The sequence below is a fragment of the Eubalaena glacialis genome, chromosome 4 (assembly GCF_028564815.1).
Source record: "Eubalaena glacialis isolate mEubGla1 chromosome 4, mEubGla1.1.hap2.+ XY, whole genome shotgun sequence".
NCBI lineage: Eukaryota > Metazoa > Chordata > Mammalia > Artiodactyla > Balaenidae > Eubalaena > Eubalaena glacialis.
This window is the reverse complement of record NC_083719.1, coordinates 178,487,402-178,559,490: the sequence shown is the minus strand read 5'-3', so window position 1 is coordinate 178,559,490 and position 72,089 is coordinate 178,487,402. Positions and strand designations below refer to the sequence as shown.

Here is a 72,089-nt window from a genome sequence, read left to right as displayed (position 1 = left end):
TCAAACATTTAAAGAAGAGTTAACCCCTATCATTCTGAAACTATTCCAGAAACTCGCAGAGGAAGGAACACTCCCAAACTCATTCTATGAGGCCACCATCACCCTGATATCAAAACCAAAGATATCAGAAAAAAAGAAAATTACAGGCCATTAGACACAAAAATCCTTAACAAAATACTAGCAAACTGAATCCAGCAATACATTAAAAGGATCATACACCATGATCAAGTGGGATTTATCCCAGGGATGCAAGGATTTTTCAAGATCTGCAAATCAGTGTGATAAACCCCATCAACAAATTGAAGAATAAAAACCATATGATCATCTCAATAGATGCAGAAAAAGCTTTTGAAAAAATTCAACACACATTTATGGTAAACACTTTCCAGAAAGTGGGCATAGAGGGAACATACGTCAACATAATAAAGGCCATATATGAGAAACCTACAGCTCAATGTTAAAAAAGCTGAAAGCATTTCCTCTAAGATCAGGAACAAGACAAGGATATCCACTCTCGACACTTTTATTTAACATAGTTTGGAAGTACTAGCCATGGCAATCAGAGAAGAAAAAGAAGTAAAGGGAATCCAAATTGGAAAAGGATGTAAAATTGTCACTGTTTGCAATGACATGATACTATACATAGAGAATCCTAAAGATGTTGCCAGAAAACTACTAGAGCTCATCAATGAATTCAGTAAAGTTGCAGGATACAAAATTAATACACAGAAATCTGTTGTATTTCTATACACTAACAATGAAAAATCAGAAAGAGAAATTAAAGAAACAATCCCATTTACCATCACATCAAAAAGAATAAAATACCTACCTAAGGAGGCAAAAGCCCTGTACTTCAAAAACTGTAAGCCCCTGATGAAAGAAATCAAACATGACACAAAAAGATGGAAAGATATACCATGTTCTTGGATTGGAAGAATCAATATTGTCAAAATGACTATACTACCCAAGGCAATCTACAGATTCAGTGCAATCCCTGTCAAATTACCAATGGCATTTTTCACAGAACTAGAACAAAAAATCTTAAAATTTGTATGGAGACACAAAAGACCCCCAATAGCCAAAGCAATCTTGAGAAAGAAAAACGGAGCTGGAGGAATTAGGCTCCCTGACTTCAGACTATACTACAAATCTACAGTCATCATAACAGTATAGTAATGGCACAGAAACAGAAATATAGATCAATGGAACAGGATAGAAAGCCCTGAAATAAACTCATGCACCTATGGTCAATTAATCTACAACAAAGGAGGCAAGACTATACAATGGAGAAAAGACAAGTCTCTTCAATAAATGGTGCTGGGGAAACTGGGCAGCTACATGTAAAAGAATGAAACCAGAACATTCTTTAACACCATATGCAAACATAAAGACCTAAATGGATTAAAGATATGTGGCTCAATATCCAAAAAACAAACAACCGAATCAAAAAATGGGCAGAAGACCTAAACAGACATTTCTCCAAAGAAGACATACAGATGGCCAACAGGCACATGAAAAGATGCTCAACATCACTAATTCTTAGAGAAATGCCAATCAAAACAACAAAGAGATATCACCTCACACCAGTCAGAATTGCCATCATCAAAAAGCCTACAAACAGTAAATGCTGGTGAGGGTGTGGAGAAGAGGGAAACTTCCTACACTGTTGGTGGGAATGTAAATTGGTACAGCCACTATGGAGAACAGTATGGAGGTTCCTTAAAAAAACTAAAAATAGAGCTACCATATGATCCAGCAATCCCACTCCTGGGCATATATCCAGAGAAAAACCTGATTCGAAAGGATACATGCACCCCAACGTTCACTGCCGTGCTGCCTACAATAGCCAAGACATGGAAGCAACCTAAATGTCCATTGACAGATGAATGGATAAAGAAGAAGTGGTACATATATACAATGGAATATTACTCAGCCATTAAAAAGAATGAAATAATGCCATTTGCAGCAATATGGATGGACCTAGAGATTCTCATACTAAGTGAAGTCAGTCAGACAGATAAAGGCAAATATCATATGATATTGCTTATATGCAGAATCTAAAAAAATGATACAAATGAACTTAGTTACAAAACAGAAAGAGACTCACAGACTTAGAGATTGAATTTATGGTTACCAGCAGGGAAGGTTGAGGGGGGTAACAGATTGGGAGTTTGGGATTAACATGTACACACTGCTATATTTAAAATAGATAACCAACAAAGACCTGCAGTATAGCACAGGGAACTATGCTCAATATTCTGTAATAACCTAAACGGGAAAAGAATTTGAAAAAGAATAGATACATGTATAACTGAATCACTTTGCTGTATACCTGAAACTCACACAACACTGTTAATCAACTATACTCCAATATAAAATAAAAATTGTTTAAATGATTAAAAAATACTATATTGCTAAAAAATGCTAACCATCAAAACAAAACAAAACAAAACAAAAACACCACTCCCTTATAACGTCTTATAACAGCAACTATTTGGCTGATGCAATTTAAGTCTTGCAAACTCAGGAGAAAAAAAAAAAGGAAGAAAGAAAAACAGTATGTAGAAAGAAATATTTTCTAAATTCCCAGAGACCTGATTTATTATCATTCTAAAGGACAGAATGGAGTAGCAAAGAAATAATCTCATCCATGTTCTAAAACAGTGGTGTATGGACCCTACCCCCTTACCTCTCATGATAACAGCTGATCAATAAATGAACACTGTAATCTAACAAAGAGTATGTTACCTTCAGAGGTTAATACATTGTCTTATTAATAATGTCATTAATAACATTCACATGCAATATAAGTATATTGGACACGTGGTTGAAGGATGTTACACCTTTTAAGCTGTCGAGAAATACGGGTTTGTGGATATTATCTTTTGAGAATTAGTGTCATATTACTAAGGGCATGACCTAAATATTATTGGGAAATCTAAAATTTTCACAATAAGTTTCACGTCATTTACACTACATTGGCCTGAAAGACAGAGAATTCTTATGTGTCAGGAAAATGACTCTTTATGCCGTATAGTTTGGTGGATAGGTGGGGTGAAAAAGAGAAAAAGAAAGATGCATAGGAACTCTGCTACAGTCAATATAGCAATATGTTGATCACCTTTTTTTTTTAATTTAAGAAATGTTTTATTTTAGAATACATAGTTACAAATTTATTAAAAAGTTACGAAAATAGTGCAGAGTTCCTGTATACCTCTCACCCAGGTTTCACTATTTTGAACATCGTACATTAATTACTACAATACGTTTGCTACAACTAAGTAATTGAGACATTACTATTAACTAAAGTCCACACTCTATTTAGATTTCTGTTTTCTTCTAATGTCCTTTTGCCCTTCCAGCATCCCATCCAGCATAACACTTTCCATTTAGTCATGTCTCCTTAGCCTCCTTTTGGCTGTGACAATTTCTCAGACATTTCTTGTTTACGACAGCCATGACAGTTTTGTGGAGTACTGGTCAAGTGTTTTGTAGAATGTCCCTCAACTGGGGTTTAACCTAATATTTTCAAATGATGAGACTACGGTTATGGGTTTTGGGAGGAAGACTGCAAAGGTAAAGTGCCCTTCGATTAGATCATATCATATCAAGGATACATGCTATCAACATGACATATTGATGTTAACCATTATCACCTGGCCAAGGTCGTGTTCGCCAGGTTTCTCCACTGTAAAGTACCTCTCTCCCCATCCTTTTCAAACTCTACTCTTTGGAATTAAATCGCAAGGCATAGCCAACACTGAAGGGATAGGGAATTAAGCTTCACCTTCTTGAGGGGTGAATAGCCACATAAATTATTTGGAATTCTTCCCTATGAGAGATATGCCTCTTCTCTCCTATCTACCTATCTATCGATTTCTTTCTTTCTTTCTCAATCACTTACTTTTTCATATTGGAACTCATGAATATGCAATCCCTTTTCCCCCCAAATATAAATCAGTGATGGCCAAGATACATATTTACATTTTTATAAAAGTCAATAAAGATGATTTGGAACATTTTACGTGGTGCAGGTGAATACTATTTGACATTGGATATGATAATATATTCTATAATTTCCCCAGAATTCATCTTCCTATAAATATCAGATGTGTTTTTCCTTAAGTGGCCATGACTGTAACTGTGTCCACAATAGACCTTCCCTGCAAGGCTCCAAGTGTTGCATTGTGAGTGGAGCCCTCTTAGATACTTGGCCTTTTCCCATCTCCTTCCCGTGATGATTGCATCTCACACATAATGCCATTCTTCAGCAAGTGGTGTGGAGGCAAGGTTATAGTGTAACCATGTTCCTCTTTAAAGAACCAAGAGAATTCATGATACAAAGAGCTCTTCTCTACAATAGATACACTTTTTTTTTTTTAGTAATAGCAAAGACAAAGTTGTAGCTCCTTAAGTTTCTCAGGAAAGAAATGGTTCATTTTCAACCTTTGAGAAGTAATTTTAAGAAGCAGTATAAGGAAACTCAGTCTTTTATCAGAGGGGGGAGGTGCCCAAGAAACTCTTATTTTTACTTCTGATTAACCAAAACACTGTGTGCTAAAACATAAAGTTGATCTCATCCAATTTCTGTGACGAAAAATACCAGTCAAAGCAAAAAGCATCTTATTTGTCCTTGGAAGAAACCTGAATATAGTTCTTTGTCAAGAATTTGCCCAGTCCCAATTTTCACCCCTACAAAGGAAATAAATTCCTTACAATCAAAGGTAAGGCAAAGGATAACTGCATCCAGAACAACCCATCAGTATTGCTAACTCTGAACCAGGCTCACAGACAGCTTGTTAGTGACTACCCAGGCCAGAGAGGGAGTCAGACAATAGACCATTTCAGAGGTCAGTTAAGGAGACGGCCTCCCACTTAGGAGTGCTGCCAGGGACATACAATCCAGTGTCTGACATCTGGGTTCTGCAGCTGCCAAGTCTGCCCCTTGTGTGGCCACAGGTGTTAGCTCTAACTCTGAGACACATGCAAGAAGGAACAGTTTCATCGTGCATATGTGTGTTTATGTGTATGGTTTTTTCTTTTAATTTTGTTTCCCAAAAGGTACATAATTTATTTTGTTTCACAATTAATGTATTTCTGCATTACGACAAGGAACATTTGGGAGGCTAACAAAGAAGAAGTTTTTGTTCAAGAACAAGGGCAAAACAAAGCCGAGTTCTTCCACCTACAGGGTACGCTGTACACTCATATGCTGTGTGTGGCATTGTTAGCTTAGTCATTTGAATAGGCCTTCTCAGGACCAGAAAGGCAGAAATGGATGTGGAAAAGCAAACAGGCAGTTGGGCTAAGACAAAGCCTAAATACTTATTTTCCTCCTATAGTCTCCCCTGCCATCCTTGTTTTGGATCTTCACGAGAATGTGTGTTTATCAATGTGTATTTCTGAGCCTGGGACAGACTGTATCTCGTTTTCTATCTCACACTATGCCAGCTATAACCATCACTTAACACAGCTTAAAGCAGTAACACTAAGCTCTCCTCTTCCCCTTTCAGGAGACTTGGCTCCTGTTTATGAGGCAAATCTAGAAGTTGCTGTCTCAGATAGGTATTTGAGGTTCCTAACCCTGAAGTTATGGGCAGTAGTAGAAATGGGTTGATTAAGAGAAGGGAACTAAACTGGTAAGAACAATGAAGAGCTAATAGTCAATCGCATTTATATCTATATTTCCATAAACATACACGTTCTCCTTGTTTTGCCTGCTTCATAGCCTGTAGTTAGAAATTGAATTTAATGGAGGAGGAATGAATCTTCAGATTTCATCTTACTGGATCTTTTCTAAAGAGAAATACCTGAATCCTTAGGCCAGTGGTTCGCCACCTTTTAAAGCCAATGTGCCCTACAATGTCTTTTACACAGTATCCTCTCTATATTCCAACAGCCAAGAAGAATTGTGACAGGTTTTCCTGTGTATTTTCTATTCCAAAGACAGTAGATGAATTGAATATGCTTTTTCCAAGCACAGCCACCACCCCATTTTCCTTAAGAACCTGTGCTCTCTTGTTGATGTTCTGTCAGACTATGCTTAGCGCATAATAAATCCTCCATCAGGATTCGTTGAATGGTTGAGTGAACCAATGAAATAAATCATGAAATTATCTATACAGGAGACTTCGCAAAAGCAAAGGAATAGAATTTCCAAACTTTTGTCGTTTTTCAGGCCCCAGTAAGTTCCCCAAGGTATCATGCTATGTTTCCACAGCTGAAAGTAATGCTTAGTTTACCAAGCTTCTACAAATTGTGCCTTTTGTCTGTTTGGGGTATTCTCCATGTTTTTCAGGTTGTGTTTTCCTCTGCCCATAATGACTATGTATGTCCTCATGATGAGTAAGAACTGATGCTAGACAACACAGTGTATTTTGGTGCTGTGGATTAACTCATTTGAGGTTTTATCTAGCAGCCTGCTTTCCCTTGTATGTTTTTGGTTGTGTTTGTTTATATTCCTGTCCCAGAGTTTATTAATCCTATCTGACCTGTTCTTGAAAATGTTTTCCTTTTTCACATGGTTTCCTTTGAGCACATTTGGGTTTAAGTGAACTTGCTTTAGAAAAAAAATGTTTTTCTAGAAGCAGTACTGCACCTTTCTGTTAGTACTCTTCTGTGCCTGTCTCACATCTCCTACTCAACCACTTCTCTTCCCTTATAGAGACATGTTTAGATCTTTCTACCCCAACTCCAGCTATAAACTCTTTTTTCCTTCTCTTTAGTGTCAAGCTTCTCAGGAGAGTGCTTTGTATTTGTGTCTCCACTTCCTTTCTATTCACTCATCAACTTTCTGTAATCTGATTTCCCATGCCTGCTTAGAACCTCCATGGAGCTGGTTCATACGAGAGTCCCTCCAACCTGCCAAATGCCTTATCTCTATTTCTTCGAGGCAGTTATCACTGTTGATTAAGTCTACTCTCCTGAAATTGTCTTTACCCTTGATTGCTGTGACACTGCTTTTCTGGTTTTCCTTCCATCTCTGAGACCATTCCATCTTGGACCATTGGGGACTTCTTTTCCTCACTCCAGCATTCCATCTTTGGCTCTCTTCTCTTCCCTTTCTGACTTCTCCCTGCACAATCGTATTCAGGCCTATCTGCCAGTGTTGACACCCAAATTGATCTCTAGCCCAGAACTCTCTTAACTTCCATATCCATAGCCATAATTTGCTATCAGACATCTCTCTTGACTCTTACTCTCAGCTTGTACAGCAGACCATGGTAGCTGTTGTTTCTGCTTGCTCCACACTCCTTCTCACATACCCAGCCCCCTCTTCTGCTTCCCTTTTCTTTGGGAAATTCCTTCTTCACTCCATGTGGTACTGATGGGAAGTAACTATGTGTCAGGCAGACACATAGCCTGACCTGGTCCAGTCAGCATCCCTCCATCAACTGATACTAGATGTAAGGAGAAAGCAGCACCTCTTTTGCTGGCATACTGCTGACAGTCATCCTTCCCTCCAAGTTTCAAAGTCCTGACCATATCATTTGAGGCCCTGGATTACTCAAGCAGGAAATCTAGGAGTCTATCCATTCTTCCTTCCTACACCCCTCCAAACTAAATCGATGATAAACTTTTGTTAATTATATATCTTAAAGACTTGTCTCTCAAACGGGTACTCTCTTCTCCATACCTACTGCCCCTACTTGGGTCCAGGCTGGTGTCATTTCTCCTAACTGATCTCCCTGTACCCAGTTTAGCACTCTCCTATTCATCCTCTACACTAAAGCCAAAAGGAACTTATTGAAAAACAGATTAAATCCCTCAATAGCTTTCTGGTATCTTCCGGAGAATTGAAGCAACTTAAGGCCAATAGGGGCCCCCACCTGCCCTCTAACCTCACCTTGTGCGCTTCCTACCCAGTCCTCTGCATTCTTGCCCTAGTGAGCAATGCCCTACACTCCTGAACACGCCCTGCCTTCTCCCACCATCCTTACATTCTCTTCTCTTTGCCTGTACTGCCCTGACCTTCCTTCTTCTTATTGTTTGTTTGTTTTGTTGTTTATTTGTTTTCCAGTCATAAAATACTTATTAAGGGATGCTCTATGGAATATAGTGAATATACATTTAGGATCACAATATGAAGCAATTTCAGTCCTGTCAAAAGTCAGCCCAGCCCTCAGTGCTCTGCAGGTGTAAAACCACTGGTGAGACGCACTAAAAGCAGTTCATCACAGAAGAGGCTTTTTGTGAACATTCACAACTAGAGCTTCTGTTAAGTGCAAAACCACATCACATTACACTTATGCAGCAACAATGCACTAACATTGTTTTCATTAGTCACTAGTCATCAACTTGCATAAAACACCAGCACAACAGAGCTCATAAAATGGGCTAAAGAAATGAATGTGTCCTTGCAAAACACACACTGTAACGGAAGAAGAGACTTTTTTTAAAAAACATCTTTATAATTGCTTTACATTGTTGTGTTAGTTTCTGCTGTATAACAAAGTGAATCAGCTATATGTATACATATATCCCCATATCCCCTCCCTCTTGAGTCTCCCTCCCACAAGACATTTTTTAAAAGTCTTATGCGCCCTACAGGAACTGCATTCATTCCAACGATCTCAAGTGACCCAACCTGTGGTAAATTCTTTTACAAGGTTTCAACCAGGCAGCCCCTCCTCTGGGAAGCCTTTTCTTATTCCTCCTAAGCTGGACTGGATGTCCTTCCATGGTCCTGTACTAACCTGTGTGCTCTTCTTTCAAGGTTCTTGACCCACAGGTATTGTAATTGTTCACTTGTCTACTGCATAGCTCTGCGAATGGATCCTAACATATGTATACTTCCATGCTTACCATGATGCCTGACATATAGTGTGTGCTCAGTACAAGTTGGTCAGATGGGCACATGAGGGAATCACCACTGATTCAAGGAAAATGTATGACGTTATTATTCATCTATATTAGAATCACCATTGATTCAAGGAAATGTATGAGGTTATTATTCATCGATATTTGCCTTTTGACTCTCTGTCGGAGGCCTTTCGCAACATTTTAGATGTTTTGTACTAGAATATACTACATTTCCTTAATGCTGCCAAATTTATCTCGAATCCTAAATAATTAAGCTCTTAAAGTTTATGAAAGTAGAAATATACTTTTGGTTTGGTTAGCTGTATTCGTACTAATATAATATAACCTTTTAGACAGTGTTGATTAAGTCTTTATATTAAATCTGGGGGGTTTAAGTGACTGTGCATCCATCTCTCATAACTTGGGTTTTATTTTTTGGTTTTCCTTAATGTACAGAGAGCAGGAACTTTCTTCTGCCTTCTATTAAATCAACACTGATTAATACTAATTAAATTACATGGCTCTTTTTAAATCATAGATTTGTGTAGATTTAAATATACACCATAAAAATTAAATGCCTGCTTTTTTAATGGGCTGTGGCATTTGTTTTTATGTAACCTAATCTTACTGAAGGTTTTGGAAATATTAACCCTTTTGACAGTAGTCCACATTCATGAAGGACAAGCTCATTTTACTTTTTTTTTTTCTTATTTTACTTTTGAGGAAAAACAAATAATTACCTAAGACAACCATCATGTTGATTTTTCGTGCAATCAAAACATTCTAAAATATTCTTTAACTGGTCCATTTCTTTTGTAGCCAGTTTACTGCATGAATTCAACTTGTTAATCTCTGTAATGGATTATAATGATTTTGTACAATATTAGTCAATCACATTTCTAACCACTGTGGTCACCACATAAATTATTGCAACCTCTAAAGTTCATCATTTTCATGGATACTTCCTTCTCCCTAGATGTAAAGATGAAGATATACATCATTTTCAACAGATGGAGAAAATAATAGTAGCCAATCTCTTAAAACTTTCATTTAGTCTATAAAAAGCAAAAGAAAAAAACCACTATTATGTTGGTTAACAAAATTCTGCATTTCTGTTGTCTAAATAACAGCTTGCGAATACTTTATAACATCAAGAAGTAATAAAATTTTTCATTAGACACCTTTTCAGCAAAAACAGTCTCCCGAAATAAATTTGAAAGGAAGTTCTTAATCGTTATTACCTTCCTATTCTTGATTAAAACATTGTGTGAAATGAGTATCAAGGGTCAACCGTTTCTTTTCTTTTTCTAATTGAAAGACTGTCTCCTGAAACTATCTCTACTCATCTTAGGTTTACCACCCTAGAAACTTTATTTTATTTTTTACTATTATAATTTTTTTACTTTTAAAAGAAAGCTATATTTGATTAGGGGTAGAAAAAGGAAGAAAAAATTAACATTAGCCACTGTGGGATCAATTTTCTCTACTTGCTCTGTTTAGTAAACAGTCGAAGTAATGCCTTCCAAGGATGGTTGATTTTTTTTTTAACATCTTTATTGGAGTATAATCGCTTTACAATGGTGTATTAGTTTCTGCTTTATAACAAAGTGAATCAGCTATACATATACATATATCCCCATGTCTCCTCCCTCTTGCATCTCCCTCCCAACCTCCCTGTCCCAACCCTCTAGGTGGTCACAAAGCACCGAGCTGATCTCCCTGTGCTATGCGGCTGCTTCCCACTAGCTATCTGTTTTACATTTGGTAGTATATATATGTCCATGCCACTCTCTCACTTCGTCCCAGCTTACCCTTTCCCCTCCCCATATCCTCAAGTCCATTCTCTATGTCTGCATCTTTATTCCTCTCCTGCCCCTAGATTCTTAAAAACCTTTTCTTTTCTTTTTTTAGATTCCATATATATGTGTTAGCATTCGGTATTTGTTTTTCTCTTTCTGACTTACTTCACTCGGTATGACAGACCCTAGGTCCATCCACCTCACTACAAATAACTCAATTTCGTTTCTTTTTATGGCTGAGTAATATTCCATTGTATATATGTACCACATCTTCTTTATCCATTCATCTGTCGATGGACACTTAGGTTGTTTCCATATCCCGGCTATTGTAAATAGAGCTACAGTGAACTTTGTGGTACATGACTCTTTTTGAATTACGGTTTTCTCAGGGTATATGCCCAGTAGTGGGATTGCTGGGTCGTATGATAGTTCTATTTTTACTTTTGTAGGGAACCTCCATACTGTTCTCCATAGTGGCTGTATCAATTTACATTCCTACCAACAGTGCAAGAGGGTTCCCTTTTCTCCACACCCTCTCCAGCATTTACTGTTTGTAGATTTTTTGCTGATGGCCATTCTGACTGGTGTGAGGTGATACCTCACTGTAGTTTTGATTTGCATTTCTCTAATGATAAGTGATGTTGAGTATCCTTTCATGTGTTTGTTGGCAATCTGTATATCTTCTTTGGAGAAATGTCTATTTAGGTCTTCTGCCCATTTTTGGATTGGGTTGTTTGTTTTTTTGATATTGAGCTGCATGAGCTGCTTGTAAATTTTGGACATTAATCCTTTCTCAGTTGCTTCATTTGCAAATATTTTCTCCCATTCTGAGGGTTGTCTTTTCGTCTTGTTTATGGTTTCCTTTGCTGTGCAAAAGTTTTTAAGTTTCATTAGGTCCCATTTGTTTATTTTTGTTTTTATTTCCATTTCTCTAGGAGGTGGGTCAAAAAGGATCTTGCTGTGATTTATGTCATAGAGTGTTCTGCCTATGTTTTCCTCTAAGAGTTTTATAGTGTGTGGCCTTACATTTAGGTCTTTAATTCATTTTGAGTTTATTTTCACCACTATTATTCAACATAGTTTTGGAAGTTTTAGCCACAGCAATCAGAGAAGAAAAAGAAATAAAAGGAATCCAAATGAGAAAAGAAGAAGTAAAGCTGTCACTGTTTGCAGATGACATGATACTATACATAGAGAATCCTAAAGATGCCACCAGAAAACTACTAGAGCTAATCAATGAATTTGGTAAAGTTGCAGGAAACAAAATTAATGCACAGAAGTCTCTTGCATTCCTATACACTAACAACGAAAGACCAGAAAGAGAAATTAAGGAAACAATCCCATTTACCATTGCAACAAAAAGAATAAAATACCTAGGAACAAACCTACCTAAGGAGGTAAAAGATCTGTACTCAGAAAACTATAAGACACTGATGAAAGAAATCAAAGATGACACAAACAGATGGAGAGATATACCATGTTCTTGGATTGGAAGAATCAATATTGTGAAAATGACTATACTACACAAAGCAATCTACAGATTCAATGCAATCCCTATCTAATTGCCAATGGCATTTTTTACAGAACTAGAACAAGAAATCTTGAGATTGGTATGGAGACACAAAAGACCCCTGAATAGCCAAAGCAACCTTGAGAAAAAAAAAAACTGAGCTGAGGAATCAGACTCCTTGACTTCAGACTATACTACAAAGCGACAGTAATCAAGACAGTATGGTACTGGCACGAAAACAGAAATATAGATCAATGGAACAGGATTGAAAGCCCAGAGAGAAACCCACGCACATATGGTCACCTTATTTTTGATAAAGGAGGCAAGAATATACAATAAAGAAAAGACAGCCTCTTCAATAAGTGGTGCTGGGAAAACTGGACAGCTACATGTAAAAGAATGAAATTAGAACACTCCCTAACACCATACACCCTAGTAATTTTAAGTGACTCTAAGTTTCTATGCTTGGCAATGTACACCTATCAGAGAGCGACTGTAGGATTAAAACCCTCATTAAGCAAAGCACTTGTCTCCTGGGTGTAGCTTATTTCCACTCAGGCTTTTCTAGTGTTCATGGAGATACACTGGAGGCACTATTTCTTTTTTCATGTAGATTGTGATAAAAGCCTCATTTCCCAGGGCCGTCTATCACTGCCCTACAGGTCGGAGACCACTGGGCTTGCCACCTTTGTTGTGCCAGAGGCCAGCAGATGCCATATCCTTCAGCCCGGGCCTGCTTTGTTACACTTGTTACGTACGAAATGCCAGAAATATACCCAGCATTTGACAAAACATAAAACACAAGAGGCTCTATTGTTACCACTTTTCATTCCAGAGTATAAAATAGCCAGTAGCAATCACAGTATCAGCTGGAGCACCAGTGACAGGTTAGATCATCAGGAAATGCCAGGTAAGTGAGCCAATTTAAATGAAAATCATGTAAAGATATGACTGGGAGGGTGTGTGGTAGTTATTCAGAGGAGCCCAAGAAAATTTGTTGAGAGCTAGTTTATTTTTTTGAAACATGAATATTTTTCCCCTTGCCGAGAGTGTGTGAGATGAAATACAACAAGATATGAAAAAAGTGGTCAGGGGAGGGACTAGTGAAACGGAATGAGAATCTCCAGCACCTAGAAATGAAGCCATATTATCTTGTGACTGACCTGAAAATAATGAGCTACTTAGTGCCTGTTTCTTTCTGGGCACCACTCTCCCATTAAGCCTTATTTCTCGTGGTGGTCCAGTCAGGCCAACCTCTTACTGCCTAGTCAGCCCACCACCTCCTTTCTGGTGCTCTGTCATTCCTCTATTGGTGGTATTTCCTTTCTTTCCTGCATGCCAACCACTACTCAGTGCAGTTCAGTTTCTAGCTCCCTCACGAATGTTCTCTAAGCGTGGAGTTCACGTACCATCTCAGACCCCCACGGCATTCTTATTTCCTCACTATTTCTTCCACTTGCTTTCTGAAGATATTGTGTGGGTGGATTTTGACTAAATAAATTGTAAGATACACCAGGGCAAGCTGATAATTATCTTATGTTATAAAACACATTGCACATAGCAAATGCTCCTTGAATACCTCACTTCCAAACATTCCAGTAGTTGATCTTAAATGTTGACCATCCACACTCATCTAAAAGATCTTCTATGCCAAAGTAAGATCTGCTATCACCACTGACATCAGATTTACTATCATTTCCTCCTCCACACTTTTTTCCTACTCCTTGTTTTCATGTGCTCGTCAGTATAAGCCCCCTCCCTACACCAGATTCTCTCCCAAAAAATTTATCTCTCGCCAGCTAAAAAGTTGGCCTGCTGTGCACATATCTCTACTCTCTGCCTATCCCTGTTACTTGGAGGTAGAAGTTTTTCTCACTTAGGCAATGGCATTCTTCCTGGCACCAGTCATGACAGTCACTATACCAAGCTTTTATTTTGTACCTTGAGACATTAGGTGTAAAGGATGAAAGTCAACAATATTTATGAATCTGTTTAAAAAGTACTTAGCAGGATGAGGACTTCATAAGGCAGGCGCCTGGTTCATTGATAACTCTGGAGAAATAACACAGTCCTAGAGACATTTTTGAAGCTCATGACTGAGTGTAGAACTATTCCATAATCACCAAAAATGTTTATTAAGCACCTCCTTTTCTTCGTTGTCTTTTTTAACAAATCAATTATGTGTCACTTCAGCTTAGGTTTGAAGCATAGGATTTCTCCCATAGGAGATGCTCAATAAATTCTGAATGGATAGATGTATGGAAGGATGAATGGATAAATGAGTGTGTGTTGCTGTCCGTCACATCTGCACATGGCCACAGATCCATGAGAGTATCATTTGCTTTGAATTGTACAGTAGGTTCTGATCACAGTTTTATGCCAGTGCACATACATACTAGTACATTCCCCCTTGGAACAAAAGACAGTTGACAGGGTGGATGTGACAGGTTGGTATTTAGTGATAGCAGTAATAATTTTAGCTTACATTTGCTAAGTTCTTCTTAGGTACCAAGCACTGTTCTAAGTGCTTTAGGTATATTATTTCATTTAATCTTTTAAAACCCTGTCATTGCCAAAAGGTGGAAACAACCCAAGTTCCCATCAACAGGTGAATGGATAAGCAAAATGAGGAATACATTGGAATATCATTCAGCCATGAAAAGGAATGAAGTTCTGATATGTGCTACAACATGGGTGAACCTTGTAAACGTTATACTAAGTGAAATAAGCCTTGTGGATCAATATTGTATTATTACACTTATATGAACTGTCTAGAATAGACAAATTCATAAAAACAGTAAGTGGATTAGAGGTTAGCAGGGATTTCAGGTTGGGGAGAAGGTGGATGACAGTTATTACTTAATGAGCACAGAATTTTTGTTTGGGGTGTTGAAAAAAATTGTAAATAGATAGTGGTGATGGTTGCACAACATTGCAAATGTATTGTAATTGATGCCACTGAATTGTACATTTAAAATGGTTAAAATGGCATATTTTATTCTGTATTTTACCTCAATAAAAATTAGTGAAAAAACGCTATTATTATCCTAATTTTAAATTTGAGTATATCAGGAATGTTTAAACAAATAGGAGTTATATATTCTAACATAACAAGAAGTACAGGAGGGTGATATGGCATTGGTTCATGGCCTCAACAATATCTAGGTCATCCTCTCTTTGAATCTCTTGCCTTTCCCTAACGATAGTAAGAAGATGGCTGCAACTCTATATATGACTTCCACATTTGAGATAGAAAGCAGCTAAGAAGGGGATGACACCAGTCTGATCTGTTTCTTGTCTCAGGAGAAAAACAAAACTTTCCTTATGCCTCTAATAGATTTCCACTTATCTCTTAGTGGGCAGAACTGTGTCTCCGGGCTATCCCTAGCTGCAAGGCAAGGGAGGCTGGCAAAATAAGTATTTAGTGTTTCCAACCTCTTCAGTGGAGGCAACAAGGAGATGGATTGGAAATGTCCGTTAAGGAACGAACGCCATCTGGCACCATGACAGAAATGAGCAGCAGAGAAGTTACATCAAAGTGTCTCCACCTGGCAGTTGACATTTTGGACTGGATGATTCCCTTTTGTGAGAGGCTGACCTGTGCATTGGGGGATGTTTGGCAGCATCCCTGGCCTCTACCCATTAGGTAACAGTAGTCTCCCACCCCCCAGTTTTGATCATCAAAACTGTCTCCAGACATTGCCAGATGTTTTCGGGGGAGGGTGCACAAAGTGGCCCCCAGTTGAGGACCACTAGGTTAGATGATGGGCCAAAGTCTCATTGCTGAGAAGTGGTGGAGCTGAGGTTTGAACCCGAACATCTGACTTTACAGCTGTTCTTCTTCTGAGCAGCCTATGCAGTTGAACAAATGGCCTTGTAGTTAACAGGAGCTATGGATCAACTGGACTAACTTGCTATACACTGAGTTAATGAGACACCCATGAAATGCTATGCTGACCATCCATATGCTTTTCCTGAGCGCTTGTTATTTAGCCATAACCCCTTACGGTTTAGAAGTAATAGCAGATCTAGGATGTGGGAGAAGGGATCAAGTAGCTTTATAACCCAAACATTCTCAACAGGGCAACTTGTTTCTTGGGAAGCAAATACGTCTTAGATATTAAATGGTCTGTGGCCCTCCTTACCCAACAGATCTTATCCCAGTATTTCATTTCTGTATAAGGGAGCATTTAAATTATTTTTTTTCTCTCTGAGGTAGCAAAATTTAAAAAAAAAAAAGGTTGAGAAATATTGTAATAGCCTAAGCAACTAGGTGGAACAAGGAGTATTTTTCAGAAAAGGTGAGAAATACTATTACCTAAAATAAGATAATGTGGGATCTCTAGATGGTGAATGGTGAGTGAATTTTAGGCATCCTGCTGGGTGTTTTCATTAGATGCATCCCTTTGACTATGGTTGCAGTCACTAGTCATCCCAGTTAATTCACTTTCATGTCTCTCTATTCATGAATGTAATACCTTTTTATGTTTGTCTCTTTTTCATCACACTAGTTTCACTGGAATATGCCTTTCAAACAAGTAAATTCCCCCCTCCCCTTTTCTTCATGTCTGCATTATTCAAAGAGGCATCTCTCTAATGTTTTCTTTAAGAAATAAGGTCTAGAAATACACCCACAGTATTAAAATGTGTCTGGATCAGCAGCTGATTACTCACATCATAAAATAATAAGTAAAGATAGTGAGGCAAACAAGTTTATGAGCCATGAAATTCAGTAGGTCTAAGTTTGATTCCTTGACTTTGGACAAGTTATATGACCATTTTCTTATGAAATGGGCATAATGTTTACTTCACAGTGTTGAGGTAAGAATTAAAGGAGATATTATATGTCAACTGCTTAGCAGACAAACTAGCCAGTAGTTAAGTGGCAAATATGTGGCAACTACTGGCAATAGTGTCTGTAAATAATATTTAGTAAAGCAATTTTTTTCTGATAGAAAAAAATAGATGGTAGTATGAGAATGGACTGGCTCCAATCAGAGTGATCTAAAAGGTTCCTCTTCACTCAGTGGTTGCCTCAGGACTGTACGCCAGGATTGACTCTACCTGTTCTGAATCTAACCATGGTTCCTGCCAAGCACAAAGACAAGATGCCTAATGTCCACGTAGAAAAGAGGCAACACTGGACCCTATCTCCCTTGTACTCCTCCCTAGAGCTGATGCTGTCCACCACTTTCGGCAAGTCACTTAACATCTATTCATCAGCATCCTCCTTTAACAAATTAGGAGGATGGTACCTGCCTTTCTCTCCTCATGAGATTGTTTGTGGAGAGCAAATGAACTCATTCATGTATATCTATTCTGTTTAAGGCAGAATAAGGCACAGTCCCTACTTACACAGAGTTTACATTTGATCCACTGACCAGAGGATTTTTCTTATTTATTTAAAACCCTTTGCTTAGTGCTTAACACATAGTAAACCATCAAAAAAAAATGACAATTGTTTATTTGTTGTTTTGTTATTCTCCAAAACATTATCACTTTAAAATACACCTTAACAATGTCATGCTGACTGATGGCCTGAGGGAACTGGGTGCCCATTGTTGCCTGGGTGCCTGAAGTAGGTGGTTTGTATGAAGAACTAGCTATGCTCCTGGGTACACAATTCAGTTGCCTATTGATTTTGTATAATAAAGTGTTCAGAGAATAGATGCCTTTTATAACAGATCACTTTAGCAGTCACTTTTACACTGACCATACTCGTTTAAAATCACTATAACAACTACTAACCACTTTATTTGGTAGAAAGGCACATATTCTAGACTAAATTTTGGCTTAGGGAACTGCTATTAATTCCAACACATGAAGAGTCACAGGATCATCTTACAAAATGTTCATACCTAAGCACTGGATTTATCTTCTTTGACACTGTACCAGTCCTTAAAGAATTTCTTCTGGCTTAGAAGTGGCTGGTACAAATACTCCCAGCTTTTGACTTGAAATTGTTGCTGGTCCCAACTCTGGGACTTGGAACTCTTATTGCCTTTTAGCCATCATCTCAAAAAATATAACTGACTATGTGTATTCATCTCTTCTGAAACATTTTCCTTCAAATCAACCTAATTCACCTCTTCTCTCATCTCCTTGTAGTATTAATTTTATCACATACCAGCTTTTTTTTTTTTTTTTAACTGCAGGAGTGGAATTGTCTGACTATGAAGTTGAAAGCACAGAAGTCATGAAATGCTAGGCGAAAGCTCTCCCAACAACAGTAAATCCTCCTTATGGCCCTTTCTGCATCCTTCAGTACTCATTTAATAGCCCAACTCATCATCTTCCATCCTTTATAGGAAAACATTAATTTTTGGCTTCCTAGCTTTTGCATAATTGTGTTCAACCATTTCTTTGACTTTGGAATTTCTGGTTCATTTTTTTTCTTTCTGCCTTATCTCCTTTATTGTAAGGTGCAGTGGGGTTGGAGATGATTTATATTGAAGAAGAAAAACATACAGCCCCAAACAGGAATTTCACAAAATTTGAAGTAGGTTTCTTTAGACCCAGATGGAACTCTTTGTCTAGATTTATCCATCCCTTTTTGGTTTCTTGGATATGGTAAGGAATTCTAACATCTCGGCCTTTGGGATGGAGTAAAATGAATAGAGGTGCTCAGGAAATATCTCTTAATATAATAATAAATGCTCCTTTAACTGTTTACTTTATTCCCATACCTTATATCATTTGACACACCATGCAGTTTGAGTTCTGCCTGGTGGATGCCTGTGCCTTGGTGCTGCGTGGTATCATTCTGCTTAGGACATCCTACAGCATGGTATCAACCTAGCCAAAGAACAATTATTATTTTCTCCTATAAAATAAAACTACTGTATCACATAAATACAAATGTAAAGGAACATTCTGTCTAATTAAAAGCCACACAATAAAACCTACACTCTACATTTTAAACATACTTTTTATAAAAGTCATATATAGTGCTAAGACTAAAGAAATACATGTATCCCAGGTACCAATAAGTACCTCACTAACATTTAGCTATTCTCAGTCACTGTAATCTAAACTCACTGTTTCTCTGGGCTTATGTAGATCCCAATTTAAATAGAGAGCCTTCCAGGGCTTCTCCATCTGAACCTCTTTGAGGAAGTTTCTAGAAAGCCTTACATTTCTCTCTAGTAACAATGATCTTTGCCTGCTGATTCTCAGTTTAAAAGAGGGGAGAAGCTTATTTGCCATTCCAAGAATAAAGACCCATTTGCCTTCCTAGGCTGCTACTTTCTCATCTAACCTAAAACATAGAGAAAGTCCAAAAACAGCTAGTACCACTAAACTTAATCAAAAGGAATCTCATTGCCACTTCTCAAATCCCCACAACTTCCCTGTACCTACGTTGGCCTCAGTCTGCCTTATTTTTAAGATTAATCTCTTTCCTCAGAACCTTTTTCTTAAATTCACGAAGATACAACATTACATAGTATTAAAGTTGAAATATTAGTATGGAGGTTCCTTAAGAAACTAAAAATAGAGCTACCATATGATCTGACGATCCCACTCCTACGCATATATCCAGAGAAAAACATGATTCGAAAGGACACATGGACCCCAGTGTTCACTGCAGCACTGTCTACAATAGCCAAGACATGGAAGCAACCCAAATGTCCATAAACACATGAATGGATAAAGAAAATGTGGTACATATATACAATGGAATATTACTCAGCCATTAAAAAGAATGAAATAGAGATAGCCGCATCCACCAGAGGGCAGACAGAGGAAGAAAGAAGAACTAAAATCATGCAGCCTGTGAAACAAAAACCACATTCACAGAAATATAGACAAGATAAAAAGGCAGAGGGCTATGCACCAGATGAAGGAACAAGATAAAACCCAGAAAAACAACTAAATGAAATGGAGATAGGCAACTTTCCAGAAAAAGAATTCAGAATAATGAAGTGAATAGTGAAGATGATCCAGGACCTCGGAAAAAGAATGGAGGCAAAGAACGAGAAGATGCAAGAAATGTTTAACAAAGACCTAGAAGAATTAAAGAACAAACAAACAGAGATGAACAATACAATAACTGAAATGAAAAATACACTAGAAGGAGTCAATAGCAGAATAACTGAGGCAGGAGAACGGATAACTGACCTGGAAGACAGAATGGTGGAATTCACGGCTGCGAAACAAAATAAAGAAAAAAGAATGAAAAGAAATGAAGACAGCCTAAGAGACCTCTGGGACAATATTAAGCGCAACAACATTTGCTTTATAGGGGTCCCAGAAGGAGAAGAGAGAGAGAAAGGACCCGAGAAAATATTTGAAGAGATTATAGTCGAAAACTTCCCTAACATGGGAAAGGAAATAGCCACCCAAGTCCAGGAAGCGCAGAGAGTCCCATACAGGATAAACCCAAGGAGAAACACGCCGAGACACAAAGTAATCAAATTGGCAAAAATTAAAGATGAAAAATTATTGAAAGCAGCAAGGGAAAAATGACAAATAACATACAAGGGAACCCCCATAAGGTTAACAGCTGATTTCTCAGCAGAAACTCTGCAAGCCAGAAGGGAGTGGCATGACATATTTAAAGTGATGAAAGGGAAGAATCTACCACCAAGATTACTCTACCCAGCAAGGATCTCATTCAGATTTAATGGAGAAATTAAAACCTTTACAGACAAGCAAAAACTAAGAGAATTCAGCACCACCAAACCAGCTCTACAACAAATGCTAAAGGAACTTCTTTAAGCGGGAAACACAAGATAAGAAAAGGACCTACAAAAACAAACCCAAAACAATTAAGAAAATGGTCATAGGAACATACATATCGATAATTACCTTAAACGTGAATGGATTAAATGCTCCAACCAAAAGACACAGGCTAGCTGAATGGACATAAAAAGAAGACCCATATATATGCTGTCTACAAGAGACCCACTTCAGACCTAGGGACACATACAGACTGAAAGTGAGGGGATGGAAAAAGATATTCCATGCAAATGAAAATCAAAAGAAAGCTGGAATAGCTATACTCATATCAGATAAAATAGACTTTAAAATAAAGAATGTTACAAGAGACAAGGAAGGACACTACATAATGATCAAGGCATCAATCCAAGAAGAAGATATAACAATTATAAATATATATGCACCCAACATAGGAGCACCTCAATACATAAGGCAACTGCTAACAGCTATAAAAGAGGAAATCGACAGTAACACAATAATACTGGGGGACTTTAACACCTCACTTACACCAATGGACAGATCATCCAAAATGAAAATAAATAAGGAAACAGAAGCTTTAAATGACACAATAGACCAGATAGATTTAATTGATATTTATAGGACATTCCATCCAAAAACAGCAGATTACACTTTCTTCTCAAGTGTGCACGGAACATTCTCCAAGATAGATCACATCTTAGGTCACAAATCAAGCCTCACTAAATTTAAGAAAATTGAAATCATATCAAGCATCTTTTCTGACCACAACCCTATGAGATTAGAAATGAATTACAGGGAAAAAAACACAAATACATGGAGGCTAAACAATATGTTACTAAATAACCAAGAGATCACTGAAGAAATCAAAGAGGAAATCAAAAAATACCTAGAGACAAATGACAATGAAAACACGACGGACCAAAAGCTATGGGATGCAGCAAAAGCAGTTCTAAGAGGGAAGTTTATAGCTATACAAGCCTACCTCAAGAAACAAGAAAAATCTCAAATAAATAATCTAACCTTACACCTAAAGGAACTAGAGAAAGAAGAACAAACAAAACCCAAAGTTAGCAGAAGGAAAGAAATCATAAAATCAGAGCAGAAATAAATGAAATAGAAACGAAGAAAACAATAGCAAAGATCAATAAAACTAAAAGCTGGTTCTTTGAGAAGATAAACAAAATTGATAAACCATTAGCCACACCCATCAAGAAAAAGAGGGAGAGGACTCAAATCAATAAAATTAGAAATGAAAAAGGAGAAGTTACAACAGACACCGCAGAAATACAAAGCATCCTAAGAGACTACTACAAGCAACTTTATGCCAATAAAATGGACAACCTGGAAGAAATGGACAAATTCTTAGAAAAGGTATAATCTTCCAAGACTGAACCAGGAAGAAATGGAAAATATGAACAGACCAATCACAAGGAATGAAATTGAAACTGTGATTAAAAATCTTCCAACAAACCAAAGCCCAGAACCAGATGGCTTCACAGGCGAATTCGATCAAACATTTACAGAAGAGTTAACACCTATCCTTCTCAAACTCTTCCAAAATATAGCAGAGGGAGGAACACTCCCAAACTCATTCTATGAGGCCACCATCACCCTGATACCAAAACCAGATAAAGATTTAACAAAAAAAGAAAACTACAGGACAATATCACTGATGAACATAGATGCAAAAATCCTCAACAAAATACTAGCCAACAGAATCCAACAGCACATTAAAAGGATTGTACACCATGATCAAGTGGGGTTTATCCCAGGAATGCAAGGATTCTTCAATATACGCAAATCAATCCGTGTGATACACCATATTAACAAATTGAAGGATAAAAACCATATGATCATCTCAATAAGTGCAGAAAAAGCTTTCGACAAAATCCAACACCCATTTATGATAAAAACTCTCCAGAAAGTAGGCATAGAGGGAACCTACCTCAACAGAATAAAAGCCGTATATGACAAACCCACAGCCAACATCGTTCTCAATGGTGAAAAACTGAAACCATTTCCTCTAAGATCAGGAACAAGGCAAGCTTGCCCACTCTCACTACTATTATTCAACATAGTTTTGGAGGTTTTAGCCACAGCAATCAGAGAGGAAAAAGAAACAAAAGGAATCCAAATCGGAAAAGAAGTAAAGCTGTCACTGTTTGCAGATAACATGATACTATACACAGAGAAGCCTAAAGATGCTACCAGAAAACTACTAGAGCTAATCAATGAATTTGGTAAAGTAGAAGGATACAAAATTAAGGCACAGAAATCTCTTGCATTCATATACACTAATGATGAAAAATCTGAAAGAGAAATTAAGGAAACACTCCCATTTACCACTGTAACAAAAAGAATAAAATACCTAGGAATAAACCTACCTAAGGAGACCAAAGACCTGTATGCAGAAAACTATAAGACACTGAAGAAAGAAATTAAAGATGATACAAACAGATGGAGAGATATACCATGTTCTTGGATTGGAAGAATCAACATTGTGAAGATGACTATACTACCCAAAGCAATCTACAGATTCAATGCAATCCCTATCAAACTACCAGTGGCATTTTTCCCAGAACTACAACAAAAAGTTTCACAATTTGTATTGAGACACAAAAGACCCCAAATAGCCAAAGCAATCTTGAGGAAAAAAAAAAAACGGAGCTGGTGGAATCAGTGCCCTGACTTCAGACTCTACTACAAAGCTCCAATTAAGACAATAAGTAATTAAGACAATATGGTACTGGCACAGAAATAGAAATATAGATCAATGTAAAAGGATAGCAACCCCAGAGATAAACCCACGTACATATGGTCACCTTATCTTTGATAAAGGAGGCAAGCATATACAATAGAGAAAAGACAGCCTCTTCAATACGTGGTGCTGGGAAAACTGGACAGCTACATGTAAAAGTATGAAATTAGAACACTCCCTAACACCATATACAAAAATAAACTCAAAATGGATTAAAGACCTAAAGTGTAAGGTCAGACACTCTGAAACTCTTAGAGGAAAACATAGGCAGAACAATCAATGAAACAAATCACAGCAAGATCCTTTTGACCCACCTCCTAGAGAAATGGAAATAAAAACAAAAATAAACAAATGGGACCTAATGAAACTTCAAAGCTCTTGCACAGCAAAGGAAACCATAAACAAGATAAAAAGACAACCCTCAGAATGGGAGAAAATATTTGCAAATGAAGCAACTGACAAAAGATTAATCTCCAAAATATACAAGCAAGTCATGCAGCTCAATATCAAAAAAACAAACAACCCAATCCAAAATATGGGCAGAAGACCTAAATAGACATTTCTCCAAGAAGATATACAGATTGCCAATAAACACATGAAAGGATGCTCAACATCACTAATCATTAGAGAAATGCAAATCAAAACTGCAATGAGGTATCACCTCACACCAGTCAGAATGGCCATTATCAAAAAATCTACAAACAATAAATGCTAGAGAGAGTGTGGAGAAAAGGGAACCCTCTTGCACTGTTGGTGGGAATGTAAATTGATACAGCCACTATGGAGAACAGTATGGAGGTTCCTTAAAAAACTATAAATAGAAGTACCATATGACCCAGCAATCCCACTACTGGGCATATACCCTGAGAAAACCATAATTCAAAAAGAGACATGTACCAAAATATTCATTGCAGCTCTGTTTACAATAGCCAGGACATGGAAGCAACCTAGGTGTCCATCATCGGATGAATGGATAAAGAAGATGTGGCACATATATACAATGGAATATTACTCAGCCATAAAAAGAAATGAAATGGAGGTGTTTGTAATGAGGTGGATGGAGTTAGAGTCTGTCATACAGAGTGAAGTAAGTCAGAAAGAGAAAAACAAATACAGTATGCTAACACATATATATGGAATCTAAGGGAAAAAAAAAAAAAAAAGAGGTCATGAAGAACCTAGTGGCAAGATGGGAATAAAGACACAGACCTACTAGAGAATGGACTTGAGGATATGGGGAGGGGGAGGGGTGAGATGTGACAGGGTGAGAGAGTGTCATGGACATATATACACTACCAAATGTAAAATAGATAACTAGTGGGAAGCAGCCACATAGCACAGGGAGACCAGCTCGGTGCTTTGTGACCACCTAGAGGGGTGGGATAGGGAGGGTGGGAGGGAGGGAGATGCAAGAGGGAAGAGATATGGCAACATATGTATATGTGTAACTGATTCACTTTGTTGTAAAGCAGAAGCTAGCACACCATTGTAAAGCAATTATACTTCAATAAAGATGTTTAAAAAAAAAAAAAAAAAGAAGATATACAGATTGCCAATAAACACATGAAAGGATGCTCAACATCACTAATCATTAGAGAAATGCAAATCAAAACTGCAATGAGGTATCACCTCACACCAGTCAGAATGGCCATTATCAAAAAATCTACAAACAATAAATGCTAGAGAGAGTGTGGAGAAAAGGGAACCCTCTTGCACTGTTGGTGGGAATGTAAATTGATACAGCCACTATGGAGAACAGTATGGAGGTTCCTTAAAAAACTATAAATAGAAGTACCATATGACCCAGCAATCCCACTACTGGGCATATACCCTGAGAAAACCATAATTCAAAAAGAGACATGTACCACAATGTTCATTGCAGCACTGTTTACAATAGCCAGGACATGGAAGCAACCTAAGTGTCGATCTACAGATGAATGGATAAAGAAGATGTGGCATATATGTACAATGGAATTTTACTCAGCTGTAAAAAGAAATGAAATTGTGTTATTTTTAGTGAGGGGGATGGACCTACAGTCTGTCATACAGAGTGAAGTCAGTCAGAAAAAGAAAACAAATACTGTATGCTAACACATACATATGGAATCTTAAAAAAAAAAAAAAAAAAAAAAGGTTCTGATGAACCTAGGAGCAGGACAGGAATAAAGACACAGATGTAGAGAATGGGCTTGTGGACACAGGGAAGGCGAAGCATAAGCTGGGACGAAGTGAGAGAGTAGCATTGACATATATACACTACCAAATGTTAAATAGATAGCTAGTGGGAAACAGCTGCATAGCACAGGGAGATCAGCTCGGTGCTTTGTGACCATCTAGAGGGGTGGGATAGGGAGGGTGGGAGGGAGACGCAAGCGAGAGGGGATATGGGGATATATGTATACATATAGCTGATTCACTTTGTTATACAGTAGAATCTAATACAACATTGTAAAGCCATTATACTCCAATAAAGATGTAGAAAATAAAATAAAATTGAAAAAAAAGAATAAACTGCTGATAACGTGACAAAGATAAATTTTATGGGCACTATATTAAGTGAAAACACCAGACAGAAGAGGGCATACTGTGTGGTTCTATTTCTCTGAACAGGAAAAACAGATTTATGGTGATAGAAGTCAGAATACTGGTTACCTCTGGTGATGGGGCTTATTGACTGGGGTAGGGCCCAAGGGAAACTTGCGGAGAGATAAAGTATTTTACATTTGATGTGGGTGGTATAGACATATAAAATTCATTAAGGTATACACTAAAACTTATGAAATTTTACCTAAGTTATGCCTCAATTAAAGAACTTTAAAACACAAAAATAGAATCATGTGAGTACAGGTTAAAATGGAGAATGGCCCCCTGGGGTGAAGCTCTGTAGAGAGAGCCAGACTCCGTCACTTACCACCTTGCATACCTCTGTAAACTCACCTCAACTTTCCAGGCCTCAGTTTCCTCATCTGTGAACTGGGGATAATAACCAGTACCTTCCTGAAAGTCTCACTGTGAGGACTAAATAACCTAAAAGATGCAAAGTTTAGGGTAGTAGCTACTATCTAGTAATAGTAAGCACTAAATAATTATTTGCTAGTATGATGATAAGTGGTTGAATATTCATTGCTAGGGAGAAAGATGGTCACTATAAGAATAAAAGGAACAATTATCTGGAAACTTATAAAATGTCAAAAATCTTTTCATTTAATTCCATTCCTTCAAAATATATGAAACTTAAAATTGACAGAATTACAAGACTTATTCAGTAATCCATACTTATGGTGGGAGAGTTTAATGTAGCTTTCTCAGTACATGATAGATCAGAAACTGCTAAGGACTGAATGTTTGTGCTCCCCAAAATTCACATGCTTAAGCCTCAGCCCCAAGAGGACGGTATTAAGAGGTGGGGCCCTTGGGAGGTAACTAGGTCATGGGGATGGAGCCTTCATGAATGGGATCAGTGCCCTTATAAAAGAGATCCCAGAGAGCTCTCTTGCTCCCCTTCTGTCACATGAGGACACAGCGAGAATATGGCCATCTATGAACCAGGAAGTGGGCCCTCACCAGACGTCAAATCTACCAGCCTTGATCTTGGACTTCCAGCCTCCAGAACTGTGAGAAATAAATTTCTGTTGTTTATAAGTTACCCAGTCAACAGTATTTTTGTTATAGCAGCCTGAGCTAAGACAGAGACCAATATTTTAAAATGTGTAAAAGACTTTTAAACACAAATAATATGCTCCATCTAGTGGATATATGAAGAATACATTGATTTCAACTACCCACGAAGCATTTATAAAAATTGACCATATACTAAGTGCATCAGTTAGAGACTGCATTCAGCCATAATAAACCCATCCCTGCCTTCCCCCAGACTCTCCCCAAAAAAGACAATGTCATGTACCAGTAAGAAGTACATCTTATTCGTGTAACAGAATGACCAGAAATAAACAATCCAGGGCTGGTACAGCCATACAAGGACACCAACTGGGGAACCAGGATGGTTGTGACTTCTGGTCACACTCTCTTTAGCCTGTGGCTTTTGCCCTCATGGTCACAGGATGGCTCCTCTAGCCCTGGACACGGTGTCTGCTTGTACAGAAGGCAAGAAGGAGAGGGATCTGGCTAAATGAAACCACTCCTTTGCAACATCTTTCCCAGGACTCACACCCAGCGATGTCTCATACTGGCCAGGACTGGAGGATGTGGCCTCGCCTGGCAGCAAGAAGGACAGGAAGATGGAGGTGTTTTAATAGTGCACATTCCCTGATGGTGCTGTGGTTTGAATGATGCCCCCACAAAAGATATGTCCACCTGGAAACTATGGATGTGATCTGATTTGGAAAAGGGTCTTTGCAGATTTAATTAAAGATCTCAAGATGAGACCATGCTGGATATCTGGGTGGACCCTAAATCCAATGACAAGTGTCCTTATAAGAGACAGAAGAGGAGAAGACACAGAAACACAGAGGAGAAGGCCATTTGAAAACGGAGGCAGAGATGGGAGTGATGCTGCCACAAGCCAAGGAACACCTGGAGCCATCAAAAGTTGGAAGAGGCAAGGAAGGATCCTCCCCTAGAGCATTTAGAGGGAGTGTAGCCCTGCAGACACCTTGATTTCAACTTCTGCCCTCCGGAACTGTGAGAGAATAAAATTCTGTTGTTTTAAGCCACAAAAATATATATATATAGTGCACAGTCCCAATCTGAACAAAAAAAAAACCTAAGTGCTTTTGTAAGCAAGAAGGGGCAATTTTGGTAGGCAACTAACAGGACATGCCACACTAGACCTAAAAGCAAATCTCCACAAATACTTAACATTCAACAACATAAAGACCACACACCCTGCTAAGAGTGTAATTAAATTAGAAACCAACAACAAAAAGGCAACTAAAAAAAAACACCCATATATATGCAGGAACTTTCCAGAACAACAGAAACAGTCTATATCCTGCCTGGAGTATTGATTACATACAAGTATACATCTGTCAAACTCATCCAACTGTACACTTAAGATTTATGCATTTCACTACAATTATACCTCTATAAAAATATACCCATGTACTTTTATTTAAAAACCTAATTCCATTTAACTCGTGTGTCAAAGAATAAGTGGTAAAAGAAGCTAAGACAATATTAAGAATTAAACCAAAATGAAAATATTATACATTGAAACATGGGATGTCGCTTAACGAGTACTATGAGAGATGATCACAGCCTTGGATGTTTATGTTTTTACAAATTGGAAGTTAATCAGCATGGGGCCCACCGTACGCAAGAGACACTGATAAAGGCAGGCCGCCAGTCCTGACGTTTTCTCTCCCGGCGTGAGTCCTTTTATGCACGGTAAGTGAAGAGCTGTGCCTGAAGGCTTTCTCACACTGATTACATTCGTACGGTCTCCCTGCAGTGTGGGTTCTCACATGTACGATAAGGTGTGAAGACTGGCCAAAGGCTCGCCCACACTCCTGACACGCATAGGGCTTCTTGCCGGTGTGGGTCCTCGAGTGTTTCCTGAGGGATGAGGGCTCACTGAAGGCTCGCCCACACTCCTGACACGCGTAGGGCTTCTCTCCCGTGTGGGTCCGCATGTGACTCTTAAGGGTTGAGAGACGACTCAAGACCTGTCCGCAGGTGGCGCACTCATAAAGCTTCTCCCCTGTGTGGATCCTCTTATGTACGTTCAGGTGAGTGCTCGTCCGGAAGGGCTTCCCACACTGGTTACATTCGTACGGTTTCTCTCTGGTGTGGGTCCGCAAGTGTGTCTTCAGTGATGAGTGTTCCCTGAAGGCTTTCCCACACTGGCCGCATTCAAAAGGCTTCTCTCCAGTGTGAGTTCTCACGTGGCTCCTCAGAGAGGACGGCTGGTTGAAAGCTTTCCCACAGTCCTTACATTCATAGGGCTTCTCGCCTGTGTGGTTTCTCTGGTGCAAGATCAAGTTAAAGTTCCTCGTGAAGGTTTTCCCACACTGACTGCACTCGAAGGGTTTCTCTCCAGTGTGAGTTCTCATGTGCCGCCGCAGATTCGAGGAATACTTGAAGGCCTGCCTGCACTCCTGACACTCGAAGCACTTCTCCGCAGTGTGAGTCTTCTCGTGCCTGATGAGATCGGAGCTGTATCTGAACGATTTTTCACATTTGTTACACACATAGGTTTTATCCCCGCTATGGATTTTCTCAGGCACGATTAGGTGAGCGGTCTGGAAGAAGGATTTTCCACTCTCTCGGCATTCACATGGGTTCCCTCCTGCAGGAATTCTCTGGTACTGAAAAAGTGGTTTGATGCTATTAAAAGGCTTCCCTAGTACATTGCATTTATAGAGTTTTTCTCCAGTCTGAGGTTGCTCCTGTCAATTGAGGAAAATGGGAAGACCAGAGGCTTTATTGCATTCACAGATATTCTCCCCGAAGTGAACTGAGTATAGGAAAGAGACATTCCTATAGCTGAAGCTTTTACCATTTTAGTGTATCTATACCATTTCTACCCTGAGTTCCTTCAAGCAGATACTCTGCCACAAAGAGTATCATTTTCATTACTTTCATGGGGCTTCTTAGATGTAGACTTTTTCTGAATTGTGTAAGGCTAAATTAAGTTTTAAATGCTCTACATCCGTGTCAGATTTACGAAAATGGTTAGCTTTGGGAACTCTGTAAAGCCACGTCTTGATCTACATTTAGAGTTTTTCCCCAATTCATGACATTCACAGACTCTCTCCCAAGAAACTGCTTTCTCCTAGGTGAGTACCACTTGCCTTGAATCTCTCTCTGGGTTTCTTGTGTTTCTAACCGACAGCAACCCCAGACATTTCCTACTGTAGAGGAACAAGAATAATCCCTTTATGCCTTACCCTTTTCGTGCCAATGGATGGAATCTCTGCAAAAATATCTTGGTTAGGAATTGTGTCTTGGGGTTGAAGTTGAGGTTCTGGAATGAATTAAGGGGAGGAAATATTAAGCACACAGAGAAGGAAACTGTGGGATCAAGATGACAAAAAAAGCTAGGCATGTGCAGATTTTTTTTTAATACTGATCCTAAATATGGGAAGAAACTATGAATAAGAGGAACGTATCAGAGAGTAAAGGAAAATTTTAAGGTGTTTGGCTATGTGAGGAGTCACGTAATCATAGGAACAAGGAATGGACCTAATGAAACTTAAAAGCTTTTGCACAGCAAAGGAAACCATAAACAAGACCAAAAGACAACCCTCAGAATGGGAGAAAATATTTGCAAATGAAGCAACTGACAAAGGATTAATCTCCAAAATTTACAAGCAGCTCATGCAGCTCAATAACAAAAAAACGAAAAACCCAATCCAAAAATGGGCAGAAGACCTAAATAGACATTTCTCCAAAGAAGATATACAGATTGACAACAAACACATGAAAGAATGCTCAACATCATTAATCATTAGAGAAATGCAAATCAAAACTACAATGAGATATCATCTCACACCAATCAGAATGGCCATCATCAAAAAATCTAGAAACAATAAATGCTGGAGAGGGTGTGGAGAAAAGGGAACACTCTTGCACTGTTGGTGGGAATGTAAATTGATACAGCCACTATGGAGAACAGTATGGAGGTTCCTTAAAAAACTAAAAATAGAACTACCATACGACCCAGCAATCCCACTACTGGCCATATACCCTGAGAAAACCATAATTCAAAGAGTCATGTACCAAAATGTTCATTGCAGCTCTATTTACAATAGCCAGGACATGGAAGCAACCTAAGTGTCCATCATCAGATGAATGGATAAAGAAGATGTGGCACATATATACAATGGAATATTACTCAGCCATAAAAAGAAACGAAATTGAGATATTTGTAGTGAGGTGGATGGACCTAGAGTCTGTCATACAGAGTGAAGTAAGTCAGAAAGAGAAAAACAAATACCGTATGCTAACACATATATATGGAATCTAAGAGAAAAAAAAAGGAATGGAAATAGTAGATAATTTACTAAGAAGGGATTCTATGAAGATTGGGACTGATGTTGAGAGAAAGTATTAGTAAGAACATACAGTGGGGAGGAACTGGATGAAATATACACATGGAAGTGCTAAATGTGAAAAGGAAGTAGGATAAATCTTTCTATGAAGCCAGAGTAAAGCAATAGAGATAAAAAGGGAAGGGAAAGAGGAAAGAAAGTGGAATTTACTGAGAGAGCTCAACCCAACATCCTTCCCCATCAAGGGCACTAAGCACCCCTAATCTGCCTGGTGCTCACCTAAGTGGGTTCCTGGTAAGATCCCTCTCTCAGTGACGCACAGCTCTTCTCTTTGCTCTAAATGGGAAAACGTACTGGCTTTGCAGAGTTGATCTCCTGCTCGTGGGAAAAGATGCAGGGTATGAGCAACTGTGCCTGCCATGCAACGGGAGCCAATATTCCAAAGTCTTTAGGGTCACTGGAGATGGGAATAGCAAAATGGCCTATATTCTGATGGCACGGCCGAGCTCTTTCACTAAGGAACCAAAGTACAAGCTCCCTCACTGGGTCCCGAAGGACAGTGGGATTCTCCAGTCCCCAAAACCTGGCGCCTGGCTCAGGGACACACTTGAGAAGACCAGAAACAATGGACAGATCTTCATTTCCAAGAGGAAACCACTAGACTATAAGCACCATGAAGGCAGGACCTGCCTGTCTCTTCACCTCTCGATTTCCGAAACCAGCACAGTTCTGGGAAACCACAGTAGCTGCGCAAGCGTGTGGATGAAGCGGCGAGGCTGGCCTTACCCACAGAGGCCAGGTTCCTATAGTTCTCCAGCATCACGTCTCTGTACAGGCTTCTCTGAGCAGAGTCTAGAAACAGCCATTCTTCCGGTGTGAACAGCACGGCCACATCCGCAAAGGTGACTGGTTCCTAAAATGCACACCCGTCCCTGCTCAGCCAGGGGCCACCCCGACCAATACTCAAGAGGACAGTGGGGGGCTTGCAGGCCTGGGGAAGAGACACCTCCATGTAGAGGATGTTCAGGCACAGTTCTGAGGTCTCTCAGCTCAGGCCTCAGAACTAGAACTCTTCACCATCTACTCTTCCCTCCCTAAATGACAGCATCCCAAGGGGGGGCAGCAAAGGACCTCAACTTCATGACAGGACTTAGTTATTAACAACTAGCTGGGAAGCCCTTCCCCTTTAGCCCCAGGGTCCAGCAGACCTGACCGCGTTACAGGCAAGAGAAAAATGTTTGGTAAATGACAACTGTTTGCTCCTGGGAGACCATGATGACTATAAGACAAGGACAGCTCACGTCCTCGCCCTGCTTTCCCTCCTGACATTCAGCTGAACATGGCCCTTGATAACCGGGGGAAGGCCTGAATGAGGGAGTGGGGTCACTGCCCACCCACTGCTAGAGGCCCAGTGCCTGGAAGCCTGGAGACCAGTCCTCTGGGGTCAAGAAACTCCCAGACAGGGGAAGGGGACAAGGAGGCAAAGCAAGAAGAAGAACAAGTATTTGTTACTTACCTGCAGACAAATGTTCAGTGTCCCAGGAGCCACGGCTTCTTCCTCTGTGCTCTCCTCCTGGAGCCAGGCGGGGTCCTGAGCAGGCACTGCTGCAGGAGAAGAGGGGAGCCGTGAGGGTCTGGGCCTGGCCCAGTGACCCCACTTGCAGGGCCAAGGGCTGCCCACCCTGTGAATGACCGCATGTGCACACACATATGCACACACTCCCAGGGACACACACATGTAATGTACACAGAGAGATGCATGCACATATGCTTGCACACACTCCCAGCTGCTTGGGCACACATGTACACTCACACACACCAGTACACACGCATGCATACACTCACACAAATGTTTATATACACACAGACACACCACGCATACACAGTATGCGCATACCCACACTGACAAGCACACACACAAACACACAGAAATACACAGACATACACACAGACACACATGCACGCACGCACGCACACACACGTTTCCTCTGTTCCAAATCTCCGGAGCCACAGTCTCAATTCACCAACAGACTCTGAAGTTTCTGGGGCACCCCTTTCTCCCCCTTGATTCAGCCCTGGGTCAGCTGTTCCGCCCTAGCTGCTGGGCCCCTTCCTCTGCCCCGACTCTGCAGGGCCGGTAGCACCCCAGGACTTACCACAAGCAGGGGACAGAGAAACCGCCACCTCCCTGTGAGTGTGCCTGAGAAGGAAGCGTCCTTCCTTTCCTGCCTTCAAATCGATAACATCCCTCATCCGCACCAGGCCTCCTCACTCTGGCCTGTTACAGAGGAGCAAGTGATTCCCCAGCCAACCCTTGTCTCCCTGCACCCTCACCTCCCCTCTCGATGGGACCTTTCCCCTTGGTAATTAAACCTGAATCACGTCCAATCCCTGACCCCATGTTATTAGTTTCCCGGGGCTGCTGTAACAAAATACCAAAACTGGGTGGCTTAAAGCAACAGAAATGTATTCTCTCAGAGTTCTGGAGGCCAGAAGCCCAAAATCAAGATGTGGGAAGGGTCACACTCTCTCTGAGACTCTGGGTAGAGTCCTTCCTTGCCTCTTCTTGGCTTCTGGTGGTGAAGGTCAATCCTGGGCTTGTAACTGCGTGTCTCTCCAATCTCTGCCTCTGTCATCACATGGCTGTCCTCCCCCCTGTGTGTCCCTGTCTTCACATGGCATTTTCCCCTTCTTATGAGGGTACCATTCATATTAGATTAGGGCCCACCATCATGACCTCATCTTAACTTGATGGCATCTACGAAGACCCTATTTCCAAATAAGGTCACATTCACAGGTACTGAGGGTTAGGACTTCAATATAGCTTTTTTTGGGGGGGGGGTCACAATTCAAGCTGTAATACTCCACCCTTCCCTCTAGCTACTGTTCTCTCTCTCTGTTCCCCATCGTGGGCAATCTCTGTATCCATTTTCTCACCTCCTACTCACTTCCCAACATCACCATTCCAAGGACCAGCACCTCACTAGGATCACCCGTGACCTCCATCCAGAGTGGGGATCTAGTTGAAATGTTCAGTCATCAAATCCCTCCATCTTAAAACCCAACCCCCTGGGCTTCAGTGCCCACCCCCCAGCCTCCCTCCCGGTTTCCTGTATAGGCTCCTCCTCCATCACTTGCTGGTGTCCCCATGGCGCACACCTTCCTCTTCTCACCTTGTAGTCTCCGCCTCGGAAGGCACTGTCCCCGTCTCTGGGCATCAATTCCCAACTACCTGACAAGGCCCAAATCTCCAGGCTGACTCTCACATCTGCACTCCAGACCCATATACCCAACCATTGGCTCTGATATCTCCACTCATCTACCTGGGGGAATACGAATGAAACATCCAAAATGAGCTCGAGAGGGGGGCTGCTGCCCCAGCAGGCGGAGGACAGAGATTCAAGCCACAGAGGATCATTCTCAGGCTTTGAACTTGCCCTGCTGGGTTTCAAACTTACGTGGGACCCGGGACCCTTGTTTCCTCTCCCTTTGGGAACAGGAATGTCTATCCAATGCCTGCCCCACCATTGTATTTTGGAAGCAGAGAACCTGTTTTCTGGTTTTACCAATTTACAGATGGAGAGGAATTATGCCCCCAGGATGGATCACACCCCCAGTCTCACCATACCTGATTTAGATTATTTAGATGATAAAATTTGGGACATTTTGAGCCAATATCTAGATGAGATTTTAGACAGAGTTGATGCTGGAATGGGTAAAAACTTTGGGGATGTTGGGATCATGTGACTGTATTTTGCATGTAAGGAGGATATGAATTTGGGGGGTCCAGAGAGCAGACTGTTATGAGTTGAACTGTGTCCCCCAAAAAAATAACAAGTCCTAACCCCCAGTACCTCAGAATATGACCTTACTTGGAAATAGGGTTTTTGCAGATGTTAAGATAAAGTTATGGTGGAGTAGAGGGCCCTTAATCCAATACAAATGGTATCCTTATAAGAGGAGAAGAGATACCGAATCAGGGGAGAAAGCCACGTGGCAACGCAGGCAGAGATGGGAGTGATGCATCCACAAGCCAAGGAATACCGAGGCTTACAGCAACCGCCAGAAGCTAGGAAGAGGCAAGAAAGATTATTTCCCTACAGGTTTCACAGGAAGCATGGCCTTGCCGACACCTTGATTTCAGACTTCTGACCTCAGAACTGTGAGACAGAAATCTCTGTTGTTTCATCCACTCCATCCAAAAAACAAAAAATGCACTCATCACCTTCTTCTCAAAGCCTGTCCTTCTTCCAATGTCCCTGATCTCAGATGAGCAATCCCACCCCCTCTGACCCCAACAATCAGTCAAAAAAAAAAAAAAAAATCAGTGATGACATTTCTACACCCACCTCCCCACCTCCACCCACCCCATTCCCCTTCCTCCCACCCTGTCCCCGCTATGGGGAACGCCTATATCATACCTTCTCATTTGGACCCACTTAAATGTCACTCCTTCGGAGAGTCTCTCCTCCCCAATACCCTTCTTTTCTCTAAAAAGACCCTCTCCTTTCTTCACAGCCCTTATCTATCTATAACCAGCTACTTTTTTTTTTTTTTTTTTTGCTTCCTTAGGTGATTATCTTCCGTCTCCCCCAATTGACTGGCAGCTTCGGAAGAACAAGCCTGGAGTCCTTTTCCTTTTGCTACACCCTCACCCCCCAACCGTGCTTGGCACATAAAAATGCCCTGGAATGTCTGGTAAACGCATGCACACATGACTCACCAAACTATCTCAACTCGACCTCCTGTGTACATCTTACATGGTTCCTAGCTTCCCTGCTGTGCAGACAAGAGTTAACACAGCAGGCCTGACTGCTCTCCTCAGCAAGGTCTGCCAGCAAGGTTGACCCTTAGCTGGCCTCTGGGAACTTGGATTTCGAGAGGGTTCCTACCACCTTAACTGATAAGAGGGGCTCACTCTCTGCTTAAACTGTTTGTACAAACAGTGCAGTTTATGCTGAATGCCTGTTTTCCTTCTGGAAGTCTGGAATTTAGGTATGTGCTGGGCAGAGGGTGCCTACATGACCAGCCCCCAGGGAAAACCCTGGGCTCTGAGTCTCTAATGAACTTCCCTGTAGATAACACTGCACACGTGTTGTCACAGCTTGTTGCTGGAGGAATTAAGCGTGTCCCTTGCGACCCCCTTGGGAGAGGACTCCAGAAGCTTGTGCCTGAATTCCTCCAGACTTCACCCCATGAGCCTTTTCCCTTGGCTGATTTTGCTTTGCATCCCTTCACTGGAATAAATCATAGCCATGAGTACAACTGTAAGCTAAGTCCTGAGTCCTCCTAGCAAATCGTCAAACCTGGGAGTGGTCTTAGGGACCCCTGACACACCTGCTCCACACTCACCCCCAAGTCTAGGCCACCACCATCCTTTTCCTAACTGCCTCCACCCACCACTCGTATCCTCCCGAGGCCCATCCTCCTCCCAGGTGCTGAAAGACCAGGCTCTTCTTCCCCAATCTCCAGTGGATTTTAGAGATGCCATTCCTAAGCCTGAACTCCTCTCCCCAAACCTCCAAACAGCCCAACATCTAAACGATACAGTAATTATTATGGTCTTAAGCTAGCACTTGTCCCCAGGCGTCAGGTGGCAGTGTCTAGTATCTTAGCTCGGGCAGCTATAACAAAATACCACAGACTGGGTGGCTTAAACAACAGAAATTTATTTTCTCAAAGTTCTGGAGGCTGGAAGTCTGAGATCAGGGTGCCAGCATGGTCCAGCTCTGGTGAGAATGCTGTTCCTGGCTGGCAGACATCTGCCTTCTCACTGTGTCCTCACATGGTGGAGAACTCTGCTTTTCCTCTTCCTGTTCTTATAAGGACACCAGTTCTATGGGATCAGGGCTCCACCCTTAAGACCTCATTTAACCCTAACAACCTCCTTAAAGGCCCTGTCTCCAATACAGCCACATGGGAGGTTACGGCGTCAACATATGCATTAGAGGGGGACAATCCATAGCACCTGAAGACGTCTTTGGTCGTCATGACTAGGGTGTTATGGGCTGAATTGTGTCCCTCCAAAAATTCATATGTTGAAGTCCTAACCCCTAGAATCTCTCTCAGAATATAACTTGTATTTGGACATAGGGTCTTTTCAGAGGTCATTAAATTAAAATGAGGTCAGTAGGATGGGTCCTAATCCAATGTAATTGGTGGAAATTTGGACATGGACACATACAGAGGGAAAATGCAGGAAGAAGACGGACATCAACAAGCCAAAGAGAAGACGCCTGGAACAGATCATGGCCCTCAGGAGAAATCATCCCTGCCAGCATCTTGATCTTGGACCTCTGTCCTCCAAAACTGTGAGAAAAAGCAAAGTTCTGTTGTTTAAGCCACCCAGCCTGTGGTACTTTGTTATGGGAGCCCTAGCAAACTAATGCAGGGGGAGGTGGTACTGTCAGCTAGTGAGTAGAGGCCAGGGATGCTGCTAAACATCCTACAACAAGCAGGACGGCCCCCACCACAGAGATCCAGCCCCTATGTCAGGAGTGCTGCAGTTGAGAAACTTGGTCTAAACTTAAACTTCCCAGAGCTCCTCTCTGCCCCCCAAGATAAAGCCCTCTTGTTATATGCTTCCATTGCATTCCGGTCTCCATTTAAAAATCTGACCACCGAGCCAGACTGTGAACTCCATGGGGGAGGGCCTCAGGGTTTGGTCTGCAATTGTTTCCCAGTGCCCATCTCACCACAGGATGACAGTGGTGAGTACTTCAAGAGTACCTTCCGGAGTACTTCAAAAGCACAGAGCACACCAAGTACTTCAAGAGTACTTTATGCCACAGATGGCCAAAAAGCACATGAAAAGATGCTCAACATCACTAATTATTAGAGAAATGTAAATCAAAACTACAATGAGGTATCACTTCACACAGGTCAGAATGGCCATCATTAAAAAGTCTACAAACGATAAACGCTGGAGAGGGTGTGGAGAAAAGGGAACCCTCCTACACTGCTGGTGGGAATGTAAATTGGTACAGCCACTATGGAGAACAGTATGGAGGTTCCTTAAAAAACTAAAAATAGAGCTGCCATATGATCCTGCAATCCTGCTCCAGGGCATATACCCAGAGAAAACTATAATTCGAAAAGATACATGCACTCCAATGTTCACTGCAGCACTATTTACAATAGCCAGGACATGGAACCAACCTAAATGTCCATCGACAGAGGAATAGATAAAGAAGATGTGGTATATATATACAATGGAATATTACTCGGCCATAAAAAAGAACGAAATAATGCCATTTGCAGCAACATGAACAGACCTAGAGATTGTCATACTAAGTGAAGTAAGTCAGACAGAGAAGAACAAATATCATATGATATCACTTATATGTGGAATCTAAAAAAATGGTACAAATGAAGTTATTGACAAAACAGAAATAGAGTCACAGATGTAGAAAACAATCTTATGGTTACCAGGAGGGAAAGTGGGGGGAGGGATAAATTGGGAGACGGGATTGACATATACACACTACTATATATAAAATAGATAACTAATAAGGACCTACTGTATAGCACAGGGAATTCTAGTCAATACTCTGTAATGACCTATAAGGGAAAAGAATCTAAAAAAGAGTGGATATATGGATATATGTGATTCACTTTTCTGTACAGCAGAAAGTAACACAACATTGTAAATCAACTATACTCTAATAAAAATTTTTTAAAAAAACGAGTACATTATGGCAGAGCCTGGCCCAGAAGGCGTACCAAAAATATATAGAACAACATATAACCCAAATCTAAGAATTACTTCCTGTCAGTGCCATAATACAGATTCCAAATGCAAGACTGGATGATATGATTAATAAACAAAATTTATTATTCTTACAATAAGGCAAGATGGAAGGAAACAAATGCCTTGCAGTTCAAGCTACGATGTTATTTGTCCTCCAGAATTAATTTTTTCCCCCACTTCTCAGGAGATGTGGCTTTTAACCTCATTTTTTAAAAGCTCAGTTCAAACATGTGCTACTTATAGTAAATTCAACTGTAACCTTGAATTACAGCATCGACATGCTTGTGCAGTGGAGATTTTAACCGTGCCCCAAAAGAGGTCTGGCCTTTGCCATAGTTGAGTGGGGACTGCTCTTCCATAACAGAAAGATCTGAGACCAAAAAAAACAAAAAAAGAACCCCAGCCCACAATCCCTAGAAAGTGCCTTTCCCCTTGCATATGTAAATAATAAGAGATTGCTTCATATATTCTCTCCCTATGGCAACGACTGCAGTCAGAGGTAAAGAAGGCGATGCAAGTTCCCAGACACAACACAGCAGAGCGGGGCCCGCTGGCCGTCAATTCCACCCAGCTCTCACTCACCAGAACCCCCAGCCCCCAACAGGTTGAGGAGGCGCAGCACAGGCTCCGGCGTGGCCACCCTCTGAATCTGCACAGCCACCTTCAGCCCCTGGACAGAGCGACAGGAACATATTAGTCACACAGTCGGTGGGGTCCACTCACACCTGCTCACCCAGACTGAATTGGCATGACTGGCCCTGCTTTGGGGAACACACTGAACATACAGGGACAGGCCCTGTTCCCTTGTCCAGGTTTACAATTCTTCAGTATAAAGTTAACCACTGTCGTGGAATTTCAACTCCAAGATGGGATGGAGAGAGGGGGCCTGGGTAGGGGAGGCCTCCTCTGAGCAGCCTCCGGTAGTGGGGGAAATGCTGGAGCAAACAGGGGCAGTGGGTGGCCAGCAGATTGAGGGGTAGAGGGAGGATGCAGAGGTGGACCCCTGCAAATGAGGGGACGTTAGTAAACTATTCCGGAGGGGAAGTCCTGCTGTGGGAGAAAGGACCTGAACTCTCCTATACCGCCAGCCACTCCCTTGGGAAGGGTATTTGAACTGACTTGCATTTCTAAGGGATGCCTCTGGCCTCCGTGTCCAGGGTGATGCCCAGTGGCAGCAGGAGCCTGTCAGGAGCAGTTCCCAGGGGTCCAGGAGAACTGATGGTGGCTCTGGGCAGGGTGGTGACACCAGGGACAGAAGGAGCAGTCAGAGGTAGGTTTATATTTTGGAGGAAAAGTTCATAGGACTTGGTGGTGGATGGGAAGTAAATGTGGCAGGTCCCTCAGAGCAGGTGACGGGCAGGGACAGGTGAGAGGAGGCCCCTTCTCCTCAGCGCGGGGCTCATAGCACACCTTAAAGTGTCCTTCTCTGTAACTCTCTCCACCTCAGTACCAAAACACAAGGCCCTGAGCCAAGAGCTTGGTTACCGGCCTGGACACTCTTCACACAGCCCTTGGACCCACTCATTCCTGTAGGTTTCCTGGCCATGGACACGGTGGGAATGAGGGTGGAAGGACTGGACGAAGAAAGGCTGGACCCAGAGAGGCAGGGCCTGGACCCTAGTTGCTAGCCCCTCCCCTAGGACTGCTCTGGGCCTGACATCACACTAGGGATGTTTACATTCAACGCAGAAACGCCATGGCGTGTCCAGTAGTTCCTACCAGGAGGTAAGCCTGGGCCTCCAGCATGTTCCCAATTCCCCCAACAGTTGGCAGTTGGCCCTAGATTCATCCCTCCCTCCTGCCTCCCCACCTAACAAAACTCCTGAACCCCAGGCTTTCCTGGCTGGGGCTGGGGCCCTCCCAGCAAACCACCTCCCAGGCTTACTGTGTCTTCAGAAGACCAAGGTGACTCCTGGAGAGCTGACCGGTCCCCTGGAGTCAGAGGTGTCCCCCTCTCTCCCATCATGGGCTTGATCTGCACCCTCAGGTCCAGCCCCAGCCCCTGGGAAAAGGCACGGAGGGTGCTGAGCAGGACAGAGGCGGTATGGAGGCCGTTCTCGCCCTCAGAGACCCTAAGTTTGGGGCTAGTGTCATCAGAATTTGGGGAACGTGGGCCTGGTAGTTTCAGACCTGGTGACTCCCCCTATTGCACTGTGGGCCCCTGCCACCAACGAGGACTGATCACGCCAGAGACTTGGAGACAGACCTGACCCCTTTCTGGTTCTGGAGAGGCCCTGTCTGGAGGTTAGGCCACAAGCCCTTGGAGGCTCTACAAGATATTTTACTAGAAAGGTTTCTATAGAAAGGCTGGGAGCCCTTGGCTCTGAATATGAACTTCATTCTATGTTTTCTTAGATTCCATATTTGTCTATCTGGCATCCATCAATCACAGGGCCAAACTAATGGCCACAGTTGTTTACATCTCCCCTGTGATCCACAGCTCATACTCCGAACCACCTCCTTTATCTAGTTTTCACACACCAAGCCAACATTCCCCCCGCCCTAAATCACCAAGGCCAGGTACCAGACAACTGGGGACAGCCCCTGTGCCGCAAGATCCCCCAGAATTATTACTCAAACTCACCAATCCTAAGCTGTTTACCCTGCCCTGCCTTGCCTTTCCTACAGAAAACCAATAAAGGCTCTGGCCTAGAGTCTCCCCTCACTCCTGTCAGCCTCCTGACTGATGCTGGTGTTTCCTCGTGTGGCCCTGTGTGGCGTGGCCAGCCCCCTCCTCTCAAGAAATGTAAGTCGCTGTCACTGGCCTCTCCATGTCATCGCTCAGTCACCTCCGTAAATTGAAATCCCGGGGGTACCATTTTGAGACAAGTGTTTTAATCAGAGTAATTCTGACACAGATCACTCTTGTTGAAGGTTTTGAGGAGTTCCGCCTATTTGCTCAACACATACTTATTGAGCACTGCTAGTACAGGCACTGGGGATCCAGCAGAAAACAAGAGGTGAAACCACAGGCTTGAGGAGCCGGGTGTTGTGCGGGAGAGGTGGCGTGGGTGGCCCTGGGACATCAGGAAGGCTGAGCCTGGAGATGCCCATTCTTTGGGGCTACAGGGCCTTGGTCTGTCCCTGGCCACCAGCACTTATTCACACGTGACCTCAGAGCTGCCATAAGGGGCCCCAGTGATTGCGACAAGGGGTGACAGTGACAACCACATGGCCTAGAAGGGATAACCAAAGGTTCAGCCACATCGACCAAGTATCAGGATGTGCGATCCTCAAGCAGAAGACCCTGGTGGCTAAGACGGCGGTCCCTAGAGACAGGCCTGGATTTGACTCCCAGCCTCACATATGCGGGACCACTTAGGGGCATATTCAGGGATGAACTGCTTGATTCCTCTACACAGAAGGAACTGTAGTGGGATTCCTCTGTATAGAAGGAAGTGGACCACTTATGCCCACTCAGAACATTCTGTGACTGCCTGTGTTTCCAGATGCAGCAGAAGCCCCTCCTCTCCCACACTCAGTACTCACTACTGAGCTGGCAGTGAAGTTCTGTGGAAAGTGCTGGAACCCCATACTGAGAGGAAAGAGCCCACAGAAACCACAGAGGACACCCGTCCCTCATGGCCCGTACTCCCTCCCTCACACGGTCCATCTGCTGATTGAGGCACGGTGCCGGTAGGGGCCTGGAGCCGTCTCTACCAGCACCCATCTGTTCACTCCTTCACTCAACAGGCATCAATCGAGAGCTCTATAATGGCACACAGAACACTCTATAATGGGGTTGCTGCAACAACGACATCAGATGAGGCCCCTGGGATCCAGCAGCTCCAGTAAGACATCTGCAGATCTTAAGGTCTCAAAAAGCCAGCGCCCTTTCCCAAGCAGCTACTGGAGGACGTTCTCTTCCGAAACAAGAGTGTAAACCAAGGACAAGGAGGATCTGGGCACTAAGGAGAGGGCTCGGCTGCCCTGAGGTCTGAGGCCAGCCATGCAGGGCGAGAGTTTCAGCTGCCTGGCAGCCACTCCACACGAGGCTGTGCAGGGTTGAGGCTCTGCGTGCTCAGGGCACAGGAATGGAAAAGCGGTCTCTACTACCCCGGCCTCACCACCCCATGCACTGTGCCAGTGTCTCTGACACTCTGAGGCTGACACCATCCGTGACAGAGGTGGCGAGGCACATATTGAGGGAAGCTAGAGACCTCATTGGCTCTGGGACAAAGAGGCCCAGCCTGGGGGTGAAGCTGGGCTCTGTATGTCCCTCTATCCAAATCTTAGCCATAACCCTAAGCTTCAAAACCCCAAGAATGGGAACTCAAACTTGGAGGCTCGGTAGTTTAGGAAGGCAGGAATTCAGGGTCAAAGGCGGGATGGCAGGACTCTGCATTTTCTCACGCACCATGCTGTGCAAGCTGGTTCTGAATGCCTATCCACTCTTTGACAAGGGCTTCCTTCCCGTGTGGGGTCTCAACTTGTCTCCCCAGGGGTGTGACAACTGACAACTTTCCCACGTTCTTTACAATCAGAGTGGCCCTCTCTCCTGCAGGTTCTCTTGTTCAGATCCAAGTTATAATTCCTCCAGGAGCCTTTCTCACCACGGTTAAATCATCAGGTGGCTTCCCTCCAGGGGGAGTTTGCTCCTGACAAGCGGTGGATGATGACAAAAAGGTCACCCAGGGATGCTCCTCGTCAGGGGCACGTTTTCAGCATTTTCAAAGGTGCGCCTTGTTCAGACAGGTCGAGTTCTTCCAGGATGTTGCAGGCTCCACCACTAGGTTTTCTCACGTCCTGAACTTACATGGGGCATCTCTAACAGACAGCATGTTTCTGATCGCTGTTGAAGAGTAAATCACACTGCATACAATCGATGTCTGACTCTCACTGATGGAAATGTTTACTCAGGGGAACCTTCTATGAAGAAAGAATCTTAAGTGATAGGTGGGATTTGCCCAAATTCATGGGTCATGGATGCTCCCTCCAGACACTTCATGTCCTTGAGGAAACGCCCTGGCTCAAATACCTGCCTGGCCCTGGTGTGCGTGTCCAACTCACGTATTCCTCAACTTCTTCTATGAGAGGGAGTAAAGAATCATCACCCGTGAATCTTACCATTTGCAAATCATGGGATGAATTTTCCTCCAAAATATCCTGCAGAGGAGTAGACTCTTTGGGTTTAAGTTGAGATTCCCAGTCTAAAATGAATTGGAAAAAAAAAAATTACCTTCTTTCAAAAAGAAGTAGTGGCATGATATTGACACACACAATATGTTTGTTTTTTTTTTTTAATATTGACCCTAAACTTGGGTCAGTACTGAAATGGAAGAAGGTATCAGTGAGAAAGTGAGGCTCTAAAGAGTAGGAATTGGGCAGTGATGGGAATGAGGTGGAAGTGAGAGACTTTTTCCCAGCAAAGGAATCCGTGGAGATTGAAAGTGACGTTATCAGACAGTGTTACCAGGCAAACAAGTAAGAAGCAATTAGACAAGGAACACACAAAGAAATGTTTGGTTTAAAGAGGAATTGGACAATAATTGTTTGTATGATATGGAGAAATTGGAACCCTCATGCACCGCTGGTGGGAAAGTAAAATAGTGTGATTATTCTAGAAAGCAGTTTGGCAGTTCTTCAAAAAGTTTAAAAAATGACCCAGCAATTCAACACCTAAGTATATACCCAAAAGAAATGAAAACATATCCACATAAATTCTTTATTTTTTTAAATTTTTGAATTTTATTTTATTTATTTTTTTATACAGCAGGTCCTCATTAGTCATCAATTTTATACACATCAGTGTATACACGTCAATCCCAATCGCCCAATTCAGCACACCACCATCCCCACCCCACCGCAGCTTTCTCCCCTTGGTGTCCATGTTTGTTCTCTACATCTGTGTCTCAACTTCTGTCTGCAAACCGGTTCATCTGTACCATTTTCCTAGGTTCCACATACATGCATTAATATACGATATTTGTTTTTCTCTTTCTGACTTACTTCACTCTGTACGACAGTCTCTAGATCCATCCACGTCTCAACAAATGACTCAATTTCGTTCCTTTTTATGGCTGAGTAATATTCCATTGTATATATGTACCACGACGTCTTTACCCATTCGTCTGTTGATGGGCATTTAGGTTGCTTCCATGACCTGGCTTTTGTAAATAGTGCTGCAATGAACATTCGGGTGCATGTGTCTTTTTGAATTACGGTTTTCTCTAGGTATATGCCCAGTAGTGGGATTGCTGGGTCATATGGTAAATCTATTTTTAGTTTTTTAAGGAACCTCCATATTGTTCTCCATAGTGGCTGTACCAATTTACATTCCCACCAACCGTGCAAGAGGGTTCCCTTTTCTCCACACCCTCTCCAGCACTTGTTGTTTGTAGATTTTCTGATGATGCCCATTCTAACTGGTGTGAGGTGATATCTCATTGTAGTTTTGATTTGCATTTCTCTAATAATTAGTGATGTTGAGCAGCTTTTCGTGTGCTTCTTGGCCATCTGTATGTCTTCTTTGGAGAAATGTCTATTTAGGTCTTCTGCCCATTTTTGGATTGGGGTGTTTGTTTCTTTAATATTGAGCTGCATGAGCTGTTTATATATTTTGGAGATTAATCCTTTGTCCGTTGATTCGTTTGCAAATATTTTCTCCCATTCTGAGGGTTGTCTTTTCGTCTTGTTTATGGTTTCCTTTGCTGTGCAAAAGCTTTGACGTTTCATTAGGTCCCATTTGTTTATTTTTGTTTTTATTTCCATTACTCTAGGAGGTGGATCAAAAAAGATCTTGCTGTGATTTATGTCAAAGAGTGTTCTTCCTATGTTTTCCTCTATGAGTTGTATAGTGTCCGGTCTTACATTTAGGTCTCGAATCCATTTTGAGTTTATTTTTGTGTATGGTGTTAGGGAGTGTTCTGATTTCATTCTTTTACATGTAGCTGTCTTTTACATGTAGTTTTCCCAGCACCACTTATTGAAGAGACTGTCTTTTCTCCATTGTATATCCTTGCCTCCTTTGTCATAGATTAGTTGACCATAGGTGCATGGGTTTATCTCTGGCTTTTCTACCTTGTTCCATTGATCTATGTTTCTGTTTTTGTGCCAGTACTATATTGTCTTGATTACTGTAGCTTTGTAGTATAGTCTGAAGTCAGGGAGTCTGATTGCTCCAGCTCTGTTTTTTCCCCTCAAGACTGCTTTGGCTATTCGGGGTCTTTTGTGTCTCCATACAAATTCTAAGATTTTTTTGTCCTAGTTCCGTTAAAAATGCCATTGGTAATTTGATAGGGATTGCATTGAATCTGTAGATTGCTTTGGGTAGTATAGTCATTTTCACAATATTGATTCTTCCAATCCAAGAACATGGTATATCTCTCCATCTGTTGGTATCATCCTTAATTTCTTTCAACAGTGTCTTATAGTTTTCTGCATACAGGTCTTTTATCTCCTTAGGTAGGTTTATTCCTAGGTATTTTATTCTTTTTGTTGCAATGGTAAATGGGAGTGTTTCCTTAATTTCTCTTTCAGATTTTTCATCATTCGTGTATAGGAATGCAAGAGATTTCTGTGCATTAATTTTGTATCCTGCAACTTTACCAAATTCATTGATTAGCTCTAGTAGTTTTCTGGTGGCATCTTTAGGATTCTCTGTGTATAGTATCATGTCATCTGCAAACAGTGACAGTTTTACTTCTTCTTTTCCAATTTGTATTCCTTTTATTTCTTTTTCTTCTCTGATTGCCGTGGCTAGGACTTCCAAAACTATGTTGAATAATAGTGGTGAGAGTGGACATCCTTGTCTTGTTCCTGATCTTAGAGGAAATGCTTTCAGTTTTTCACCACTGAGAATGATGTTTGCTCCACATAAATTCTTATACATGAATGTTCAGAGTAGTACTACTCCCAATCACCAAAAAGTGGAAACAAGCCAAATGGCCATCATCTGATGAATGAATGAACAGAATGTGGTGCATCCACACAATGGAATATCACTCAGCCTTAAAAAGGAATGAAGCATTTTATGCTACTACATGGAAGAACCTCAAAAACATGATGCTGAGTGAAAGAAGACAGATACAGACATATGATTCCATTTATATGAGATGTCCAGAACAGGCAAATCCACAGAGACAGAAAGTGAATTAGTGGTTGCTGGGGGCTGCAGGAAGGGGGATGGGGGGACTGCTAATAAGTACAGGGTTTCTTTTTGAGGTGATAGAAGTGTTCTGGAACTAGATAGTGGTGATGGTTGCACAACTCTATGAATATACTAAAAACCTCTGAATTGTACACTTTAAAAGGGTGAATTTTACAGTACGTATCTTAAATTTTTTTTTAAAAAAAGAAATTGGAACAGATCTTTTTCTGAAACCAACAAAAAGTAAGAGAGCTAAAAAGTGAAAAAAGAAGAGCTAAAGGAACTCACCCCAAACAACCTTATTTCCCCTCAGAATAAAGAACCTTAAAAATGCCCTCAGACTGACACTTCCCAGCAGCACCCACCCTCCAACCCCGGTCTGGTTGGGTCACAATATGCTACGCCCCCTGGTACTCACCCACACCCGTGGCACAGAGAATGCCTCGTTCTGCTGTCCTCAGCTCTTCTCTTGGCCCCACCTGGGAGACCAGACAGGCTTTGCAGGGTGGAGTCCCTGCTGGTGGAGAAAAACATACGTGCTGAGGGAAGGGAGGGTTTGCAGAGGAAAATGCATGCTTCCCCAGCCTGCCCGCCCTCCAGCTGGACCTCAGCTCCTGACCCCAAGCAAGTACGCGGGGTACCTAAGTGATCACATCCAGTTTTTAATGAACTCAGTGAGGTTCTTTCACAAGGGCCCAAACCACAAACGCTCCCCTCTCTGCCCCATGGAACTGAGGTTCTCTAAGTCCCGAAGTCCAAGGTCAAGGTCAGTGAGACCCACACGAGTGACTATGGAGAGAATTAAGTAAAAGAAATGCATGGAGCTGTTATCCTGTGGAAGCCCATGAACTGGAAACCCACACTACATCACTGTGGTCACGTGGCAGGCACTTAAAAAGCATTTGCATACAGGAAGGACCGGAGTAGCACCAGCCTTACCCCGGGGGGCCAGGGTCCTGCAGTTGTCCAGCAGCACGTATCTGCACAGGTTCCTCCGAGCGTCATCCAGCAACGCCCACTCCTGGATGAGCCCCACTGCCACATCCTCCAAGGTGACTGATTCCTAAGACAGTACACATATTCCGGCTCAGCAAGGACCACCCTCACCATTCTGCAGTACGAGGGGTTATCCCTGGGGAAGGTAGACCCAATGCAAGAACATTCAGAGTGTTCTCTCCAAAGCAGGGCTTAGCAAACCCAGCCTGCCTCCTGTTTGTCTGAAAAAAGTTTTACTGGCACACAGCCACACCCGTTTGTTTGTCTCTACGGCAGTTTTTGTGCTACAAGGGCAGAATTGAGGAGTTGCTGGGACAGAGTTCATATGGCACACCCAGCAGAAAATATCGACTTTCTTTTAACATTTGGACAGATCCAAAAGTATAAGCTTTGGCTCTCTGTCACCCCACTAACCAGTGATGGCAGAGCCTGTTCTTCTCACTTTACAGAGCTTTTCCTAAACTCCTTATTTAAGACATCAAAAGTTTGGGTTTGATCTTTTAATTTTCATGAAGTCCCTAGGACGCCGCCCAAGACATAGATAAGCATTTAGACATTTTTTATGCCTGTTAAAATAGGACTTCCATTGCATCTGAGAAGCTTGATGGCCTTTTAATCTCAGAATTCTCTAGAACAGCACTGACTGGTAAAGCTCACTGTGACGATGGGAACGTTCTATGTCTGCACTTTCCAAAAAGGCAGCCACTGGCACGCGTGGCTACCGAGCACTTGAGAAATGTGCTTTGGGTGACTGAGTAGCTGAGGTTTTAATTTTGTTGGATTTTAATTAATTTTAATTTTACTGTATAGAGCCATGTGTTTTTGGTAGGTCTCACGAGCGATGGCAGGGATGGCCCTGGAGCTCTGCTGCTGCCGGCTCTAAATGAGCCCCACACTGCAGTCAGACTCTGGAATTAGGCACAGAACCCCAGGGTCGCTTTGGGAACCCTCCACCCAAACCAGTTCCCTCTGGAGGTTGTGTACTGAAAGAGGTTGCCAGGTCCTGGGGACAGGGCTAAAGATGCTCCACACTTCCCTCCTCTTTCTTCCTCAGTTGGGAGGCAGGCAGAGAGGAGACAGGGCCCAGATTACATAATTATCCCCCCCCCCGCAACCATCCTAACCCCCCCTTCCCCCTCACCATGACACCAGCGCCAGGGTTTAAAGTTTCAGTAGGTGTCCTTCCTGCAATAAGAGAGACGGAGGTAAAAGAAGAAATGAGAGTGGAAGCAAAACACCAAGCAGGGGTTTGGCCCAGGTAATTCCATTTCTGTGGACCACCAGCAGGGTGGCCAAGCGAAACATGCTTACCCGGAAATTATCTCAATAAGGAACATATTGGGCCCCGAGCCACCTTTCACACCACAGGCCCTGACCGTTTCTACTGGCTCCAGTCACCTAATAAAAGGATCATTTCTCCTCTTATCCTCCCTCTAAACACCTCTAACATCCTCTACTTTTCCTCCACTGCCCTTATCAAGTTGCGATTTTTTAATATGTATTTGTACAGGTAAGTTTGCCTCTCTCTCTCCAACCACGATGTAAACTCTCGAAGTATAGACCTGTGTCCACTTTTTTCAGGACTCCAAATCCTGCCACCAGAACAGCACTTGATAAGTACTAAGTACTTTATGTACTAGGGGTTGGCAAACTTTCTGTAAAAGGCCAGACAGTAAATATCTTAAAATTTGTGGCCCACATGTATAGCAACTATTTAACTGTGGTTATAGCACAGAAACAGCCACAGGGAACACAAAAACACGTGTTCCAATAAAACCTTATTAATAGAAACCAGCACTGGGGCAGATTTGCCCACAGGCCACAGTTTGCCAAGCCCTACTCTATATCATGTGGTAGAGAGAATACATCGATCACCAAATTCTCTCAGTTCTACCTCTTATGCATCTCAAACATTCCATCTTTTTCAATTCCACGATCACCACCAAGCCCCAACTTTTCCAACTCCACAATCATCTGAGTCCTGAACTAACCCAAGCTGCTATATGTGTGGACTTTGCATTCATTCTCGTCCATCCTAAACACCATGCTCAACCCAGGAGTTGGTGTTTTGTTTAGATCACAAACAAAACCGTATTACTCCCTACTTAAAACTCTGATTCAGTGGCTTCCCACTGGCCTTAGAACAAGGTCCAAAGTTTACCATGGCCTTCAGGGCCCTGCCCTCCTCTCCTCCTGGCTCATCCATTCCGTACTTTGTCTTCTGTGTTTTTAGCTTTCCCTATCTTTTCTCAGCTCCTGGAGTACACCAGGCTTTGTACTGCCTGAGGGATTACGCATCCACCATTCTTTCAGATCTCCTCCCCACTCCGACTCCACAGCCTGACCCCTGTCTAGCTACATACAACTCATCTTTTAAGTTCAAACATTTGTCCCGTTTAAGATATTTTTGCTGATCTCCTCCTCAAGTTCCCCTGTTCTGTGTTTCTACATCACCCTTGTCGTTATTAATTTAAAATCTGTCTTCCCAGCTAGAATAAAACCTCCACAGGGGCAAGCACTAAATCTATTTCAGTCACATTGTTTCCCCTGTACAGGGCCCGGTTCATTGAGGGCATCCCCAATGAAAATGTGCCAAACAATCAACACTCCTCAAGAATAATTCAATATAGTTAGACTAAGAAGGCATGTGCCCGCATGCACACACACACACACACACACACACATAAGACAACACAAGTCAAAAATAAAAATGACTTAAAATGCCTGTTCATATAACAAAAATCACTACACTAGATTTCAGCTGTCTTTAAGAAACGTTAATTCTTTCTAAAAAGACAAGGTGGGACATGAATCCTCTCTAAAAACAAACACCACACTCATCAAATTGAAATCTGATGCTTAATTTTCCTCCAGAATTAATTTTTTCCCCATTTCTCGTTAGAAGTGAGTCTTAACCCTATGATTTAAAAAAGACATCCCGGGCTTCCCTGGTGGCGCAGTGGTTGAGAATCTGCCTGCCAATGCAGGGGACACGGGTTCGAGCCCTGGTCTGGGAAGATCCCACATGCCGCGGAGCAACTAGGCCCGTGAGCCACAACTACTGAGCCTGCGCGTCTGGAGCCTGTGCTCCGCAACAAGAGAGGCCGCGACAGTGAGAGGCCCGCGCATCGCGATGAAGACTGGCCCCCGCTTGCCGCAACTAGAGAAAGCCCTCGCACAGAAACGAAGACCCAACACAGCCAAAAATAAATAATAAATAAATAATAAACAAATTAAAAAAAAAAAAAAGACATCCCATTTACTACCAACTCAATTTCAATTCCCGGTACTAAAAAAGCTTATGTTCTTTTTCCTGGAGTCCCATCTTTTGAAGCCTTATGGCGATTTACAGGTTGGAGCCAACTTGAAAAGAACTGAATAGTCTTACTTTTCTTTGATGTTAATAAGACTTGTGACATAAGTGAGAAATAGCTTTTATTAGGACACGCTCCCCTTACAGTTAAGAAAACTGATACAAAGTAAAAGTTAGAAGGGAGGGAGGGAGGGAGGGGAAAGGAAAGGAAAAGGAAAAGAAAGCTAAGTTAACAGGTCCTAAGGTAAGCAAGTGCAAATTGTCAGTCACCAACTAATTCATCCCTTGATAGAGGGTACATTCCATTTTTTAAATTCACATGCCAAGTCACTCAAACCAGTTTGCACATGTAGACTCAGACCTAAATTTCCATTTGCAGAGCTAGATAACCTGAAACGTAATATGAAATAAAACGTGATTTATTAATAAACAGTTATCCTGCATATGGGAGATACGGTAGGCCTACAAATCGGGGAAGACGGGTGAGTGTTGGGGCCGGCTGGTGTCACCACTTCTTCGCTGCGGGACCTGGGCTCTACTTCGTGACTTCCCCTTCAGTTGGCGGATGACAGTCCTGTTGGCCCGAACAAGGGGTACCTGAGGGCGACAGACCGGACAGGGGGAGCCCGGCTGCAAAGCCGAGATGTGCGGGGCCCATCCCGGCCCCGGTGTTACCGCGGGGAGGAAGCACCTCGGCCCGGGCGGCCGTCCTAGGCCCTCCGGCCCCTCCCCGCGCCCGCCGAGTCCTCCCCGCCCTCCCGAGGGGCCTGGCCGCACCTGCAGACCGGCCGGAGACACTCCCATCGCAGCGCGCCGTGCGCCAGTACAGCCGCCACCATCCGCCGCCGCTGCGCACTTCTGCTTCCGGTGTCAGGGCCACCGGGAGCGGAAGTGGTCGGGGCACCGGCCCTCAGGGCCAGAGGAACTCCGGGCAGTGGCGGAAAGGTTGACTCCTTCATCCAACCTTGGACGAAAAATTCTACTTTCCTTCCCCAGGGCTGCGGGCGAGGTTAAGCTCTGGGGTGGGGTCTGACCGGACCTAAAGAGTGGGGTTGGAGCGGGGTGTATGCCGACTGGTCGGGGCTAAGGACGGAGCTGAAGCCCGATGGGTGGGGATTGGGGCAGGGCCTGGGCTTGGTGGGCGGGATAGAGGCGGGGCCTCGCTGGCTCTGGCAAGCTCGAAGTTCTACTTTCCTCTCCCCCTTCCTTCCCCCCAACCCTACCCCGCCCTGCCTTTCTCCTTTGCCTTAACCCAATGCCCTGCAAAAACATACCCATAAGTAAGATTTTTTTGTTCAGAATTTCTGATTTCTTCTAAAAATAAAATTATATATTCCACTTCTACAATTTGTCTTTCTCACTAAAAATAAGATGTGAAAATCTATTCAAGACAATAGATAGATCTGACTGTTCTTTTTAAAATTATGTATTTGTTATGTCGTACAGATAATACATACATATAGGAAAAGTTCAAATGGGGGATCTCCCTCCATCCCTAAGTTTTCCTCCCCAGAAACAACCACTGTGACCAGTTCCTTGATATCGTTTATATTTCAAGCACTGCGTGTATTATTTCTCTCAATAAGTAACCTACAGAGCATCGGTTGATTGCTACATGCTAAGGTTACAAAGCCCTTTCCTGCAAGGGTGCTACAAGTGGAGGATTGGAGGGAAGATGTGGAGAGAGAGATGAGGTTGATCCATTCCAACAAAACTAACTCAACACATTGTCATATGTGATGTATTAGCAGAATTTTTTTAACTGATAAGGAGATGTGGAAGAGAAATCAAGAAATTTGGCATAGTTGGTTGAAAGTAGATCTTAAAGGATGAATATCAAGTCATGGAGAATGGTTAGTGCAGTGGGTGAGAAATGTTGCAACTTGGGGGTATAGTGTGAGCAAAAACACAGAGGCAAAGGGAAATACATGTTCTGGGAACACTGAGTAATGAGTTATGGTTAGAGATTAAAGCTCTCTGTGTGTGTTACTGTCACAGGAATACACAAATAGATCAAAGAAACAATAGCTCAGAAGCAGACTCAGGCATGTATGGACTTTTAGTATGGGTTAGGGGGTAGTATTTCAAATCAAATGGGGAAAGGAGGCAGTTGGGACAATTGTCTAAAGGATTAAGTTCTTAGATCCCCATTTCACATCATTCACAACAATAAATTCCAGGCAGACTGACTCAAACTTAAAAAAGAACTTTAAGATATTAGATGAAAGTATAGGAATAGTATTCCTAACAGATTTTGCTTTATATTTTTCAAAGGTATGGTATCAGTTGCATAGCCCAATTGTTAAGAGTACTGGTTTTTGATACTTACTAGCCAACCTGTGACCTACCTAATTTCTCTGTGCCTCAAGTTTCCTAAACTCTTGAGTGGGGGCAATAATGACATTGCACTGAGGATTGGATGATATAATGCCTGTATGCAAAACACTTATCATAATGCCTGACATGTTATAAGTGCTCAATAAATATTGGCTACTATCATTATAGTTTTTGATGACACAACCTTATATCAGTATAAAATCTCCCCCTCTTCCCTTTCTAACATTGGCCTTGAATTTTAGTCTAATATTGCCATAACATCTTCTTGCTCTTGTTGTTAGTATTTGTCTGATATGTCTCTTGTTTTCAACCTCTTTCTCATTTTCTCTTAATTGATGTTTTTTAATAAATAGTACATAGCTGAAGAAACAAAAGAAAAAGAAAAAAGAAATAGTAAGTAGCTGGATTTTGTTTTTTAACGAAGTCTGAAAGTAACTCTCTTCTAACAGGGGAACTTAAACCACTTACATTTAATGTGATTATTGATATGTTTAATGTATTTTTGCCACCTTATTTTACATTTATCTTATGTTTTCTATTTATCATGTGTGTTTGTTGTATGTTGATTGAGCCAGTTCTCTTTTTTTTAATTTTATTTATTTCTTTATACAGCAGGTCCTTATTAGTCATCAATTTTATACACATCAGTGTATACATGCCAATCCGAATCGCCCAATTCATCACACCACCACCACCACCACCCCGCCGCTTTCCCCCCTTGTTGTCTATACGTTTGTTCTCTACATCTGTGTCTTAATTTCTTCCCTGCAAACCGGTTCATCTGTACCATTTTTCTAGGTTGCACATATATGCGTTAATATACGATATTTGTTTTTCTCTTTCTGACTTACTTCACTCTGTATGACAGTCTCTAGATCCATTCACACCTCTACAAATGACCCAATTTCGTTCCTTTTTATGGCTGAGTAATATTCCATTGTATATATGTACCACATCTTCTTTATCCATTTGTCTGTCTATGGGCATTTAGATTGCTTCCATGACCTGGCTATTGTAAATAGTGCCGCAATGAATATTGGGGTGCATGTGTCTTTTTGAATTATGGTTTTCTCAGGGTATATGCCCAGTAGTGGGATTGCTGGATCATATGGTAATTCTATTTTTAGTTTTTTAAGGAACCTCCATACTGTTCTCCATAGTGGCTGTATCAATTTACATTCCCATCAACAGTGCAAGAGGGTTCCCTTTTCTCCACACCGTCTCCAGCATTTGTCGTTTGTAGATTTTCTGATGATGCCCATTCTACCTGGTGTGAGATGATACCTCATTATTGTTTTGATTTGCATTTCTCTAATAATTAGTGATGTTGCGCAGCTTTTCATGTGCTTCTTGGCATCTGTATGTCTTCTTTGGAGAAATGTCTATTTAGGTCTTCTGCCCATTATTGGACTGGGTTGTTTGTTTTTTTAATATTGAGCTGCATGGGCTGTTTATATGTTTTGGAAATTAATCCTCTGTCCGTTGATTCGTTTGCAAATATTTTCTCCCATTCTGAGGGTTGTCTTTTCGTCTTGTTTATGGTTTCCTTTGCTGTGCAAAAGCTTTGAAGTTTCATTAGGTCCCATTTGTTTATTTTTGTTTTTATTTCCATTACTCTAGGAGGTGGATCAAAAAAGATCTTGCTGTGATTTGTGTCAAAGAGTGTTCTTCCTATGTTTTCCTCTAAGAGTTGTATAGTGTCCGGTCTTACATTTAGGTCTCGAGCCCATTTTGAGTTTATTTTTGTGTATGGTGTTAGGGAGTGTTCTGATTTCATTCTTTTACATGTAGCTGTCTTTTACATGTAGTTTTCCCAGCACCAAATATTGAAGAGACTGTCTTTTCTCCATTGTATATCCTTGCCTCCTTTGTCATAGATTAGTTGACCATAGGTGCGTGGGTTTATCTCTGGGCTTTCTATCTTGTTCCATTGATCTACGTTTCTGTTTTTGTGCCAGTACCATATTGTCTTGATTACTGTAGCTTTGTAGTATAGTCTGAAGTCAGGGAGTCTGATTCGTCCAACTCCGTTTTTTTCCCTCAAGACTGCTTTGGCTATTCGGGGTCTTTTGTGTCTCCATACAACTTTTAAGATTTTTTTGTTCTAGTTCTGTAAAAAATGCCATTGGTAATTTGATAGGGATTGCATTGAATCTGTAGATTGCTTTGGGTAGTAGAGTCATTTTCACAATGTTGATTCTTCCAATCCAAGAACATGGTATATCTCTCCATCTGTTGGTATCATCTTTAGTTTCTTTCAACAGTGTCTTATAGTTTTCTGCATACAGGTCTTTTATCTCCTTAGGTAGGTTTATTCCTAGGTATTTTATTCTTTTTGTTGCAATGGTAAATGGGAGTGTTTCCTAAATTTCTCTTTCAGATTTTTCATCATTCGTGTATAGGAATGCAAGAGATTTCTGTGCATTAATTTTGTATCCTGCAACTTTACCAAATTCATTGATTAACTCTAGTAGTTTTCTGGTGGCATCTTTAGGATTCTCTATGTATAGTATCATGTCATCTGCAAACTGACAGTTTTACTGCTTCTTTTCCCATTTGTATTCCTTTTATTTCTTTTTCTTCTCTGATTGCCGTGGCTAGGACTTCCAAAACTATGTTGAATAACAGTGGTGAGAGAGGACATCCTTGTCTTGTTCCTGATCTTAGAGGAAATGCTTTCAGTTTTTCACCACTGAGAATGATGTTTGCTGTGGCTTTGTCGTATATGGCCTTTGTTATGTTGAGGTAGGTTCCCTCTGTGCCCACTTTCTGGAGAGTTTTTATCATAAATGGGTGTTGAATTTTGTCAAAAGCTTTTTCCTGCACCTATTGAGATGATCATATGGTTTTTATCCTTCAATTTGTTAATATGGTGTATCACACGGATTGATTTGCGTATATTGAAGAATCCTTGCATCCCTGGGATAAATCCCACTTGATCATGGTGTATGATCCTTTTAATGTGTTGTTGGATTCTGTTTGCAAGTATTTTGTTGAGGATATTTGCATCTATATTCATCAGTGTTATTGGTCTGTAATTTTCTTTTTTTGTAGTATTGTTGTCTGGTTTTGGTATCAGGGTGATGGTGACCACATGGAATGAGTTTGGGAGTGTTCCTTCTTCCACAATTTTTTGGAAGAGTTTGAGAAGGATGGGTGTTAGCTTTTCTCTAAATGTTTGATAGAATTCACCTGTGAAGCCATCTGGTCCTGGACTTTTGTTTGCTGGAAGATTTTAAATCACAGTTTCAATTTCATTACTTGTGATTGGTCTGTTCATATTTTCTATTTCTTCCTGGTTCAGTCTTGGAAGATTATACCTTTCTAAGAATTTGTCCATTTCTTCCAGGTTGTCCATTTTATTGACATAAAGTTGCTTGTAGTAGTCTCTTAGGATGCTTTGTATTTCTGCGGGGTCTGTTGTAACTTCTCCTTTTTCATTTCTAATTTTATTGATTTGAGTCCTCTCCCTCTTTTTCTTGATGAGTCTGGCTAATGGTTTATCAATTTTGTTTATCTTCTCAAAGAACCAACTTTTAGTTTTATTGATCTTTGCTATTGTTTTCTTTGTTTCTATTTCATTTATTTCCGCTCTGATCTTTATGATTTCTTTCCTTCTGCTAACTTTGGGTTTTGTTTGTTCTTTCTCTAGTTCCTTTAGGTGTAAGGTTAGATTGTTTATTTGAGATTTTTCTTGTTTCTTGAGGTAGGCTTGTATAGCTATAAACTTCCCTCTTAGAACTGCTTTTGCTGCATCCCATAGCTTTTGGTCCGTCGTGTTTTCATTGTCATTTGTCTCTAGGTATTTTTTGATTTCCTCTTTGATTTCTTCAGTGATCTCTTGGTTATTTAGTAACATATTGTTTAGCCTCCATGTGTTTGTGTTTTTTTCCCTGTAATTCATTTCTAATCTCATAGGGTTGTGGTCAGAAAAGATGCTTGATATGATTTCAATTTTCTTAAATTTACTGTGGCTTGATTTGTGACCCAAGATGTGATCTATCGTGGAGAATGTTCTGTGTGCACTTGAGAAGAAATTGTAATCTGCTGTTTTTGTATGGAATGTCCTATAAATATCAATTAAATCTATCTGGTCTATTGTGTCATTTAAAGCTTCTGTTTCCTTATTTATTTTCATTTTGGATGATCTGTCCATTGGTGTAAGTGAGGTGTTAAAGTCCCCCACTATTATTGTGTTACTGTCAATTTCCTCTTTTATAGCTGTTAGCAACTGCCTTATGTATTGAGGTGCTCCTATGTTGGGTGCATATATATTTATAATTGTTATATCTTCTTCTTGGATTGATCCCTTGATCATTATGTAGTGTCCTTCCTTGTCTCTTGTAACATTCTTTATTTTAAAGTCTATTTTATCTGATATGAGTATTGCTACTCCAGCTTTCTTTTGATTTCCATTTGCATAGAATATCTTTTTCCATCCCCTCACTTTCAGTGTGTATGTGTCCCTAGGTCTAAAGTGGGTCTCTTGTAGACAGCATATATATGGGTCTTGTTTTTGTATCCATACAGCAAGCCTGTGTCTTTTGGTTGGAGCGTTTAATCCATTCACGTTTAAGGTAATTATCGATATGTATGTTCCTATGACCATTTTCTTAATTGTTCTGGGTTTCTTTTTGTAGGTCCTTTTCTTCTCTTGTGTTTCCCTCTTAGAGAAGTTCCTTTAGCATTTGTTGTAGAGCTGGTTTGGTGGTGCTGAATTCTCTTAGCTTTTGCTTGTCTGTAAAGCTTTTGATTTCTCCATTAAATCTGAATGAGACCCTTGCCAGGTAGAGTAATCTTGGTTGTAGGTTCTTCCCTTTCATCTCTTCAAATATTTTCTCGGGTCCTTTCTCTCTGTCTTCTCCTCTGGGACCCCTATAATGCGAATGTTGTTGCGTTCAGTGTTGTCCCAGAGGTCTCTTAGGCTGTCTTCATTTCTTTTCATTCTTTTTTCTTTATTCTGTTCTGCAGCAGTGAATTCCACCATTCTGTCTTCCAGGTCACTTATGCGTTCTTCTGCCTCAGTTATTCTGCTATTGATTCCTTCTAGTGTAATTTTCACTTCAGTTATTGTATTGTTCATCTCTGTTTGTTTGTTCTTTAATTCTTCTAGGTCTTTGTTAAACATTTCTTGCATTTTCTCGATCTTTGCCTCCATTCTTTTTCCAAGGTGTTGGATCATCTTCACTATCATTATTCTGAATTCTTTTTCTGGAAGGTTGCCTATCTCCACTTCATTTAGTTGTTTTTCTGGGGTTTTACCTTGTTCCTTCATCTGGTACATAGCCCTCTGCCTTTTCATCTTGTCTATCTTTCTATGAATGTGGTTTTTGTTCCACAGGCTGTAGGATTGTAGTTCTTCTTGCTTCTGCTGTCTGCCCTGTGGTGGATGAGGCTATCTAAGAGGCTTGTGCAAGTTTCCTGATGGGAGGGACTGGTGGTGGGTGAGCCAGTTCTCTTTACTCTTCTCAATTTGCTCCACCTTTTCTTCAGTATGTTAATTTGTAAAAGTACAAGTTATGGTCAAAATTAAGAGTATTATTTGGTGTTGTTTCCTGATTATCAATTATTTTGTCCTTTTCTGCCTTGTTTTGTATTTATATTATTAAAATCATCCATGTTATTCAATACTTATTTTTTTAATATATCACAAAGAAAAACACTGATGGATTTAATAGACTTAAATTATAACATTCTCTATATTAAACAAGAGTAAAGAGTAAATGATAAGTGATAAACTTGGATACATATTCCTAATATAAAGAGAAGATTATATCCTCAGTAGAGTTCTTGCCACACCAACAATACAAACACCCAACAGGAATTGACCCAAAAAAAATGCCCCATAGAACAGAAAGGGTTATGCCAACTTAAAGTCATCCATGTTACTTATTTTAAAATGTTATATATTATGGGAAATATAAAGAAATAGAAAAAATAATTTCTTTATATACTACATGTTCCAAAATTTCACTGTGGTTTACTCAGTAGGCTTCTTTGATCTGGAAATTCATGTCTTTCAGCTCTGGGAAAGTATCTTATATTATTTTCTTAGATAACATGCTCCTTTTGGATTTTTTTCCTTTTTGTTTCTTTCTTTCTAAAACTTCTCAGACTCTTTATCTTTTTGGTCTCCTTTCTTGCAGAGTGTCACCACTTTATATCTAATCCTTTTATTGAATTTTCATGTTGGCTTCCATAATTTTAATTTCTTAAAGCTCTGTCTTATTCTTTTTTTACTTGCAACTATTCTTGTTTTATCTTTTTGAAGATACAAATTAAAAGTGTTCTTAAGAGTTTACTTGTTCCCAGAGATTATTTTAGGACAGTTATGGAGTCTCCTTAACACAAACACTATCACAATTGGGAATCCACTGAGGCTGTGAGTTTATCTGTGGCTGTAATTCTGCTACCTGCAATATAAAACTTTAAGGTTAGTTTTAGATTATTTCAGCCTGAGGATGTAGGAAATAAGACATTCATTTAGTAAAGTAAGATAAAGTCCCTGATTCCCTGACAAGTGACTTGAGCAAATTTTTTAGGACTTTGAGCTTGTCATTCTTTTTTTTTTAAGCTCCCCATCACATATAGAAGCAACCAACTGGCCTTGCAGTCCTCGAATTCCTCACTTGCTCCTTGGACTTCCATGCCAGTGGCCAAAAGCATATGTCATTGTGCAGGGCACCTTCTGGTTGGGGACCGCTTGCTCAAACCTCAGCTCTGTCCTCAGCAGCAGCAGGGAAGCCTGACTGGGCAAAGGGAAGGAGACAAGACATACGAACATTGTGTACCCTAGAACTCAGCATGGTCTGTCCACTCACACACCTAAGTGTGTTACTCCATCTCTCCTCTTGTTCCTCACTGTGTTTGAAGTTGATTTAGTAAACCATGTGATTTAAGTATTTCAGTTTGGCCTGTGAACCTTTCTATGCTGTGACCTCCAGCATGGCTTGCCTGGTGATATAGTTGGAGCCTGTCATTGCATTAAGGTAATTTCCCACGTGGCAGGCACAGACACCAAAACCCAGACACTGGTGTGATCAACCCTGGGTGCTGGATGCTAACTCTTGATCCTCTGGCACTGGTAACCCCAGAAAACCTTGTATAGCTGCTGCTACTGTTACCAAAAGAGGAGGTCCAGCTGCTTGCTGTTCAAAAGCCAATAAAGAGGCAAGGTTGGTGGAAAGGAAAGTTTGCTTTATCCTGGATGACAGCAACCAGTGGGAGGGTAGACTCCTGTCCAAAGGCTGACTCCCTCTCCCACTGACAATCAGTGGGCAAGAGCTTTTATAGGCGGAGGGAGGGGGCTACATGCAGAAACAGCACAGTCAACTCTGGCAGTCATCTTGAAATTGGTCATCAGTGGTCTGAGCAGCGTCATTTTGATTGTTTTAAGTACAGTTAATCTTCACTCCCAGGGTTGGTTTCTTCCCATTTCCTTGAGGCCAATTCTTGGAATTGTGGCAGCTTATGTCATTGCTACAGTCTGGTCATCATGTAGTTAACGTCTTCCACCTGGTGGGGGTTTCAGTATCTCTAAGACAGCTCGGAGGATCTGGCTCAGAATATTATCTATAGTCCTTGAGAAGGAACTAAAGGTCCTTGACTATGCTTAATGACTAATATTATTTGGTCTCCTTTGACGGTTTTCCTTTGTTTCTGCATTTTCTCACTTCTCTGATTAAACGTATTCTTTGGCTAAAGTTTTTCCACAGACAAAAGGCAGGCAGAGGACATGGCAGGGAAGGACCATAGGGTCCTCTCCATTTCACTACCCTCCCAGCATGGGTCCCCTGAAATTCTTGCCTTCTGTATTGCTAGCTTAGCATTCATGTGATGCTGGATCTGCTTTGTGGAGCCTAGCCCTGTGCTACAAGGGAGGCAAGGAAGTGCGGGATCTGACTTCTAGAGTGAGAAGCATAGGAGGTGTTGAATTGATCTGGGCAGTCAAAAAAGAATAACAAATATTCCCTACAGTTGACCTGGTCTGCCATCCTTCTCTCTGCAGGTATGCAGACAGGGATAGATGGAAGGCTGGTTGCAACGATTAATCCTGGTTGTGCCTGGGAGGTGAGCTTTTACATTATTCATTGTTTTTTTCTTTAGACTTGACCTTATTGTTTGGGAGGTGTGGTGTAAGGCCTAAAATTAAGGTCCACTATTATGTGCTGCCTTGACATCTGGGGAAAACTGGGATGGTCTTGAATGGCCTACTGTAAGTTCACCTCCTCACTCTGCTCCCACAGAAATGATCCCCTAGCAAACAATCCTCCTTATCATGGGGACCAGGCGCAGTTCCTGCTGATCCCCGAGTAGTGGGCTTCAGTGCCCTGCCAGCCCGCAGAATTATTCAAACAAGCCAGTCACATCCACCCATGGGAACCAGAGGGCACTTCATCCTCTTATCACTACAAAGCCTGCCTCTGACAACGCCTGGCTATTCACTCTGTTGTTGAGTATAGCCCCATGGAACCCTGTGTGACACATGGCATCCTCCCACCCCCCAGGGCTATGAGTATATGTGACTAATAAAGTGCTGTCTGTCCAGTATCAGATGTCATGTGTTCCACTATCCCCATAACAGTTGGGCAGGAATCCCTCTCTCATCCAAGAGGTGAAGAGGAGACAATCAAAGCAGGAGGGAATATAAATCATAAATCTTTTTAAAGCACCATTTAGACAGAATAAGTTAGGATCTCAAATGTCTTTACCCTTTGACTCAGTTCCAACAAATTACTCTGTAGAAATATTTGCGCAAGATCTCAGTGATAAAACACATAAGGATGTTCATTGCAGCATTATTTGTTATAGGATGAAAATGGAAGCAGCCTAAGTGTCTTGTCTATCAGTAGGGAATTGAATAAATAATTCCACACAATGCAATGTGGTGAAGTCATTAAAATTGAAGTGGTATATAATTTACAATAGCTACTCAAAATATGTCAGTGTTATGAGTTAACTACATAGCAACATCTTTATTTTAATCCCCTAGCATTTCTCTATTCCCAAACTTGCTCTGCACCAACTATCTGATTTTATTGCCTAGAACTATTTGCATGAAAAATGCATTTTTTAACAAATAAAAGAAAGAAAATAAAATTTTGTTAGTGCCATGAATGTATTTCTTTCCCCTAAAGAGTAAATGGATTGGCATGATTAACCCCGCTTGAAATATGAGAAAATTGAAATTGAGTAAAATTAATAATCCTGACATAAAGTCACTGAGCACAGAGAAGGTATATCTTAAACATTTGTTGGATGAATGAGTAGATGATGGGTGAATGGATGGTGGAAGATGGATGGATGAATGGGTGGGTGGATGGGTGGATGATGGGTGGGTAGGTGGAGGGATGAATAAAGTTCCTAACTCCCATTTTTATGCACTTGTTACAAAAGCTAGCTTATTAACTTAATGAGTATCTTTGGACCTGAATTTTCAAATGCAATAAGAACATATTAATAGATTTAAGGTGATATAAAAAGGCACTAGTTAATATTTCTGTAGGATTTGCTTCAGTTCCTCACATCCCAAAGATTTCGCCCTGTTTCATAAACCCAGCACTTGAAGCTACTTTGAATTTCTTATTCCTTAGGTTCCCCGGAAGGTGGCAGTATGGTGTAAGGACTAAGTACTCTAAGTTCAAATAGGATTCAACCATCATCCTCATCATTATCAATAAAATAATATTAATAACAAGGGATCTTATTTGCACCCTGCCATGATCCAAGTACAGTGTTCATTGTTTTCCAATCATAAATGTATATTTAAATGTTTACAGTAAACAAACATGAGAAGTTTTCCCCTATTTCCAAACAAAATAATGTTGAACATACTTTATAATGAATTTTACACTTGACCTTATTTTTTTGGTAAATACAGTTGTGAAAATTGAGTTACAGACTCTTTCTTTTAAAAAAATTCTTCCCTTAATATGCACCTTTTCTGAAATTGGTCAAGACAATTAGGCACACTAAGGCAGCACATCCAGAAAGATAATCTCCCCCATTTTTTTTCTTTAGTTTGAAGTTTTAATGTCAAAATAACCCTTTCACGCAGACGTAGAGAATGGACTTGAGGATATAGGGAGGGGGAAGGGTAAGTTGGGACGAAGTGAGAGACTGACATGGTCATATATACACTACCAAATGTAAAATAGATAGCTAGTGGGAAGCAGCTGCATAGCACAGGGAGATCAGCTTGGTGCTTTGTGACCACCTAGAGGGATGGGATAGGGAGGGTGGGAGGGAGACGCCAAGAGGGAGGAGATATGAGGATATATGTATACGTATGGCTGATTCACTTTGTTATACAGCAGAAACTAACACACCATTGTAAAGCAATTATACTCCAATAAAGATGTTAAAAAAAAAAAACCTTTCACAAAAATAAGGCAGCTTTATGCAGTTAAAACATTTGTTCTTTGTCAAAGGTTATGTTCATCTGTCCTCATCTGCTGTCACCACCTGCATCTTCTTTAAAGATTAGTTTTTTCATTGTAGCGACAGCTACATGAGGCTCCTTGGCTACCCAGTTATGATTTACTGCCTAAATGTATAACACTGTCAAGCAAGAGCTCCACTGTGGTTTCACTTACATGCTGAGCTTGTCCTAGTGTTTTACGCAAATCTCAGCAGATCTTGGAGGGACAACACTGGTACTCTTCATCACAGTCCTTTTTGCTTTTGCCACACGTCCCGTAGCCCCTGTCGCGTTGTTTGCAGCACTTTGTCAGGGAAGGGATGCCAATGTTCAGATGAACACCAGACAGTGAAGAGCCACATCCCTTCGGTGGGGATGGTTTTTCATCACAACGTGGGAAAGGCTTAGATCCAGCACTGCATTTACACTGGCAGAGCCAGTCCTCTCCTCCCAGGAGGTCCAAGACTGCACTCAGGCATTTGTCTATCTTGTGAACACCCTTCTGGTTGGCCTGCAGGGTAGACCTCCAGTCGGTGGTCTGGGCCTGCTCCTGGCACCTGAAAGTAGTAGTCAGGAGGAAGAGAAGGGAGGGAGAAAAGTCATCAGTGCCGCGTGGGACCCCACGGGCCCCTGGAGCCGCGTAATGGGTGCACCTCCACGGAGCCCCCAGGATGCCCTCGGCAGCCTTGCTGAACCCGGGCTGAGTGGCTGCAACCAGCTCCATACCCATGTGTCCTTCCTGGCTGGGAGGCTGGTCCTCGCCGCCTTCACTGGGCTTCCACCTGGGAGGCGGTCCCATGTACAGTATTTCTAAATCTTGTCTCAGAATAAAACCAGAAAGAGCTGGAAACCTTGAATTCTTTTTTCCTGTTTTGATGATATAGCCAAATAAGGGAGGGATTGTGTTAGGTCAAGTTCTGTAGGTGGGGGCTGGGTGCTTGTGATTTGTTGGGGATGCTGCCAGGAGAGAGAGAGAGTGAGGAAAACAGGATAAGGTAGATGAAGGAGTTGAACAAAAATGTATGTTCTTAGGACTTCCCTGGTGGTCCAATGGTTAAGACTCCACGCTTCCACTGCAGGGGGCAGGAGTTGGATCTCTGGTCAGGGAACTGAGATCCCGCATGCCCTGCAGCATGGCCAAAAATTTTTTTTAATTTTTAAAAAGAGGTAAGTTCAGCCAAAGTCAAACATCACCCTGATTCCAGGAGGAGCCCTGGAGCATGGGTGATAACACAGAGTTGCTCCCACTCTGAGATAAGGGGCTGGCCTTTTGTACCCCCATCTCTAACAGTCATTAGCTGCAAGATGCTCCCTAAGGATGAGAATCATAACCTGCCAGAGCAGCTCCCGTTTAGATGAGGACAATTTATTGAAGGAAAGGGCAGATGTGAGTGATAATGTAACGAAGCAGGACCCCATGGGGCCTTCCCAGGACAGGCACCCTCACTTCATGTCCTCCACCCACCTCTTGTTTGTAGAAAAACTTTATCCTCCTAGGTCTTCCCTGAGTTCCAAAAAATAAATTTAATCAGAGAAGTGAGAAAATGCAGAAAAAAAGGAAAACAGTCAAGTGAGACAAAATAATAGTTTAGCCATTAAACAAAGTCAAGGACCTTTAGTTCCTCCTCAAGGGCTATAGATAATATTCTGTCCATGTCCTTTGAGCTGTTTTGCAGATACTGAAACCCCCATCAGATGGAAAGAAGTTAACTGTATGCTGCCCACAAGCATGTAGACCCCAGACCGGTTGGAACCAGAAGGTTGATGATGTTGACTCCCAATTACCTTTCACCACCAACCAATCAAAAGAATGTCCACAAGCTGATCACACCCTGCAACCCTCTCCCTCACCCTGTCTTTAAAAACCTTTCCCTGAAAGTCATCGTGGAGTTTAGGCCTTGGAGCTCTAGCTGCCTGGACTCCTTGCTTGGCGCCCTGCAATAAACCCTGCCTGCACTTTCCTTCACCACAACCTGGTGTCAGTAGATTGGCTTTACTACAAGTGGGCGAGCAGACCCAAGTTTGGTTCAGTAACAGTAACAGCCATTGCACAACAGCTGGGAGATTGGTACATAAAGAAAAATCCTTGGGACTTCCCTGGTGGTCCAGTGGTTGAGACTTTGCCTTCCAATGCAGGGGGTGCAGGTTCAATCCCTGGTCAGGGACCTAAGATCCCACATGCCTCACAGCCAGAAAACCAAAGCATAAAACAGAAGCAATGTTGTAACAAATTCTATAAAGACTTTAAAAATGGTCCACATCAAAAAAATCTTAAAAAGAAAAAAAGAAAAATCCCTTCGTTCTTTGGGGGGGGGCAGAATACACTCATGACATTAACAAAATTTGATTTTTTCCCTTTATTTGTTTTATTTTAAAATATATTTTCATGGAACTAGTTCTAAGTAGTAGGCCAGGAAATGGGGCCAGGGGAGGTACTAACATCATCCTCTACACCAACACTTAACATGAATTAAGCCTGAGTGACATCATAATCCTTGAGACTGTAAAGAATTAAGAATTACGTGTAAGCTACTCACCCCTGGCTTTATCATGTGATGATGCAACATGGTTTATGGGAAATCATTATTTTGAACACTTTAAAATGAAGAGGAAGTGACATTCATATTCTGTATAGCAACTTTTGAGGCAGTGGATAAACATAACCAGACAAAGTTTTGAGCACTGTAGTGAACACTCCTGGTGCTCTGCCCAGATCCCATTCATCACTTTGCCTGTCAAGTTATGTACACACCCCACCCCCAGAGGCAGCCCATAACCAATGACTGACTAAAACAGGGGGATGAAAGGCTTTGCCTCAAGATGGATCATCTCCATGGTACCCACTCCAGAGCTCCCCCATGGAATTAGCTGAGACAACCCATATCCTCCCTAAAATAATCATATGCATTCCAAACCCTTCTCCCCCTGCCCCCAATAAACCGTGTACATCCCAACAATTACCCCCCAACAAATTATTTGCATGCTAACTGTTCCCCCCAACATATCATGTGCAGTCTAACTGTTACCCTCTAAAAAAATCATTTGCATGCCAACACTTACTCCTCCAACAAATTATGTCATCCCAACCCTTACTAACCCAACAAATCATGTGATCACAACCCTGCCTCTCAGACAAATCAAGTACCTCCAAACCCTTACAAAAGCATGTGCATTCCCCAACAAAGCATGTGCATCTTAATTCCTACCTCAAGATCTGCTAAAAGGAGACTGGCCTAAGATAACCACATAATAAAGGAATTTCTATCAATTAGTAGAAGTTACTTTTGGAGCTATTGTGAAGGTTTCCTGGGAGGAAATATCTCTTCTGGGTCTGGGAGTTGGAAGGGGAGCTAGAGTTAGAGAGAGAAAGGAAATTTCAGGTAGAGGGAACAGCGTGTGCAAAAACAAGACTCCATGAGAATGGGGATTTTTGTCTGTTCACTATTTTATCCCTTGGACCAAGAATGGAGTAGTGCCCTCTGGGGTGAGGCTGGAGATTGAGCCTGGACTCAGATATGTAGATGCCCAGAGATTCCCATTGCTGAGAGCTGCTGGCCCCCACCACCAGGAGACCTCTCAGGAGCTAGTCAGTGACTTGAAGCAGCTGATAACTACTCTATGGGTTACAACAATGAATAAACAAAAATCCTTGCCCTATGGATCTGGCATTCCAGTAGTGGAAAGAGACAATAAACAAAATAAATAAAGTAAATAAGCAAACTGTTTTGTATATTAGAAGGTGGTGGGTACAATGAATAAAAATAATTGGGCACTAGGGATGGTGTGTGTGTGTGTGTGTGTGTGTGTGTGTGTGTGTGTGTGTGTGTGTGATTTTAGACAGGGCAGTCAGGGAAGGCCTCACTGACAAGGGGACACTTAACCAATAACTTGAAATGAGGAAGTGAGCCATATGGTTACCTGAAGGTATCTGAGGAAAAGCATTTAGATACAGGGAACAGCAAGGGCAAAGGCCCAGAGGCAGGACAGTGCCTGGCATCTCCAAGGAAAGACAAAGAGCCAGTGTGGTCAAAGCAGAAAAAGTGAGGGGGAGTCTGGGAGGAAATGAGGGCAAGGATGTGACAGGGGCAGATCATGCAGGGCCCTACAGGCCACAGTGAGGAATTTGGCTTTTACTCTGAGTGATGTGGGAGTCACATGGGCTCTCAGCAGAGGAGGATCAGGATCCGACATGGATTTAACAGGATGACATTACCTCTGACCTCAGTAAAGCCTTGTTAAACATCACAACCTGGTTGAGATGAGCCAGGAGGAAGCAGAAAGAGTTTCTGAGTCTAGGGCATGAATGTCAGGGCTAGGAACCAGCACAAGACAGTGACCTCATAGAGGTCAAAAGTAGCAAAGACAGCTACCTGGCAGTAAGGTGAAAGGTCTGGCATGTATGGATGGATGGATGGATTGGGGATGGACAGAAAGATAGGTGGATGAGTGGATGGATGGAAAGGTAGGTGAGTGGGTGGGTGGATGGATGGATGGATGGATGAATGGATGGATGGATGGATAGAAAGGGCATCTGTAAGGTGGACCTGCAGGAAACTCTAAAAAAAATACTGAGACACTTTTAGAGGGTCTGGTTTTCAGCAAGAAAGTCCCTGGAGTTTTATGCTGTAATAACTTGGTTATAAAAAGCTATTGTAGGGGCTTCCTTGGTGACGCAGTGGTTAAGAATCCACCTTCCAATGCAGGAGACATGGGTTTGAGCCCTGGTCCAGGAAGATCCCACATGCCATGGAGCAACTAAGCCCGTGTGCCACAACTACTGAGCCTGCGCTCTAGAGCCCGCGAGCCACAACTACTGAGCCCGTGCACCACAACTACTGAAGTCCACGCATCTAGAGTCCGTGCTCCACAACAAGAGAAGCCACCACATTAGGAAGCCCGGGCACCACAACGAAGAGTAGCCCCCACTCGCCGCAACTAGAGAAAGCCCACGTGTGGCAACGAAGACCCAATGCAGCCCAAAATAAATTAATTTTTTTAAAAAAAAGCTATTATAATCTCATCTTATCACAGGTAAAAAGCTAGGGATATTTGGTTTATACTTGTGTGCTCTACTGAGGAGCGTAAGGGTGGTAGAGAGCCAGCAATGGCTTCTGGTTCTCTTTTGGGTTCTTTTAATAAATGCTTCATAATCATACTGTTGGTAGACCAAGAACAATACCGTGCAGATCTGGGTTCTCAGACTTGAGCATACATCAGAATCACCTGGAGAACCTGTTAAACACAACTTGCTGGACCCCACCCCAGACCTTCTGGTTCATCAAATCTGGGGCAGAGCCTGAGGATCTGAATTTCTAAGTTCCCAGGTGATGCTGATGTTGCTGGTCCAGAGACCATACCTTGAGAACTAGTGATGTAGAGAAACATGGACATTGAAACATAGACTTTGATAGCTCTGTGTTGAAAGTAATTTTGAACATTCTGAATGTAAAGAAGATTCCAAAATATCTTAACTAACATATTTTCCACTTCTGTTTTCCTTTTCATATATGAGAAAGAGTGATATGTTGTAAAAGTTTTTCCCAAATAAATCTACAATAGCTTGTTCAATAAGGATAACATAAAAATTCTAAAGAATAAGAAGGCATTGTGTCATAGTTTGTTAGGTTCGGTGGTACATAAAATACGGGCGTACCTTAAAATTAATGATGCCTTAGGTTTGGTTACATACAGAATGCATAGAGAGGAGAGATGTTAACTCTACCTTGGGGTAGGGAAAGGGGCAGAGTAGGGCTCTGGGGGATCTACCTTGGGGATCAAGGAAGGACATAGAAAAGAATGCACACATGGAGGACTTGGCCAGGGGCAGAGCAGTGGAGGAAAAAGGGAAATTCCTGGTGGAGGGGACCACACGGAGGCTGGACCATGCCTGAGCAAGTACTCAGGGCAGATGAGCAGCCTGAGGGAGAGGGGTGGGAGATGAGGCTGGTGAGGTGGACTGGGGCCAGAGTGAGAATGATTTATGTGCCTATGAAGCACATTTAGCCTGCAAAGTATCTGTGGGGCTGTGAGGCAGGTGTGTGCTGGGCTCAGATTCTTGTTTCAGAAAGTTTTCCCGGATGCAAGGTAGAGCATGGGATGTAAAGACAACCATTTAGGAGACTGTTGAAGTTATATCATATCAGAGGTGCCTTAGGGACAGAAAAGTTGAATAATTTTCCCAAAGTCACACAGCTAATAAGTGGCCAAGCCAAGATTTGAAACTAGGCAGTCTGGCTCTAGAGCCAGGACTCTGCAATAGCATTGGCCTGACCATTAGGTGGCACTGCCTGTCTTTCTTGATCAACTCTTGCCTCCAACTCTCACCCCCTCTCCACTTACCCCCTCCCCAGAGGACCACTAGGGAGAAACAACAGGAAGGCCCAGTACATGGCTGCTGGGCCAGTGGGATGTTGAGAGCCCAAAAGTCTTACTATGCAGGACTCATGGCCTTGTCCACCCCAATAACTGGCTAATTCCACCATGCTCCAACCACCCAAGGAGGTCCTTGTTCATCTCTCTTTCACACACTACTCTCCATCTCTCTCTGGAGTTGACTATACTTGGTGCCTCCACTTCTTCACCTCCCATTTTATCCTCAATCCACTTCATTCTGGCTTCCATCATCATCACCATCACCATCACCACCTTCACCACTATTATCACCACCATCATCACCTCCACTCCCATGATCTCTGCCACCACCTCCACTGTTTTCACCATCACCATCACCATAACCACCACCTTTATCACCACAAGCACCACCAGTACAATTGTCCCCACTGCCACCATCACCTCCACCACCACCTCTGCTAGCTTCACCAGCACCATCACCACCACCTCCACCATCTTCATTACCACCATCATCCTCACCACTGGAACTACTCTTAGAATAGAACAACCTCCTTACTGCTCTGTCCTGTGAATATTTTTCAGTCTTAATTCAAGGTCTCTTTCCTTGGTCTTCCATGACACCATACTCTACTCATTTCCCCCCATCTGTCTGACCACTCTTGCCCTGTCTCATCTATTAGCTGCTCCTCCACTCCCTGATTTTATTTTTATTTTTTTATATAAATTTATTGATTGATTTATGGCTGGGTTGGGTCTTCATTGCTGCACGTGGGATTTCTCTAGTTGCGGTGAGCGGGCTTCTCATTGCAGTGGCTTCTCTTGTTGCAGAGCACAGGTTCTAGGGGCGCGGGCTTCAGTAGTTGTGGTGCGTGGGCTCAGTAGTTGTGGCGCATGAGCTTAGTTGCTCCACAGCATGTGGGATCTTCCAGGACCAGGGCTTGAACCCATGTCCCCTGCATTGGCAGGTGGATTCTTAACCACTGTGCCACCAGGGAAGTCCCTCCACTCCCTGATTTTAAATTACTTATTCAGGACTCTATTCTCACTCTATAATCTCTCTCTAAATGATTTAATCCATTATCATGGCTATAACTACCATCTATTGGCTGGGGGTGGGAGGGAAAAGACCTATTTTTTGTGATCTAGATTACATATACAATGTATATTGAAATCACAATACCTCAAAATCAACTTACCCAAAACTTAGTTTTATCTTTCCCCCAAAACCTGCTTTTCCTCCAATGTTCCCTTTCTCTGTAGTTCTATATAGAAAAGATTGTGTTAATTTTGTTCACTGCTATATCCCTAGAAAGTA

At 41.8% G+C, this 72,089-nt stretch overlaps 1 protein-coding gene and 1 pseudogene across 7 annotated transcripts; both read right to left on the bottom strand.

Moving 5' to 3' along the window:
• Positions 1-28,649: 28,649 nt before the first annotated feature.
• Positions 28,650-52,746, bottom strand: ZNF333 (zinc finger protein 333). 7 transcript variants are annotated; one of them, XM_061190404.1, is made up of 12 exons: positions 52,444-52,746; positions 49,495-49,538; positions 48,297-48,420; positions 47,776-47,874; positions 44,336-44,418; positions 41,154-41,270; positions 39,851-39,938; positions 33,035-33,123; positions 32,305-32,431; positions 31,798-31,893; positions 30,415-30,491; positions 28,650-29,913 (listed from the first exon to the last, which is right to left on the bottom strand). In XM_061190404.1, exons 2-12 carry the CDS (start codon positions 49,495-49,497, stop codon positions 28,816-28,818), a joined length of 2,001 nt encoding a protein of 666 aa, XP_061046387.1. In that variant the 5' UTR covers positions 49,498-49,538; positions 52,444-52,746; the 3' UTR covers positions 28,650-28,815. The 7 variants fall into 7 exon arrangements, with proteins under 7 accessions (XP_061046387.1, XP_061046384.1, XP_061046388.1 ...); XM_061190401.1 differs by lacking the exon at positions 49,495-49,538; XM_061190405.1 differs by lacking the exon at positions 49,495-49,538 and having other exon boundaries at positions 28,650-29,832.
• Positions 52,747-64,478: 11,732 nt separating this feature from the next.
• LOC133090687 (group XIIA secretory phospholipase A2-like) lies at positions 64,479-65,222 on the bottom strand (annotated as a pseudogene).
• Positions 65,223-72,089: the final 6,867 nt, after the last annotated feature.

What these genes read in the sequence shown, in the direction of transcription:
- ZNF333 (XM_061190401.1), bottom strand. Translation starts at nt 52,470, where the DNA reads ATGGGAGTGTCTCCGGCCGGTCTGCAG. An exon ending in CATCCCATGATTTGCAAATG is followed by an intron (nt 41,271 to 44,335) that starts GTAAGATTCACG and finishes GCCTTTTCCCAG; the next exon opens with GGGCTGGGGCTGGACCTGAG. An exon ending in GTTGGGGGCTGGGGGTTCTG is followed by an intron (nt 33,124 to 39,850) that starts GTGAGTGAGAGC and finishes CTTCTCCTGCAG; the next exon opens with CAGTGCCTGCTCAGGACCCC.